Raw genomic sequence first — 71,490 nt, 5'->3', positions numbered from 1 at the left:
TGTCTTTGTATTGATTTAGCTGAGAGAAGGGGGAGGGGGAAGGAGAGATTTTTCACATGTTTATATCAAGGACACTGTGGGATAAACAGCCTTCACTCAGCTAGTCTCTTCTCCTGCTCAAGGCCCAGCCTGCACAGGTTATAAAAATCTTTCCGTCTCAAGGAGAGATTACATTATGTCTTGTTGCAAAAGCACAGAGCTGAAGAGACAGCACTCTGTCACCCTTTGTCTCTCTTTGTCTCTCCCTTTGTTCCGCTCTTGGCTCCTTCTTTTATTTTGCTGTTTATTTATCGGATGTGTGCAAGAGGTTTTTTTTTTTTTTTATCTTCGTTCTGCTTCACCATCTTTACTTCAGACAGCGTGGACGGAGTCTGTGTGCAGCCGAAGCCCATTTGATTCTGCAGGAAACATTTTCAACAATGCAACTGAGATGTTCAAATGTTTGGTTGTAAATTTGTGCCTTAAATAAGAGCAAAAAAAAATTAAAATTAAAGGAGACTTTTACCTGTGATTACAGCAGTATGCGCAGGTAAAGAAGTGGGATGGATATTGAAGAAAAAAAGTTAATTTGTTTGCTGAGCCAAAATTTCAATGCTTCTCAGAGGGAGTCATGAACACACATTTGGTTTTTGTGATTTCTGAAGTGTTCATGTAGCGGTTTCCATATATTATCTTTCTGAAAACTTAATCTGAAATTGGCTTAGGTTTATTTTAAACGCACTGGACGCAGAACAGAAATTGAAAAAGAGAACAAAGAGAGGAGGAGAAGTGGGAAAAAAAGTTAAAAGGGAAAGACGAAGGAGAGGATAGAGGAGAGGATAAAGACAATAGAAGAAAACACCCTTGAAGTTCTAAACCTGCAGACAGAGAGACCAAGAAACCACAGGAACAAACGACATATTAGTTTTAGTTGCTCCTCAGGACGAAAGCAAAGGCCAAAGGTTTTGGTCAAAACAATATAAAAGTGTTTTAGCACGAGATCATACATTTTTTCTTTGAAAATATAAGAATTCATCAAACCGTTTTTATGCTTACCAGTCATTTAAACGAGACAGAAATCCTCTAACCACGCTGTGAGTGTGTTCTCAAATATAACATCATCAGGTCATTCTGGCCACCGGTTTATTTATGAAAGCGGCCCAGAGGTTGTAAAGTTGTTCTCTTTACTCTTCAGGGCGTCCAAAATGTTTAAAGTTTTAAATCTGTGTTTTCATCACTCTGAACATAATGCACTTTGCCCAACTGAGTTAGTTTGAAATCCCCTTCGAAAGGCCTGCACTTCAATAAAAGGTGATGTCATAATGCATTTTATTTGATGCAAATCTATGGGATGAGGACTCTAATGAAAAATAAAATATCTAATATGCCTCTTCTGTTTTTTCCCCCTCTTTCCTTTTTTTTTTTTTGAGCATTAACAGGTCAAATTTCTTTGATACACGGCAGACTCTCTATCTGGCCTGGTGCCTGCTGGTCCGAAGCCCAGTTTACCAAAGCTCTCACAGCCCCATCACATACAATAAATCCCAAAAGCGCACAGATAAATCCCAAAAGCGCACAGAGTCCTGTTAAAATGCCAGGTTTTTGAGACATAAAAGAAGCTAGGCCATTATAAACTGTTTTATAGCTTTTCTCACCATTAATATTACAGAATTCTACAAAGATATGTAATTGTGGTTGTGAAAAATGCAGAAGTCAAAAAGGTGTAGCAAGTCTCTCCGCATCAGAGTATTCAATCTTTATTACATTGCTCATGTTTTAACACTTTGCACCTTTTGATTCAATTAGATCAATCAGTCATCATCACTTATTGGGAATCTAATCAATCAGAAATTAGGGTCATCTAATTTCTGAGCTTTCCGAGATCCGAGATTTTTTTACGTTTTGCTTATGTGCGTCTTTTATGTAAAGCCGTAGTTTTTTGAGAGATTACAAAGGATAAAAACGATCTGATTGTACAAATATATAAGTCAGGAAAATATTACAGTGAAGACATTCATCAAAATCTGAATAAAATCAGCAATGGTGTCACTATTCCAAAAAAAAAAAAAAAAATATTTAAAGAACACCATGCTCACAGGAGAACATGGCGGTGGCAGCTTCATGCTGTGGGCACTTGAAATTAAAAACGATCTGATTGTACAAATATATAAGTCAGGAAAATATTACAGTGAAGACATTCATCAAAATCTGAATAAAATCAGCAATGGTGTCACTANGTGGCAGCTTCATGCTGTGGGGTTTTCTTTTTAAGGGTGGAAGTGGGATTTTTGTCAAGATGGATGAAACTTTTAACACTTACATGAGTCAGATTTAAGTGAAATCCTGCAAGGTGCCGTTTCTCACGGCTTCAATGGAGGAAAATTTGACTTTTAGAAAGAACCAGAGTCCAGAACTAAATCTGACCTGTCTGTAGGGTCACTTTAAAGGGATGTAGACAAGAGATGTCCTCACGAACTTATAAATTTGGAAAACCTTCGTTAGACAGAGCAAGAGAAGTTTACCACACTGAAATGTGACATGTTGAAAGACACCAAAAAAAAAAGTTAGAATCTCAAAAATAATTCAAAAAGGTGCCTAAACAGAGTATTAGCTTCTGTCAATAAGCGAATATACTTAGCTAATACTTTTCCTGTTATTTGTTTATTTTTTTTAATAAATATAAATAAAGTTCTTCCTTCTCAGGCACTCTACCGGTTGCTGGAGTGTTATTTAAAGTCTCCAGTGCAAAAATATACATGATGAGAGCCGAAGATATAAAGCAGCTGGTCTCTGAATGCACGCCCACAAGCACCCACTTGTCTGCTGTCATCAGCGCTTCTTAAACAACCACAATTACAGCGGCACCCAGACAGTCCGCATCAGACGACATTAGCCGCGCTGCAGTTTTGTGTCTAGCAGTGAAATTTCGAGCGAGGTCAGAACCGAGGAGGATATTTACTCAGACGGGGGGCATGGGAAAGTGAGAGTGACATACAGGGATTACGTTGCAAGGGAATGCTAAATGATATGTAGATGAAAGTGCTTTTCCGCCCCCCGTTCTTGGGTGTTTTTTGTGTGTGTGTGTGTGTGCGTTTGTTTGTAATACCTTGTGGGGACGATTTTCCTGACATATACTACGTTGTGGGGAAACCCTGTTTTTGGGTCAGGGGTCAGAGTTAGGGCTAAGGTATGAATTGAGTTTTGGTTAGGGTTAGGGTTAGGTATGTGATGGGTAGGGTTAGGAAAAGGGTAAAGGTAAGGTTTAGGCTGTAGAAATGAATGGAAGTCAATGGAAAGTCCCCACAAAGATAGCAAAACAAACGTGTGTGTGTGTGTGTGTGTGTGTGTGTGTGCGTTCAAATGTTCTAAACGAGAAAGTAAACTGCTAGGCAAAAATGAAAATATATTCAAAAAGAAAAATAAAATGTCAGTCTCCTGAACCCTTATCCTTCGTCCTCCTCAACCAGGCTGATTAAAGACAAAGGCAGCTATTCAGCAACTCCCTTTTTTATCACTTTACAACTGATACAAAATATACAAAAAAAAAGAAATGTGCCAGTTGCTGGTGTAAACATGCAGAAGGTTTTAGTGGCTGACTGGTGCTGTGTGCTTTTGCATCAGTGAGCACTTTCTGTTTTTTTTTTGTTTTTTTTCTCTCTTTTTTGCACTTTCTGAAGGCTGATCAGGCAAATGAAACCCCGAGGTTGCCGTGACCCAACACTGCAGCTCTTTGGCACATTCAGTCTCCTCGGCCTTGAAACCCATTCGGGGAGAAAAACACAAGTTTTTTTCTGTCTTTTTTTTTTTTTTTTTTTACAAAACACTTGGAGCTCAGACACCCACAGACAGGTCTCAGAAACTTAGGAGGACAACTTTGTATGATTCAAGGCTTCACATTAAATGGCTTCCCTGGAAAAGTCTCGTACTGCATTGTTTGTTGATTTGTTGGGCACTCTTCTGGCGGTTGCCATGGTGACTGCCTCCATTTTCTCTCCATGGCTGCTCACATAAAGGACTGTGTCCTTGTCTCCATAATAGTTACAAATTGAATACTGCACTTTCCAAGGACTCATGTCACCAACTTACACCAAAGTGAAAGTTTATGCGTATGCGCGCCCGTTGTTTGTGTGTCTTGAAGGGCAGCAGAAAACAAGCTCACTTCGCCGCAAAATCTGTAGGATGCATGAGAGGGAAAGTGCTTTTGAACGTTCTCCTTTCATAAATCAGAGGAAGTAAGAGAACAAATACAAATATCACCTGCAACACAGTGGAAGGATGTAGCAAAGTGCATGAAAGACGGAAACAAAGGAGGCGTTCAAGAGTGATGTGGGGCAGAACCGACGTGACCCCACACTAACACAAATAACGGGTAAATGTGATTTATTTTCATAAAAAGCACAATGTTTTATGCAGATTATGTTCACGTGTTCATCAAAGCTGATTTGCCAGTGCTCTGCAGCATCTTTTAAACGAAAATCAAAGTTCTCGCAGCACAAACAAAAATAAAATGTGCTGCCATCACCCGTAACGTCGGTGTAAAATGAATCAGTGCGCAGCAGAAAAAGACTTAGTTAGCTCTGTCAGAGTTTGACTCACCGGATGTGGGATGAACACGCAAAATCATGTTCAGCAGATGCCAACAAAATAATATTGTGCAGATTTTTGTTTCTCTGCGTTAAGTATTCAGTCTGATTGGGTTTGTCTCTTCCAGATTTGTACAGAAACTTTTGTCCATCTTTCTTTGCAAAGTAGTTCTGGCTCAGTGATGGAGACCGTCTGTGAAGGTCAGTCTGAAGATGCTTACACCGTATCTGAACTGGACTTTAACTGGGCCGTTTTAACATGTGAATATGTTTTGATGTAAGCCACTCCTCTGTAGCTCCAGTTCTGTAAGAATCACAGTAAAACAGTCATTGGACTAAAAGATGACTTTTGTTAAACTCCTGATCTAAGACAGGCTTTTGTGCTTGGCTGATCTAAAGACATAAATATGTGACATTTTATTTGGTTTCCTGTTTTGATCATTTCTTTGTTGTTTATTTATGTTCCTTAGATCGTGGCCTGTCAGTTTGATTATTTATTTACACTTTGGTTCTGTTCTTGTTCTTCTCCGGTGTTTATCGTTCAGTTTTTCCAACTCCAATTAGCTGCCACCTAATTTTGCACTGCAGTCTCCCTCAGCTGTTTCCATTCACCTCTGACTAATCCTTCTGGTTATTGTCAGTCCCACATCTCCCTCAGAACATAAGTTCATTGGTTCTCATTTGTCCTCTACTGATTTCTCCTTTTATCATTCCTGTTACCCATTCCCATTTTTTTTTTTCTCGTAGGTTTCCAGCCGGTTCTCCTGTCTGTTTCATGAGCCATCTTGTAAGTTTCCTCTGTTTTATTCTGGTTTTCCTACCTTAACAGCGCCATGCCAGCCAACATGACTGCCTTTGGTCATGTTTTGGTTGACTAGTTCTACCCTCACATTTTTCACTTTTAGGCAGCACATTTAGAAAAAAACAACAACAACAAAAAAAAAAAAAACCCATCAGTTTTCCAAACCCAAATCCATTTTAATCATTTGTGACAGTATTTATCCAATAGTTGAATCCTGGCTGCACAGTTTCATCATTGGGTGTCAGGTGTGAGCCAATCACAGCTCAATGACACGCAGCTCCGCTCTGTGAACAAACACAGTGGAGCTCATTGTTTACCTCAGCTGTGATCCTCTCACTGAGTGTGGGTAAACAGCACATGCGATACACGCCTGTGATAGGACGGTTCAGCATCTGTTTGTCTCTGCTCTCGCTACGCCGCTCAAGGTTGGTTTATATACGCACAAGGTCGCCCTGATTGCAAAAAACAAAATAGCAGATATGCAACTTTTTAGGTCAGACGCAATAGAGGCTGCTGTTCCTGAGTGACAGGAATGAGAAAGGCTCCACTGACAGATTGCTTCTGCTTTTTTTTTTTTAATCACACTTTAAATGTTTTAGATCATCAACCAAACTTTGATTTTAGACACAGACACCCAGATTATTAAATACAAAATTCAGTTTTTTTTCTTCTTTTTCCCCAAGAGGACAGGGACATAGGAACCAGCCTGGTCCCATGTGAAAATTAATTGCCACCTAAATTGATTCTGCCACCCTTCTGGCATCAAGTGTTTATGTTAAAAGGCTATAGAGGAATTTTGGCTCTTCTTTGTGGTATTAATTTAATTTGCACGTCATTTTGTTTTATGTCTTTTTTTTTTTAAAGTAGTGGACTTCGTTCTGTCTATTCCACCTAGTTTTCTTCCAGTTCTGTGTTTCACCCTCAGAATGACGGAGCTGAAATTCTCGGTTAGCTTTACAACAAACGTAACGGGGAGACGCGCTTTTCAAAATGTTTGATTTTTGTTCATTTTTCTTTGATAAGTTCCTGGACTCTTGGATTAAACCAGCCAGATTTGCCATTGTTCCATGTTTTCTCCATTGTGCATAAAGGCTTTCACTGGAGTCGAAGAGATGGCTGAGATAGACTGAGGTCAATGACTTTGTTTCTCGTCTGCGCTTTGATTTCTTTAGAGCGAGGTATGTGTTGCGTTTGAAATCGTCAATGCTGCTTTGTGTTGTCAGAGAAAGTCGATTTAAGTGATGTCTTGATTCTAGACGCCTGGTTGTAAACTAAGTCTGGCTGTGAGTGACTGAAACTGAATAAAAGAAAAGAGGTTCTTCACTTTTCTTTGATAACTTTTTTCACAAAGAGCCAGGTTGGTTTGGATTTCTATTCCCCCCGCCCCCAAAATGAAATAATCTTTTGAAAATGGATTTTTGTATTTACTCAGGTTTTCTTTGTCTGATATTAAATTCTGTTTGATGATCTCAAAAAAAGGCACAAAGTAAATCTGCAAGTGGTCTGTCACAAGCTAGATTCTTGTTTGTTTGATTATTCTGGTTCGAAATAAAGAAAGTCCTTAACAATTTAAGTTTACATATTTTTTACGTTCACATTTAAGTGCTTATTTCTAAAAAATATTCATTAAACCAGTCAAGTTCGATACTGCTGCCCATACATGTCTGCCTTTAAAGAAATGAAGACATTTTTAAATTTGACACTCCACAGTTTTTTTGTTTTTTTTTGGGCGGGGGGGGGAGATTTCAGCTTGAGACTTACATTTGTGTTATACAACAAAACTCTCACCATTATCACCTCCACTTCCCTTTAATCATCCAAAACAAAACTGAGCAAGGACAATAAGCTAAAATAAGCCAAGGACACAGCATTTTGTAAACTTCATAAATGAGATATTCTTTCCTTGGAATCTGGAGGGCGTTTCACATCTGATTTCTTGGCAACTGCGATAATCATTATCATCGTCCTCATTATTATTATTCTGTCTGTAAAACCAAGAAACTTTCAAACTAAACACTCGCAATAAGTCCTTTTAGCTCACACCTTCAGGAGCTTCTGGTTATCAAGGACTCTCTTCCTGTGCTGTTGGTGCAAAGAAAAAGAGCTTTTATTTTAGATTAAAGCTAGTGCTTCAATTTGAAATAAGAAAATAAGTAAATTGTATTCTTTTAAGCGCTCCTCACAGACAAAACCACTGCAAAGTTCTGTGCAGAATAACAACTAACTCAGGACCCAGAGTAGTTAATGAAAATAAACAGGTAATCACAAATGCAAGTTAATTAGATTCTTAACGAGAGTTTTACCAACAAGATGAGTAAAACTTGTTTTAGCATGTAGGAAAAAATAAGGAGTCTGGCACCTGAACAGTGGATACTTTTCGTCTTGCAGCAAGTGATTGTCTCCTTCTTAGGACAGATGATGAAGTAAATTCCAGTTTAGGTGGATACAAGGAGAGCTGAGTCACAGTGACATGTCTCTGGGGCACGGTGCCCTGGAAACCCCTCCGTCAGGCTGAGCTCAGGCATGGGAGTGTTGAGATGCTGCAGGCCTCCTGGCAACCAGCTGCCACTGGAAAAACCCTCAGCAAAACGCCTCTCTTTCTTATTCCTGCAAATATATAAAGTAGAAATTCACTTTTTTGTGTGTTTCCATTTGACTTCAGTATTTCATGAAAATTAGCCAAGGTATGTTTTGTTTTAAGCATGTTTCATACCTACAGCTGTCCTATTTGTTACACAACATTTGAGTTTATTCCATGTCCATTAAATAAAAACTCCTCTGAATCTTCGCCTGACAGCTTTTGCTGTGATCCAAGTAATTTAATTTGTTAAATCTATAATTCAAGCAGAATATCAGAGAGCATAACCTAAATTATTGAAGTTACTTGTAATGCAGGAAGTGTGATATTTTTAACAAATCATGCAGGAACTCAAGTGGCTTTTAATCCACTTTTCACTTCTTGCAGAAACCCATGTTGTTTTCTTACTCGTGTCAAAATCAAAAGTGATGTTTTAAATACAGACCTTAAAGAAATCCTGAGACTCGTAATACGCCGAAACATGACAACAGAAATTTATGGAAGTGGATTCAGCCTGCAGAGCTCTTACTGAAAAACGATTTCACCCAAAAATAGCTGAAGCTGAACGAATCCAGACAGCTGACTTTACTTACTCCATCTGCACAAAGTCTGAAGATACTTGCTGCATTGGTCACAGTTATTGTTTGCATGTTTTGGGAGGGGTTTTTTTTCACTTGAAAGGAAAAACTGAGCTGAGAGTCTCCAGGCCCAACATTTCCTATGTTTACAAGGTGAGAAGCATGATCAGCAAGGATACAATCCCAATCAAACTCATATATTATCGCTAATGATTATAATATATTAACATGGACCTTGAAAAAATATTATTTCTCTTTTTTTTTCTCTACATTTTGTCACAAACTTCAATGTATCTTATTATGAAACACCAACACATAGTAGTGATGTATTGTGAAGTTGGGAAAAAAAAAAAAAAGGCCCAGTCCATCTGCATGCAATCTCTTCCCCTCTTCCTGTCATCCTGGTGTTGCCAGGTCTCTTCACACATATGGATGGAATTAGAAATTTGCAGACCAGCTCTCTCTCCTTTAAAGGTGCTTCCATTTACAAAGACGTCTACACGCAAGTCGACCCTTGACCCCGCCACTCTTGTCGTACTCCATAAATTAAGACAGTGTTTATTCCTACCAGGGTTTGCAGTTGCAATGCATTTAGCCTACTGGAGGTAATAAAACACATTTTGTAAAAAAAAAAAAAAAAAATCTGTAAAAGTTCATACTTTATTTAAAAAAATATTTTCAGACAACCATGTCACACAGAAAAAACACACATTCCAGTGCTCTAGGATCAAAGGCGTGTTTCATTAAAAAACTTGGAACCGCAATTTTATTTTATATTTTTCCACTCCGACCCCAATCTAAACCTTCCAAGGTCACGACCGGAGCAGGCCTTTGGTGCTGATCTGAATGTGCGTGCCTGTGAAATCAGAAAGAGACTTCACAACTTCAATTTACACGAGAAGTATTCCAGGAGAAAATCTTTGATTTCTAGGACTAAAAATTGTCACAAAAAGACATTGACAAAACCAGGAATGTTTTTTTGGACAAAAATGTCAAAGACTTCGGCGACCGGGACTGAGAACGGGGGATTGCAAAGCGATCCAGATGCTGTTATTATGGAGAAAACCGAGTAGGTGAAAGAATGCACGGGTTCGAAAGGGTGAAGCAAAGACACGGAGAAAGGTAGGGATGAGAATGACTGAGGAAGTGGGGATGAGGAATGAAAGAAAAAGGTGTGAGGGATAACACAATGAAAAATGAACGGTAGAGAAAGAGCCCAACAAACAGAACTCAACAGGAGATCAGAGTATAAATAGACAGCAATGAGGTGTGGCCCTGCCCCCAAAACCTAAATTAACACGATTATTAAGTTCTATTCACATCACTCCGAAAGTGTATTTGTTTTTTCTCGCTAAATTTAAACTTGAACTTGAAAACTCTCTGTTTGTCAGAGGGACCAACTCCTCCTCATCGTTGTGCATGACCCGCTTCTCACTGCGCTGCTCGATTTACAGCGAACGCAACGGCGCCGACACAAAGCGGTTCAGATACGAGCACATAGTGCAGCAACGCAGCAGTGAAACTCAGAGAAAATTACTAGATTTATTCCAGAACAATGCAGAGCAGGAGGTAAAACGCCATTAACAGTAAAAAATACATAAATAAATAAAAAGGAGAGGAGCAGCACGGATGTGGGACGCTGGAGTTGTGTTGTCCTTGTTGTGGATATGTTGTGGTGAACATGAGCCACTGGGATGTGAGCTAATTAGCCAAGGTTGAGTGGGACCGAAGGGGTAGGAGAGGGGGGTCGACATGTAGGAGGGCGGAAAGCACGGAGAGGCTCACCAAGGTCAAATCCCTGAGACTACAAGTGCTACCAAATACACCCAGTGCATCACTCCCCTCAGCAAAACCCCGAGGATTTCCTCTGCGTTCAGTCTGTGAGCCTCGGCTCACCAACGCACTCCTTCACTCCGGTTATCTCGCGGTAACTTGGCCTGTCCTCGCTGATCCGTTCGTCTTAAGCAGACCTGTTTTGTATGTGTGACCTGCACCGGAAACACAGCAAAGACACGTATGCATTAACGCACGCCGGGTAGACCGTGATGCACGGAGCGCAGAAATATAAAGAAGTCGTGGCGCGATAATTTATGTTGCCCCAATCTCATTGTTTGTTGGTCGCTCAATAAATACAGTATGAATATTTTTTTTGCCTCACAGCATATCGAGGACAGGGTCATGTTTGCATAAGGAGGTAAATTATGACACCAATAACAATGTCGGCATGCTGGGGAGGAGGGGAAGGGAGGAGGAACTGGAGAGAGCAAACATGAAGGGGAAACGGATAATGTAGAGGAGGAGATGTCGGCTGCCGAGATAAACGTTTTGAGAAATGTTTATCTGCAATGACGTAGTCAAATTCAGAGGGCAATGCAAGACTTTGACCCCCAAAAAATCTGTAAAAAGAAACTTTAAAACTGTAATTTGCAAAAGTTTATTATCACAATATTCTTTGCTGTAAAGTCAATATATCCAGGCACATTACCTGTTAAATAATTATTACATGTATTTTTGGAAACTTAAAAACATATTTTGAGGAAATTATTCATATGTTGCTGGCTATATTAAAACAGAATATGTTTATAAGTGCAATGCAAATATAAAAAACACATTTAGCTCAATTTCAATCAAAAATATGGACAGACAGTTAGTAAAATACAGAAGCAGTGGCCCTCTTCACTTATCAGCGTATTTGCAGTGGCGTCAGTATTTTGCATAAGTCCATGAGACAATACAAAGGAGGCTGAAGCCAAAACAGACACGTGGAAACAACTCCAGTCTCTGAAACATCACAGAAGTTTATCTAATGATGGGTTAAATCATTGCTCTGTTTGGATTGGGCTGTTTTGTTCACAGAAGCCTGTAATTGTTAATTATTGACACACATAATGGAGGTTGGAGGTGGTGCGCCACCGATGATCTTCCTGTGTGAAACAAACAGAGATTTGAACATGGAAGCATTTTTGGACAGAGGACTCCACAAATACAAAAGTAAGGCAGTTCAAGGACAATTAGTACTCAGTTAAACTGCAATTATATTTTTGCTTTACTTTTACTTTTATTTTAGAGACTTCAAATGCTTTATCTTTTCTATCCTCTGTTCATGTTTCATACAGGAAAATCATTGGTGGCTCACTCTAACTAATCTGGATTTGGACAAACCGACACCCTAGTTGAGTTATGCGCTGCATGTAAAATGTTATCTTTTAAGTAAACGTCACTTTAAGACTCCTGCGGTTTTCCTGTAAGCTCCCTGGGCTTCTCAAATCTGACCTGGCTTCACATGTCTGGAGCTCGGTGATTGAAATCTCTGCCTGGCATTTTCTGGTTAAATCACCAAAGTAACTACAACTGCAACCTGCCTCACGAGGCTCCTTGTGCAGGCTTAAAAAAGATCCTACCGTAATCACAGCACACATCAAACCTTGAATAATTTCTTTTCATTTGTGAGTAGCACGACAGCGTTGGGAAAATTTGGAGGAGTGGATCACATCTACACATGCGATTTGACGATTGACAGTGAGGACCAGTTCGGGTGACATTTTTACCAGTATTGTTCGACTAAATGGGAGAGATGAGGATTGTCTACGATATCAACAAACTGTATTTGAAAGTACGTCAGACTTCACTTTTATTAAAGGCATCCTTGATTCTTTTGTAATAAGAACTGCTTTCCAATTATGCCGTCTGCTTTTTTTTTACCGTTTCAAGTTTATACATTGACCTTGCTTAACTAAAAGAAAAATCTTCTGCACATCATTCTGCCTCTTCCACACAATTCATTTTTACCAGTAAATCTTTTTTCCCTCTTTTCAGGGTGCTTTTCCTATACATGTTTGCTGTTGCCAAGGCCAAGACCTTCATTAAAAGCCTGCAAAAGTTGTTGCACTTCCTATTTACTGGCAGAAATCTTTCAGAGGCTTAAAAAAAAACAAACAAACAAAAAAAAAAACATCATAGTGTGCACAGATCAGCCTGGAAATTAAAACCCACAGACAGACAGAATCCTTAAGTTATAGAGCCAAAATATAAATACAGTTTGTCTTGTGCTACTAATAATATAACCGAACAATAAATGAAGTTAATTTTCAATTATTTTGTATCAAACATAAAAAGAACCACAACATCAAAAACATTCAGTATAATTTTCTGCTAGTGACTTTCCTTTAGCAATTATTTATTTTACATGATCATTTAAAATGTGTGAAATAAATGAAAAGAAGAGACTCCCACACACAGATTTAGTCTTTGCAAATGTATATATGTGTGTGTGTGTGCGTGCGTGCGTGCGTGTGTGTGTGTGATACTTTGTTTTTTTTACATTGTTGTTTGATTTTCAATTAGAAGCAAAAAGGAATGTGAGTTTTTTTTATTATTTTCGTTGTTCTTATACATTTCTACATCGCCTCTTCAGTAAACCAGCCATGATCTCTGCATGGTCTAAAAAGACTGGACCTCATTACCCCTTCCTCTGTTTTCTTCAAGGCTTAGACGAAATGCAGCATCTGGTTACTTCTGTGAGCATTTTTAAGCATTAATAGGCAAGTTAAAGAATGATGAGGGAAAAAAAATAAAATAAAATATATATATATATATATATATATATATATATATATACACACACACACATATATATATACACATGAAATGTATTAAATTTACCTTTGGGATTTCTAAAGTATTTCTTAATTTAATTGGACTGAATTGAACTGAAATGAACTGAATTGAGATGAATTAACAAAATATTTCTCCTTTTATATAAGGCTTGCTTCTTTGAAAGTGAATAAGTTCTCTGTAAAAAATAAAAAATCAGGTAAATAAAAACTGTTTACGGACTGCACACATAATACACTCAATTAGGAGACAAGGCTTTTCTTCCTCATGAGTCATGGCAACTATGGTGCTCAAAAAAAGGTAAGTACCAGACCTTGTGTTGCTTCATTGATTTAAACTAGATTTAATTAACCAAACAAAGTGGGGGGTGGTGGGGGGAATTACTCTGATACTTTTGAATCTCGAATCCCAGCTTCTCTTTGCTGTCTTTCTCTTTGAATAACTTTTTTTTGTGCAGTGTTGTATTGTTAACCAGAGTGCAGAACTTCACACAGTGGAGGATAAGTTTTTATTCCAGTCGCCGTGGCTCATTGTCTGCTGCTTTCTGTGGAATTTCAAAGGAGCTGGAGAGAATAGTGGAAGAATCGAGTAAATTGACGTGGCTGAGCAACGCAATAAACGACACGTTTATTGCGTGCAAAACAAACGCAAAAGCCAACTTTCCACTTTCACGGAAATATGTTGGCTGCTGACGTAGCGATGGGAAACTTAAGTGTCTTGTTCTTAATTTTCAGATTTTATTTACCTGGTTATGCGGTTTGTGCTGAGGTCTTTTGCTACTGACGTCTTCTACGACTTATGAAAAATTGAGCTTTTTGTGATCATCTTGAATGTAAAGAACAACCCATAATTTCTGAAAAACAAAACTATTTTGTTCTTTCGTAGCTAAATACATTCAAACTGTAAAATGCGGTGGACATATCCTTCAACTTCAATCTAACACTGACTCTGACCTTCTTTAAATGAGATGCACCAGACATTGTTCAAAACAACAGAATAATTTGACTGTAAATGTGTAAAGTGCACAGAATGAAAGGTGGCCGAAGGTCTCCCAGATGCTTTGTGTTGGAAATCAAACCAAAATGTTTTAGTGCCTGAGGTTGTTTGAGCTTTGGGCTTCGTTTATGTTTCTATCATCAGTTCTAACCATTCAGTTCATGATTGTAACTTTTAAGATCTTCCCACATAGGTTTATTCTTTTGTATTCTGTTCCCTCGTTTATTTTTATGTTCAGTTCTTTTGCTTTTAGATTTTGTTCTATTTGAGATTCTAGTTTGAGCCTTTATTTTTCAATTTCCTGCCTGTTTTTATCTTCAGCCTGCCTGTTTCTTCAATTACTCAGATTTTCCCAATCACCTGTCCTCACCTGCGTCCAGGGTCATTCATCAGTATTCCTCGGTGTATATATAGCTCTCTGGTTTCTTTCTTTGTTGTTGTTTTTTTTGTACTGTCTCCTTCTGTGACATGATTCATTTCCCCTGCCATTGTGTTGACTGTTGAATATTTTCTCAGTTATGATCCCACACTCTCTTTGCATTTTGGCCTGATTTATTTTATTTCTCTTAGAATTAAAGTGAATTTAATTCTAAGAGTAAATCTACATGAGATGTTATTCAAGCTAAGCTACAATATTTTGTTTCAATATAATTTGCAGTTTCTTTTGCAGAAAAAAAAGAGATAAAATAATAAAAACCAACTCAAACTTTGCAATGAAGACTATATGCTTGTTTTTAATAAAATATGTCATTTTTAAATAATTATTACAACTATTTGGGTTTTCTTTTTTTGTTGTTGTTTTTTTCAGTAAGGTCCATGTGAATAAAATTGATATTTTTTCCCATCCTGCTGCCATCCACATTCACATGGCTGCAGTGTGCTGTGATATATAGTCAAACACTAACACATTATGTTTCCCAGCTCCTTGAGAGCACAGATCCTGCCGCTCCGCTGTCTCTCAAGGTCTCTCTCCGTCTGCTCCGGCTGCACCAAGGTCAGCCGCTCCGCTGCAGGCTCCCTGCAACCTTGGGAGGCTAACTGACCGGGAAATGTGCGTTCTCCTGTTCTGCCACCTATGTGTCTTAGTGTCAATCAGTAAGATACAGAGCGGGGCTGTCGTTAAATGTTCCGGCGCGCTGCCACTGGGACATTAGGTCACTCTAGTAGATTTAATCTGAAAACAAAGGACGTTCACTCCCAAGGCCGGGCATGGAAAACAGGAGAAAAGCGACAGCTTCTGAGCAAATGTAAATCCCATCAAGTGGCTCAGAGCCTGCGAAATGTTGGCCTAGAGAGGGAAGTGGTTTTTGAATGAGTAAGGCTTGCACATTTTCATCTTTTTTAAAAACATTAAACACTGATACACACATTTGTATGTATTAATGCCTGATAATGTAAGAAGTGTAAAAGATCAGGTCTGAAATCTGTCGGGTTTTTTTTTTTGTTTTTGTTTTTGTTTCCACAGTCAGAATGCATGATCAATGTAATTTGCAAGGCTACAGAGTAAAAGCTTTTCTAAATTAAATCAAATCACAGATTTGTACCTGAATTAAAGTCACAATAGTGAGAGTGTACGCAGGCCTTGGTTTTGATGTAAAATCTTGCGGCCTTGCCTCCGCTTGCCCTCCGTGTTAAAAAGTCTTTGTGACAAGGAAATTGCTTTATGAACCGATGAAAGACACTCCAGTGTTTTGGCCTCCCTTCTAGTTTCACTGCTAAGATGATTAGAGAGATTTTTTTTTTGTCTGTGGATCATTCCACCTTGCCTTTTATATTATCAGTCTCTGTCCCTGCTCTTCTGTCACAGCCTCTCCTTTGCCACTTGGCGAAGGGTTTTTTGTTGTTTGAAGGAACAGCTACTAAAACGCTAATAATTTTCAGACCTTTGCCCCTGACCCTTCTTTAGTTTACATAAACAACTTGTTGAGAATGAAACTCCTCCTGAATAGAAATTTGCTTCATTTTGCCAACACTGGGTGAAATTGGGGTTTTGCAAATAAATACAGGAGAAACTCTGCTGCGTGCAGCGTTACCTTCAGCCCTTTTAAACAATTCTGGTAAACAGCCTGCGCTGGAACAACAGGTCTGCTTTTCATTTGCCCAAGGTCTGCGGAAATCAGTTCATTTGAATGTGCTCGGTTTGGCATTGGGTGAATCATATTTATATCTGAACATTTGTGTTTAGATCTGTAAGGGCTCGGCTCTTTTTAACATTTACCTGGAATGCTCAATCCGGATGGAAGCAGAAATACCAAACATGTGTCTTTGCAGCCTTGAGACTTCACACGGCTCTCAGGCTGCGCAGCGCTCGGCTCGGTAAACACAGTTTCCTCCTGCGGGCTTTTTGTTTGGACAGGAAACGAGGAAGCTGATCAAACACCGACTCCAGAAGGCCGCGGCCAAACCGAGTTGGAATAGGGTTGCAAGTCCCTCAAAAGCACTTTAAACAGAATTGGGAGGAGTAAATGTCACTTTTAGTGCGCAGACGTACCCCGCTGAGAGCCTCATTTGTGCAATATGTGCGACGTCTTCCCCAGACACGTTCCCACGCCTTAGATATTGCCAATCTGAAATGTATGCCAGAATCACAAACACAGATCCCGACCGCCTGCATGCTCCAGATTTACTGCCGGGCCCGGATGACATCATAGTCTCCGAGTAGACGCCGACAGAAGATAAGGAGCATTAACCGGATGAATGGATGGCGGCTGATAGAGGAGGAGGAATAAAAGTGGCAGAAGAAGCAGAGGGTGTTTGTCATAGTCATGAGGCTTAATAAGTAAGGTGGTAATGCTCCCCCCTTGTGACTGTTTGTCAAACTGCAAAGTTTACCAGAAAGTCATGAGCGTCTCAAAGTTTATGGAAAATGAGAAAGCGCTGGAAAGAAAAATGTTTGGTAAACTTTCTTAATCTAGGTAGACAGTCATATAGACACAAACAAAAATGGGTGAAGTGATACGTTTCAACAACATTTTTGACTCCATGAAAAAGCAAAGTAATGTCAGAAATGAATCATGCACTGTGGATCAGAGAGTATTTTTAGCACAACTCAAGCAAACGTTTTGCTTAACTCACAGCTGAAGTTACAGATTTTTTTTAAGCTGTTCATAATAATAAATAATCTGTTCAAACAAAACATTTCGGACTGGTTGTGCATTGACCGACTTTTTGTTTTGATCTTTATGAAAGGTCAATAGTAATCCACGAAGCTGTTATTATTTTCCTTTTAAGTTTATCATGACTTTTATTTAGGCAGTTCTCCAAACAAACCAGCCACAAATCAAGCAAAGATAAATAGAAAAAAAAAAAAGTAAAATATTTTCCCCAGTTTGGATTTCATTAATTTTGTCTTTAATCATCAGTTCAGATCAGTGCTCTTGGTTTGGAAACCTAACCTTGACTTGTGGTTAATCTTTGTCTCATCTGACCATAAACATGTTTTCTGGGAGGCGTTTGGCTTGTCTATATGGAAAGCAGCACGTTTAGTCAACATTGAAGGTATTTATAGATAAACAGGGGTTTTCTTTTTCTTTTTGTCTTAACTTTTAGTCTTTATTTATTTATCTTTGCTGCACCAGAAAACCAAAATATTTAAATGTGCTTTACCATCTCTGATATGAGGAATATCTATTAGAACAAAAAATAAACAGTACCAGGACCTTGTTGATTGCAGAAAATGTGTTGTTTCTGAACAACTTGCCATTGCACATTTATCTCAATATTTGTGGGGTAGTAAGTTTATTATTATTATTATTATAATATAATAATAATAGCCTGTATACATATTTTTGTATCTATGTGAATTTGGAAAACCTGCAATACATGTAAACTTGAGCAGCCAGTTCATGTTTTTTTTTATTAAGTTACTTGCTATATCCTCAGTCACAAGAGAAATAAAGTTTAATTTTATAATAAAAACCCCAAAATTAATATTGATTTCAATAATTAGTATTTATAAATTTCTTATCAGACCTGTGTCATACACTTTATCATCATCAAACCATCAGATTTATCTTATAAGAAAACGCAGTGCAGTTAAGATGCTTTCTGGACGCCTCCATGGCGTTCCTGGCACGTCCCACCATTAGGAGACCCAGAGACGGAACCAGGGCAGGATTATGTTTCCCACCTGGCCAGGGAACGCTTTGGGGTTCCCCCAGAGGAACTGCCCCAAGTGAGAGAGAAAGGGAGGGAAGTTTGGGCCTCTCTGCTTAATCTGCCTCAGCAACCTGAGTCTTTATTAAGCAAAAGATAACGGATGCAATCAAACTCATAAAAACAATCATTAGTCAAAAAAAAAGAGAAAAAAAGAGAATATCCAGTGGACCACCAGTGTTTGCAAGGCATAGGGACCGCAACTGCCACTGGATCTAAAAGTCCTTATAACTCCCTATTTTGGAAGTTCAAACACCAAATATACCTTCACCTACATTAACGTGCACCACCCTCAGAGGTGCAGCCAATCAGCCCCAAGGAAAATATTGGCGCTTCTGGATTGGCAACTTTGCAAACTCCAGGTGAAAGCGTGTCAAGTAGCTTTGGAGCCAGGCACTTCTGCTTTATAATTTGCATTTCCTTTTGAATATTTTCTATGTTCTCTGGAAAAAAAATCCTTGAATAGGCGTATTTCTAAACAATTTAGATTAAAATTTCACTGAATATCACTTAAATAGGCACATAATCCACAAATACTAAATCACAAAGAGGCAGGGGGATCAACTGTATATCTTTATGAAAACATTTATTTTATCATGACTACCTTTTCAACACTTTTGTTGCGGTCTTATAATAATGTTATTATGTTTGATGCATGGCAATTCATGCTGACGCACATGATGTCTTTGAGGTCCAGTAACTTGTTTCATTTTTCTGTTAGTTTTATGATTCATTGTAAGTTTTTTTTTTTAGAAAATGTAAATAATGCACTGTTTTTTTTTTTGTTTTTTTTTTCAATGCCGCTCATTGTTTCAAAGAGTGAAGGCCAGTTGAAGCGAGGCTGTGCAACACTTACTATTTAGTGATCATAAAACTGAATACATGGCTTTAAATAATTAGTTGGGCACGAGGGTAGAGGCTCAATAGCTTCACTTCATCTCACAATCCTGTGTTTGACAGTTTGAACAGTTGCAGCTTTAATTGAAGGTGGGGTGCTATAAGCTGTGTTGATCAGTCTGATTGTTTTCTAAAGGAAAAAAAAAAAGGGGAAACTCCAGTTTCAGTTTTCATTTCCTGTTTATTGACAGTTAGAAAGACAAACGCAACACGTGGAAAGTTGCTTATCAACGTCAATTCTAGGTTTTCACTCTCCAGAACAGCAATAAGCGAGCTTAGTTGTAAAGGAGAACAGAAAGTGAGCTTTTCAGCTTTGTGGTTATTCTTGCGTACTCTCTGTGAGCTGCTCCCCGGAGGCCTCGGTTGAAATCTGCAGGAAGGGCGTGCTGATCTCACCCGACTGCAGGTCGCTGGCCACCCGCAGCAAGCAGCTCAGAACCATGTCCTTGGCCAGGCCGGCCTCCAGGTTGCCCTCCCGGCTGAGCTGTTGGGTGATCTGGTCAAGGCTGGTCAGAACAAGCTCCGAACCCAGCAGCGGGCAAATGGCACTGCCATCTGGACCCGGAACTCCCTCCCTCGCCATGTTCTCCATCATGTACTGCTGGTACAGATCCAAGAGCTTCTGCTCCAGGTAATGATTCAGCAGGGAATTGGAGAAGGGGCCCTCGCGACCCTGGAACAAGAAGCTGCGATCGCGGCCGCTCACCTGCCTCCAGTGGTTGGATCCCCTCTGGAGCAGGTTCTGCAGACCTCGCTGTCCTGGAGGGGAGTCGTCCACCGCCAGCGGGACATCGCAGGACTGCAGGAACGGCCTCACGGCCTGCGCGTCGGCACACGCCCTCAAATCGCCGTCGTTGGCTGACAGAGGCAGCACCTGCTCCCCTCCAATATGGAGGTCGCTGTAGTTTTCATAGATGGTCTGGCAGAAGGAGGGAACCAAGAGGGCGGCGTCACCCCCGTCACAATGAGGCTGTGCGGGAATTTCCATGTCTGCAGATATTTGCCTCCCCGTATAGACTCCCTGGAGATGTGACGAGGTCGAAAGCGGAGAGATGTACAGGTCGACTGTCTCTCCCGTTTCCCTCCAGGAGCTGTAGGAGACGAGCGGAGCGGGGTCGGAGGTGCTGGGTGTTAGGGAGGCTCTGGGTCGCCCACCAGCGCAACGGAAAGTCTGAGGAGGAGGCAGCGAGTCAATCTCCTCCGTCTCACCGTAGGTCATGCTCAGCAGTCTCCCTTCACACAGCATCGCTGGAAGAAAATTATAAATACTCTGAGATGGAAGCGAAAAAACCTCAGCAGTTTGTTTTAAATACAGTCTGAAATATAGCACAACTAAAGGACTAAAAGGAAAACGTTCAGCATCTGCTGTGTCTCCGTGAATCTTTTTGCGTTACATCAACGCTTTAACCAGAAGCTTTTGTGTAACGGCCTGGATAGAGGGGTCACAGTGACCACCACATAGGTCAGGGACAAAGCCGTAGAGGAGCTTAACTTGAGTAGTTTTGTGAAACTTCAGACAGGTCTTGATATAAAGACCCCTGGAGGCCGAGGTAGAGAAGATGAAAGACGTGAGAAAACCGGAGGGAAAACACTTTCCGATGCGAATGAATAGATGTTTTTTTCTGTCTATGCAACAATCAGAAGAAGGAAAGAGCGCAAAGAGAGTTATTTGCTCCACTTCCACCTGCCGCCTCCTCTCACTCTGTCTGCAGCAGATGCTGCGTCAGTAACATTTAACACACTGTTGTCCGGTTTGTCTGTTCGTTTTTTTGTTCACCTCAATGTTGAGGATGTAGAAGAAACTGAAATCTAAGCTAGTAAGCTAGTGCAACCGGTGAGAGAGGAGCCCTGTTGTAGGGTTAGGCTGCTAATAGAGTAAAGGACACTGCATACGTGCCACACTACAGATTTTCATATGCAAAAAGTTTAGAAAACAATCCACCTAATAATTACGCACTACTTTGTGTTGACCAGTCACGTAAAATCCCAATAAAATGGAAGAAAAAGTTGATTTGTACCATGATAAGATCTGAAAAAGTTCAGTGGGTGTTGAGTACTTTTGCACTGGAACATATTTCTGATTTAAATATATCAAATATATTTTCGTGAAAAGCACATTCACAGAAATATAAATAAACCATCATCGCTCCAGCAGAGACAATCTTTAGCCTCTAAAATGTTAAAGTTAAAATGAGTAAAATGTCAACAATAGCAACAAATATATCAGAATCAGACATCTTCCTACCTTGAACCAGAATCAAACTTCCAATCTGGAAATCTGCTTTAGCTTTTTAATCCTAGATGATGATGTACTTTTTTTTTTCTTCTGTTGAAGCATGCAGCAGGTTTTTAAAATTTCAGATGTTTTCAAAATAAGTATTGGACATTTATATAAACCTATTGTTCTTCCCAGTCGGTGTAATTAGGTCTGCATGTATGTGAATGCTGTTTTATACAACCTGTTAGAGGAAGTGGGATGGCTAGCGTCTTTCTCTCGCATCTCACTTCTGGAAATCTGGCTTCAGTGCAACTCTCAACTCAGCATCTCTCTAACTTATGCAGGCTTGACATTGATGTTGACCCACGATGCTCTTTGATAGCTTCGGTGTCTTGTTTCCTTGTTGTTTTCTATTTATGATTTGTGTTCCTATCTATGCATTTGGTTTTGCGTCATCAAAAGTTAAAGCTTCTGTCAAAGAAATCAACAAACATATGAGCTGTAAAAAGAAACCACAGATGTTCTGTTCCTATGCAAAGGAAGCAGGTGTTTAAAAGCAGAAGGAAGTCTAATTTAACACGGATATTATCACGAAGTGAGAGCCGGCGGACGCTGATTCCTCTTTTCGTTTTTCTAAAAAGGCGGCTAACGGTTCCAAGGTAAATCTGGATGGTTGGTTTTTACAGCTTGTAGCTTAAAATTCTTTAAAATTCAGAGGTTTAAAGTTTCCTTCTACCTTAACGCTGTTTAGTGACGTGTTTATGTTATCGTCAGATCCAGCAACATGATCAAATATTGAATGGTTTTCCAATATTCTGGCAGTGATGCTGCTGTTCCAGCAGATTTGAGTTTTAAGGGTTCCTGGTTTTTGTTCTGAACAGTTCGTTTCATCCGGTGGAGAAAGTTTTTGTCACATGGTTTAAGTTTGGATAGAAATACATATTAATCACAAACACACTTCACAGCTGGTTTCAGTGGACAAATCAAGTGTCCAAGAATTAAAAAACAAACAAACAAACAAAAAAACATAAACCTTACTGACATATCAAGCCAATCAATTTAAATTCATCTTACCAAAGCAAAGAATAAACCTTCTGCTAGCTACAAGTAAGTGATTGTAGTTCAAGTTGCTAAGGGAGATGAACATTTCTCTATTTGAGCCGATGACCCTAACTTTCAAGTATAATGGATAAAATAAAATAAAAAATAAAAAACGCACAACAAATTCAACCTTGTGCCTCAAATTCTCTGTTTAAAATATTTCAAGTTATTTGTGACATGACCATCTCGCCTTTGGAAAAAAAAAAAAAGAAAAAAAAGAAAAATGCTTCAACTGAAACCTCCAAACCTCAAAATCCAAATATTGAGTGTCTCACCAGAACAACATCATTAGGTGGATATTAGTTACCCAGTGAAAGTGACTGATGCTGTCAGCCTGTGGGGTTTTTCCCAACATAAAAGCCCCTCTGTCTTTACATGTGTATCGGTGTCAGCTCAGCGTCTTACATACTTCCTCTGCTGGGGACGGAGGAGCCCAACAACAGCAGCCAATCAAATCAAGAGGAAAACGCTTTATTATTAATTAACAGAGGTAACACTATACATAAATAGCATCACCTAACTTTTAAAGTTTGTGAAAACAATTAGGACAAGCTGCCTTATACATATTGATCTCCAAATTAAAAAAAGGAAAAAAGAAATTTATCAAAACTTCCAAGGAGTTTATTCTTCTATATTGAGTGAAGTTTAATTATCCTCCCATCTATAATGCATGTTTATAAACAGATGGATTCATGTGGTCGAAGTCAAGATCTGAAGTCTTGCCTAGTTTATGTCTCAGTCTGCTGCTGGTAATGATACCTGCCAGGCGTGCAACAGCTCACTGTAACGATAACACCAAGTGTAGAGTTACCAACCCGACTCCGCAGCAGTGTTGCTGAGCAACATCCGATAGCATTAAAGACACGCCGAGATCAAGTTAGACACCTGTTTTCAGATCTGCTTTTCGTTTGGCTGCTTCAGCACCCCGGACAGAGACTGGCCCCAGGAAACGGCTCAGTCAGAGTTAGCCAAGAAGCTTTATTGGCTTGTTTTCTTGGAAGGTTCACAATGTCTTGAAGCCAGGAGAGAAGACGCAGACAAAGTGAGGAACACAAGAGCAGGTCTGTAAGCATGTAAGAGTCCTTTCAGAGGGATGTTCAAGAAGCTCAACAATGTGTTCCGACCCAACCATCACGGAAACAGAGGCCGAGGTGACGGTGGGCTTCACGGCGACTACCACAGCGCCTGCACGGTCCGACTGGTCCGCAGCACCTCCATGCTGGTGGTGGGGGAGAGAAGCCGCTCCTCCGAGGGGTCGACCCTGACGCGGAGCAAGAGCAGCGTGAGCATCGAGTCGACTCTGTACTATTACCAGAGGCAAGAGGACAGGATTTGGCTGTACTCCCAGAACCAGAACTGTCTGGAGTACCTGGAGGCCCTGGTGGCTCTCAGGAGGCAGTACACGAAGAGTGTCAGCGACCTGAAGAGCAACGATGCCAAGGCCGCAGCGTGTCCGAAGAGGAAACCCGCACCTCCACCTCCAAAGATGGAGGAACCGGTAAGATGCGCAGGAGTATTGGTACTCTATGTTGGCCCTTATCGTCTTCCAACCACAAACTGCGATGGCTTTGATTGAGGTTTGGTGAGAAAGATCAGCACATGAACATTTTTGTTGTGAAATAGAAGGAAAATTAAAAATAAAAAATGTTTTAACTTAGAAAAAAAATTCAAAGAGTATTACACACATAGTGACTTTATTTATTAGTTAGAGGCTTTTGAAAGCAAGTAGTTTCACTAGATTTTATTTGCGTAAAGATACTTTTCTCTTTTTTTGTTGTAAACCACGAACTTCAAAACTATTTTGTTTTGCTCTATCGCATAAAATCCCAATGAAATACATTCAAATTTGTCATTGTAACATGTCAAAATTCAAAACACCTGCGTACTGAAAGAAAGAGCCAATTATTCCTCTTCTGTCAACCACAGATATTAAGACCCAAACCATCCACGCCTCCGGTCCCCACAGAGGAGGACACGCTGCAGTTCTTTGATGAGGTCATCGCCAGCTGTGACAGCGAACCTCTGCGTAAACCCTACAAGGACGACGGCCACGCAGACGTAGACTTCATAGGTGAGCGAGCGAGAGAGAGAGAGAGAGACCGACCGATCCTGGGAACCAGTGGGATGGTTCTGTGAATTCTGAATGTGAGCGGTGACATAGGCACAAAGAAACAAGTCTGAGGAATAAAATCTAATTTGTACGTGCTCGATGTTTCTGATTTTACAGTTAAGACTACAGACAGTTTTTTTTTATTACGTAGGTTGACCCAGCGTGTTTCTAATAACGAGTTTTAATAAATGTTTTGAACTGATAGCATCGTTCCTTACTCTGATTCTTAGAAATAACATTTCTAAGAATGTTAGAAATGGAACCCGATCCACCTGCCCAAAGTGGTGGAGAGCGCCTTCCAGACCCTGCGCTTTAAGCCCAAATTAAAGAAGCAGTGAGGCTAACGTGGACACGTGAAACCAGCAGCACTGCCGTGACGCTGACTGAGCTCAGACTAAATGGTTTTTGCATCTTTTTAAGACTCTTACACACACTGACGCTGCAGCAAACGCAGTGGCTGGCAAAAGTATTCGTACCCCTCATACGTTTTTGAAAATGAAGGCAGTCGACTGTGTCCGAGCAGACAAATCGTCACGTTAATGTAAAAATGTGTGCGTTCACATAATGGAGGTCAACTTGAGGGACGAACCGTTCACTGCATTGTGTGCCTGCAGTTTTTACAACAGGCTTGTCCCTGTGAATTCAATGTGCAATTACATAAAGGCATTCCTGCAATGTGAGTTTACTTGAAACGTTCCTTTAAGTGCAGTGAGCAGTCTGATATATGTGCATGCAAAGTGCAAAAACATAGATTTTAGTAAATGTTTTGACATATATGACAATAAGGCAAAACAAGCCAATTTATTCGGGTCACAATATGGATTTCAAAAGCAAATCAGGCATAATTTTAAACCCCTTTTCTTCTGTGTGTGTTTTTTTGTTTGTTTGTTTGTTTGTTTGTTTTACCTTCAAAGTGTACGTTTCATATTTTATCCTAAGAAAACAAATTACTTTCAATAAAATATTTCCCCCCCAAGGTTTACATATCTGTAATTTCTAACACCGGATCAGACAGTATGGCTGTGTATCCGAGAACTGAGCAGTTTCAAATGCCTGGTGGGGGAATGTTCGAACACAATTGTTTTTGCAAGAAAACTGAAGGTATTATTCATAATCCTGATAAATAAAGAGGATACATCAAGGTCGGACATTCTTTGAGTCGTAATGAGACCTGTGTGCATAATTTGGGAGAAACAAACATGGCTCCAGATCTGTGAGGCAGGCTTATTTTCCAGATGTGCTACCTTGCCTCACTGAAGCTTTTGTTGAAAGTAAATCTGAAGGAATTTATTATGGATACCTGAAGAATCTTGTTATGCACAGCAATAGTACAGACTCAACAATTTCCTGTTTTTATCATTGCTTTTATACTATTTACAAGTTAGGTCAAAGTCAGTGTTGCTAGCTTTTTTCTGTAGTTTCTTTGTTTTGTCTGAGTTTTGGATTGAATCTGGAACAGGTAATGGTTTGGGATATTTGCTCCACAGCTTTGGGAACAGATGTATATGTATAATATATTGCTTTTTGACTTTTAGCACATCAAATTTAACTGCAACAAACCTCTTCAGTGAAAAGTTCAATATTTTCTATTTTTTTCCTAATGCGCTGGCAGGAACCCAACAAATTTTACACCAGCATCTGTTGGAAGCAATGCACGACTGGTTCTGCCTTATTTTTTATCTTTATTTTACCAGGATTAAAACTCATTCAGATTAAAAACCTCCTTTTTAAGGGAGTCCTGGCCAAGAGGCAGCAGTAAATACAAAGTTCATCTCAGTTCTCAGATCTAAATCCTTTAGGAATCCTTCAGTCTGATCTGAACCAAGCGGTCATAAAAAGTACCCTGATTATGGAAAATGTACATAGATTATGCAAAAGGTATTGGTTCAAATATCCCTCTCTCCTTAACCTTCAACTTAAATAAAAAACAACATTTTAGTGAAGGATTAGCCTGCTGCAGCAGGTTAATCCTGCTGAACTTGTTTGCTACTGAACTTGTCTCAGTAACAAACTCCTCAACATCGTCAGGGATTTCTCAGAACCCAAACCTGCCATTGAGGATTGAAAGTTTTCTCTGCTGTATAACCTTTGCCACAATAACTGATTGAGCCGATAAATGTGGCACCTTCACATGTTTGCATTGAATTAAAACTGAACTGTTTTAGTGGTCTGTAACTAAACCATGTCCTGTGTTCTTTAAAGCTGTTGGCCACTTTCAGCCTCACCTCGTGCTTTCTCTCTCTGCTGCCCCGCCTCAGTGGCCTCCAGCTCGGCCGAGCACGACCTTCACTCCAACTGGGTGTTGAGGGTCCCGCGGGTCACAGACGACTCCGAACCGAGTGAAGCTCCCGACAGTGCCAAGGAAAGCGCTTCAAAGAAGGAGAAGAAGAAGAAGAAGCAGCAGCAGCAGCAGCAGCAGACCGGTTCCACAAGCAGCAGACTACGACTGCAGAGGAACCCGATCCACCTGCCCAAAGTGGTGGAGAGCGCCTTCCAGACCCTGCGCTTTAAGCCCAAATTAAAAAAGCAGTGAGGCTAACGTGGACACGTGAAACCAGCAGCACTGCCGTGACGCTGACTGAGCTCAGACTAAATGGTTTTTGCATCTTTTTAAGACTGCTACACACACTGACGCTGCAGCAAACGCAGTGGCTGGCAAAAGTATTCGTACCCCTTCGACCTTTTCACATTTTGTCTCATGCGGTTTGTATGCGGCAGATAAACACAAAGTAGTGCATAATAATGAAGTGGAGAGAAAATCAATGCTGATCTTTTTGCAAATAAACAAAAAATGACCCTGATTCTTCCCTCTTCACTCTGATGCCGATAAATAAAACCAAAAGCAACCAATTAGTTTGAGAGGAAACCTGACTTACTAAAATTGACACACCCTTGTGTAAATGAATCTCAGTATGAATCCAGCTGTTCTGATGTTTGGTAGAGAACATTGGTGAACAAAAGAAGATCAAGAAACAGAAACAGCAGGATGTGGAACAGTTTAAAGGGTACAGTATTAAGTAAAATTGACGTTTCTGACATTTACATCACGTTCTGATGTTATTCCCTCATCAAAAACATGAGGGATGTTATTCCCTCATAACATGAGAAAAATGTTTTCTCAAACATTTTTTTGAAGCATGTTTGAGAAATACTTTAATCTCCCATGGCAACCATTTAGCTCTAGGTCTAACTCCTGGTTGGATCTAGTGTCTCCATCAAGGTGCATCTCCTCCTCGGAGCTGCAGTTTTGAATCTTCAGAGCTTCCAACTTACAGAGCAGCCCTTCCCCGCAACTACCCCACTCAGCTCCTTCAGACTAGCCAGCAGCAATTAGCAAACAACTGGTCAAACTGTGCATCTGCTGAGCTCGTTATACAAGCTACTTTTCAGAGTGATGCTGGTAAAAAATGCTGTTGAAGGGCTAACAGAGAAGATGATGTGATGACTCCCTGAAGGCTGACATGATTGGTAAATATTGCAAGCATGCCCAAAATTTTCGGACGACTGAATCAAAACATCACAACTTCCTGGAGTGACTGGTTAATAGTTAGATTAACTGGGCAAACAGAAGGCAAGAATTCAGGACTAGTCAACCAATTTCTAAAGGGACAAAATTTGGTCCAGAAATATTTTTGTGCTAGTAATTACTTATTTATACCAAAAGCACCACTGAATATTTGAGTCATGGACCCGTGGATGACAGGAACCTGTAATTAAAGCTGCAAATTTGGTTGTTTTACATGAACATTCTACAATCATTTAACCTTCTAGCTGTGCTGCACAGCAAGAGAATAACTTGGAAGACTCTCCATTGGCCTAACGTACATCCTTTCTAAAAGTTCTCCGTTTCTTCCGTCATCTTGAGATCAATTTGACCGCCTGGTTCATCGCATTTCTTTCTAAATGCCTTTCGAGCTGAACTGAGCAAGAGAAACCTTCAATAGGGTCGGCAAATGTCGAATTTTGGCTGATTGCAGTTTGCAGTCCAGACTCGCGAGGGTGTGCTTCTGCGGGGTATCAAAGAGGATTTTTGAAAAGCAACAATGCTTCCTTTCAAGCTCAAAGTCAGAGACGGCTACATGAATTAAAGTTTCGTTTAACAGGTGGACGCGGCCAGGGCGAGGTCAAGGCCTCCCGGCTGCGTGAAAAGCTTCATACCAGCTCAAATACAGCACAATAATCCATGCTAAAGGTAAATAGGCCTTGTACAAGAAGGGTGAATAAATAAAGATGGAAAGCTTAAACGCTGTACAGATTTATTGACTTTTCAGATATTTTGGGGTTTGTGTTTTATGCCCGGCAGAGATTTATTACATAATTCTAACACGGTAAATACTTAGGGCTCAGTTTTCATTTTATAAACCAATTTTTTAAGAGTCGTCAATTTATTTAGGTGTACAAAGCTGTGAAAAGCCTCGCCCCCTTTCTGTTTTTAAATGTTTTATATGCTTCATATGAGCCTATTTGCACTTATCAGACACATTTTTTAAATGAGGATTTCTCCAAAATCATCTGAACCTCTTCAAAAAAAAAAAAAAAAAAAGGATTTACCCATGACTGACTACACTTTTCTGGAGAGCCGAGTTTGCTTTCATTACCCAGGGCTGAATAATATGGAGACCTGTAGAATCAAGAAATCAACAAAATATAACCTGATGCTATGAAGTAGGATAAAAGATCTACAAAGCAACAACTCATGTCCCAAACTAAAGAAATTCAAGTACAGACAAGAAACAAACTCACTGACACCAGCCGAGGTTAAATAACTTCAACTGGGTAAAAATTTCATCCATGGGAAACTTTCAAGGTCAAAACCTCGCTGTTCACGGAAAAGAACAAAGAGGTCTGTCTCGGTTTTCCCAAAACAACTTCAAGAGCTCTGAAATAGCATTTTGTAAAGTTAAAGAGATAAAAACAAAAAAGTGAAACTTTTTGAAAGCCATGCATCCTTTTCTGTTGCAAGTGGAGTAAAACAAATACGACCGCTGCAGAAAAGAACGTCAGAGCGGCAAAGATGGCAGTGGCAGGGTGACGTTCTGGGCCTGCTCTGTTGATACGACTTTCACTAATTCACGTAACCATTTATTTAGTTATCAGAAATGCCTTTCAAGTCACTTATTAGGTTACTTTTTAACATACGGTCAATACATCGAGTCAATTGAAAACCTCAATTTTGTTTTTACTCACGTTATCTTAAATCAGTTTGACGGTCAGAAACAATTAGGTGCGACATAAAAGCAAAACTAGAATCAATCTGTAAGTGGGTAAATACATCTTATAAGCACATCATGATTTATACAGAGATCTTCTGTACAAGCCATCTTGTAGCTATTTGAAAGCTAAACTATCAGTCTACAAGCACTAAGAAGTTTATTATGGTGTATTATTTATTACTTGGGAAAACAAATCCCCTTCGCTTTAATCCCTTTTCCTTCCCACAATTAAAAAGACAAACAGCCTTTCGGATAGGTTTTTCTTTCCTTTATTACAAAACATGAGTCGGGCGAATCCAAAAAGCACAACACATTCACTTCTTTTCAGCTTTGGTCTTTGGGCTGAAGAAAGAAGACATTGGCTTCATGCCACTCTTGTCCACTTTAGCCAATGTTTTCTGAGCAGCTGTCATCTTCTTGGGTGGCTGGAAATACAAAAAAAGAGACAAAACAAAAATAAAGTAACAGCATAACGCAATTATTTAGCATGGGACCATGATAGTAGCCCATCTGCGCTACACACAAAGCTTAAAGACAGCAGTAAATAAGCGAATTTACACAACGACTGGAGGTTCTGGAAAGGAATTAAACAGCTGACTGATTTAAAATGAAATAAATGAGGTCTGAATCTGCTGAGGATGTTTCCTAATACGCGTGCACTCACTTTCCGGGCAAAGTCTGCACTGTTGAATTTGGTGTAGTCTTCTCCAGCCTCCACCGGCTTGTCGGAAAGTTTCCGCTTCTGCCAAACGAGGAAGTGAGAGGCGCTTTTCATGACAAGAAGCACAAAAAGACAGACTCCACCGCTGCCAGCTCCACCGACCACAAGCTGAAGCCCGCAAAACCGCAGGATTAAACCACACAAACAGTGACCGAGGGCGATCGGTTCATTAAAGAACGCAAAAGCAGAGAAGGGTTGAAGACTCAAAGAAAGCGCACGGTGGTTTTAGTATCATGCAAGACAGAAGAGCCGAGAAAATACTTCAAGCTTCTTCAATGAAACCAACATACCTTAGACGGAGGCTCTGTTTCCTTTGGACTTTTTAGCTCTGGTAACCTGTGGCATTTAGAAAGAGATGAGTTTGTCTACAAAGTCACAAAAACACATGCAAATAAGATTTTTTTTCCATTCAATTTAACTTGCCCCAAGTGTTTAAGGAGAGCTTTGCTCAGTTCTTCACTGATGTACTCAGATATCAGACCGTGAGCGTAGCGAAGGTAGTCTTCTGTATCGAAAAGAAAAGAGATGACCGATCAAATTCTGATCATTTATTTAAAGTTTGTGATGTAAAGATAAAAAAAAAAAAAGTTGAAGGCTTGTTTCTGTAATGAAGTCGCCATAAAATAATACAGCACTACTGCCATCTACTGGTTGATATCAGCACCTGCAGCTAAAGTACATTTAGGTTTATGAATGTTTTCTTTTTTATCAGTGTATCAAAATTAGCATTTCACGAAGGGTGCCTTGCAAAAATATTCATATCCCTTGTATTTTTTTCACACAGCAATCACAAACTTTAACCTGTTATAGGAATTGTATGTAATAAATCAACATAAAGATCGATTACTTCAATAGAACTATCTAACTAGTTAAATTTAACTTGTTTAACTAGTTCTATTAAACTAGTACCATTTAAAATAGTCAAATTGAGTTCGATTTAATTGAAAAACAATAAAGTAAACCCCAATCCATTGAGAACCAGCAGAAACACTTGAAATTTGACAAAATGTTAGACGTGCAAAGCCAGCAGACATATCCCATAAGGCCTGCAGCTGGATCTGCGGCAAAAGGTGGGAGATTTTGTAAAATATTTTGAAAACCACGTCTTCATTTTACATCCACTTCACATTTACACACCGCTTCCTCTCGCTTTATCCCATAAAATCCCAGCAAAATACTTGGAGTTTTGTGGCCGCAACGTGACAACACGCACGAAATGTCGAAGGGCCTGAATACGTTTGCAAAGCGCGGCTAAAAAGGGAAATACAGCGATGCAGGTTTACCCTCCCGGTCGTCTGACTCAGACTTGACTCTGACATAAGTTGTGGATTTCACTCCTTCTCCCACACAGATATTTTTCTTCTTCAGGGCAACGATGGTTCTCTCCACCTACGGCACAAGTATTAAAACATCTTCACACTTTTCCACTTGCTTTTGTTTTCTCTTGCTGCTTCAACATCCTGCGCTGTGTTTACCTTTTTTTGTAACCAGTTCATGGTTCGTTCTTGACTGTAGCGATGAAACTTCAGGCCTCCGACCTCTGTAAACGGCACACAAGTCAAGTCCATTTGCGAGGGATTTTTAAAACGACACAAAAACAATCAAGTAACAAAAAGGTTGACTAAAAAGCCAGGGGAGAGAAGTGTCTCAGGAAAAACGAAAAAAATACAACAACAAACAAAACAAGCAGTGTTAGTGGCTGCAGGAGCAGTTTGTTTCATAGTTTAGAGCAGGGGTGTCAAACGTACGGCCCGCGGGCCGGAATCGGCCCGCCGAACGATTTAGTCCGGCCCGGTGCCAAAATGCATTATTATTATTCATGAAAAAACATATACTTCGTTTAATTGAAAATCTGCAGTTCCTATACTGTCCACGAGGGGCGCTGTGTCTTATTCAGAGCACACAACATGATGCAACAGCAGATGGCAGCACTGAGCTTCAGGTTCTGTAAACAAGTTCGATTCTATGCTTTACCAGCTTTTTATTTTGGCCCTGGCAACCTCATATTTCTCGTGCATGCTAACATACATACATGTTATGTATGGAAGTTTTTCTATATGTATGCATTTTATGCATCAACAAATGTACTTAATCAAATGTCTGTTTAAAACAGCTGACACTTAAGATTTCAAATGTGTGAAGCCAGATAATTTGTTCAAATTGCTTCCCAGATGTTGAAAATTGATTTTAAATCTTTTCTTAATTTTTGTCTGTTGTATTTTGTGATGCAGGACAGTGTTTTTAAGTTCCAAAAACTGTGAATAAATGTTTTGCAACATTGTACAATCACTGAGATCAGTTCTTATGCATAATGCACTTAAATAAATGCTTAACTGAGTAAAAGTATTGTTGAAATTGCAGATACCTTTCTTAAAAACTGAGATTATTCATAATATATTTTGTAAAAGTGAAATTCGTTTAATATAAAAATCAACAAGTCCACTTTTATTGGTTCTATTTAATCTTGCAATGAGTTTACTTGTGTGGCCCCCTGCAGATCAGATTAAGCTGTATGCAGCCCCTAAACCAAAATGAGTTTGACACCCCTGGTTTAGAGGCTCTTACTACAACGGCCACTTTGTATCAGCTAAATGAGCAGCTGAAATAAAGGCTGTAACTTAAGATTGTCGCTCACTGCCTTCAAGGAAACGTCACCTTTTTCCTCTGCAATGTGGTGCAGGCTGGTCAGGGAGCGTGTGCATCTGAGCAGCCTGGAGCTCGCTGGAAACTCATCATCCTTAACAACTTGATCCACAGGCTGGAATTTCCCCTGAGCGGCAGAAAACAGAAATATCCCTTACCGTAGCTCAGTGGGGGAAATTCACATACTCCCAACGGGTCAGACAAATCTCTGCTTCTGTTGTTTCTACATGCAAAATAATTCAACACCTTATGAGGTAACAAACATTTCATATGCGTGAAATTGTAGCAAAGTAGTGGACAAAATATAGAACATCAGACTGAGGGGGGAACGTTTGCGCAAAGGTTTCAGGATTTTCCCAGATTAATATTTAAAATTAAAAAACATCCCGAAAAAATGCCTGAACACGGCTCAACAGCTGAGTATGTCGCACAGGTATGTCAACAATTTAGAACACTGTGTAAACACTGTGCTATATTTTTCTCCCACACTTTTTCCTTCCACTTAACTTTCTTTGAATATGCTTGGATTCGGCACTGCGTGAACCACAAGATTCCTAAACTATGATCATTTGTGCGACTTACGGCACAGCCTTCTGACCCAGACTGAGAGCCCATTTAGGGGCTCAGAAACATTTGCAGATGTTTTGAGCTGAGCAACTAATTGATTTTTAATTTTTTTTACTTTTTCACAATGTTCAAATTTTCTGAGAAACTGTTTTTAAAGTTTTCATTATCTGCAAGGCACAATCATCAAGATTACAAACAACAAGGGCTGGAAATATTTCACTCCTCACGCGACGGATCTACAGAACGAAAGAGTTTCACTCTGAAATTAGTGACAGAAAAAAAATTGAGCTTTTCACAATATTCAAATCTTTCACGCTCAACCTGTATTTTATAAGTTTGTACAGTTGTACAAATTGTGGTTCTTTACCTCTTGGCCAGATTTAATCATATAGGGCAATATCAGATAAAGAGGGTCCATCTGTGTTACGAAGAGAAGTTTTCCATCTGATTATAAACAGAGACAAAACATGAACAATTATTGGATTAGACATGGATTTACACCAGAACAGAAAAAAAAAACAGGTTAAACGACAGCAAGACATCTTATTTAACTTTTTAGATGAACAGAGGAAACACATTGAAACTTTAAGATGTTAAATTCAACAATGGGAAACACTGATAGGAAATTGTGTCTTGCTTTTTGAGATCTTTTTGCCCGTGTAATGTTGTCAAACAAGTTAAGTTTAGGTGAGTTCTTCATGCTACAATCACAACCCTGGATGTGGTTAATAAAAATAATTATTTAAAAGGGAAGGCAATAATATTTTCATATGGGGTGACATAGTTCAGAAAAGTTTTGGCTTCTTAATAAATAAAATCAAAATTTGAAACTACGTTCAGAAATTTTCTTGGTCTGATATGAAGATTTGCTTGCTGGTATGAAATGTGTGACAAAAGACGTAAAACAAAAGAAATGTGTAGACGGAGGAATAAGTTTCTTAGCGGTTTTGAACTTATAAAACACTTCGAGGTTTTTATAAGTGCTTGTGAGAACGGGCTCTTTCTAAATGGATGCTTTAAGTGTTTTAAGTCCAGTTAAACTTTTCTGTCGTTTCGCTGTTTTACTCTTTTTCAGTCGAACTCTGATGAAAGACAAGACGGTCAAACTCTGACGCTGACATGAAATGCGACACACCTCTCTGTACGGTCTGTCCAACGAACCAGGAGTGGAAGTCTTCCTCAAACGCCTTGACCTCGTACAGCTGCGCATCACCGGCACCGAGCAAATACAGAGACGCCTCTTCTGCAAGAACAGGGGACAATGAAGAACAGCGTTACTTTCACTTCTGCACCAGCAGTAAACAAACATAGAAAGAGTCGCCCTCAAACATTCTGGGAAATATGCAGGAACTCGGGAAGGTTTTTTTTTTTTTTTTTTTTTTGTCGTAATAGAGTTTATGTTGTATCCATTTTTTTAAATCTGCATGTTCATCAACACTTGTAGTCACTGATCAAACAAATATTTTTGTGCTGCCTTAAAAAAAACAGATAATAAATATTATTCTGGGAACAGATTTGGGGGACATGGCAGAAAAAGTGTTCTCTGTCCTACCATCACAATCATAAACATGGGGTGTTTCCAAAACATCACTAGGACTTTAGCTGGAACTACGAACTGTGGTCAAATGAGACAAACATTTAGCTTTCAGGCAACACAAATTCCAGGTGGGTGTCGTGCAAAACAAAGGATGTCAGAAAACACCCAATGCCCTCTGTTAAGCATCATGGGGGATCTGTGATGCTCTGGGCCTGTTTCATGCTACAGCCCACAGCATAGTCTAGTTTAACAAGGACGAGGAACTTTTAAATAAAAATCTGGACATCTCTTCCAGTGAACTAAAAACAAGTCTTCATTGGGTCTTTCTACTGCATAATAATCCAAACATAGAAATAGCTCACCATAAACCCAAGATACGAGAAAACCAGGTTAAAATTCACCAATCGTTTTTTTTACTGGCCAATTTTCCTTACCAGTTTTCTTACAGGTTCAACCTGATGATCCCAATTTTAACCCAGTTTGGTTTATTTTTACGACTATACAACACGACAGAGAAAAAATGTGCTGAGGGTTCTTTGACAAAGGAAGTAGTTTTAATCCAACAGAAATTGAGGAACTCAAGGATTATCACCATTACTGCACTAATCAGATTTTTATTCAACTCAAAACAAAGTGCACCAAAGTGCATAATGTTGGTTGATGCATTTACAGATTACAAGCAGTTCTTTGTTTTGATGTATGAACTGAACAGGGAGGAAGAAACAGATTCAATAATTATGAATTTACTTTAAGGTTGTATGCACACCTTAAAAGAGCTATATTAATTGAAAAAAATAATAATGATCTCATTAAATTTAGATGGCATGCATATATTTGTTTTTCATGCTAATAGGGACTGAACCATCATTTTGAAGTTTACAAACCAGAAATAAATTAACCATTAGTGCAGACCAAGAGATCCGATTAACAGTGAAGACTTTAAAACCTGTAGAGGGATTCCTGAGCTTCACAAAATCTGGATCACAGTCTGGCTTCTGTGTTTCAGTTACTGAGTCTGTGGACAGAAAATAAAAACATTGTCACAACAGGCAAAGAACCAACAAGAGGATAAAATCGATAGATCGATAGAATTGACAACAGTACGTTCATAACGTAGCATTAGCCAGGAATTAGAGGATATTTTCCTCTTTAAATAAGCTTACAAGTATTTCATCTAGCTTAAAGACTAAGAATAGCACCACTACTTAGAGTCAGCTAAGCTATGCAGTAGACACAGCTATTAAGCTTTAATAACTACTGGTAGGTTTTGTTTAATGGCAAGTTAACACTATTAGTTGTGTTATTTTCCTTTGCTAGTAGCCTACCTGCGGCGATAACAACCCAGCTGTCATTCTGTGTGTTTGGAGTGCGCTTCTTTTTAGCAGCCATGTTGTTTCTTTACACTTAGCCTAACTTTGCCTTTTCCCATCCTGGGGTAGCTAGTTCTTTTTTTTTTTTTTTTTTTTTTTTTTTTTTGCCTGACAACATGAGCTCAGAAAAGGCGCCTTTCGGTGTGACCACTTCCTGCGTCGGTCACATACAAGTCAACACGGCGTTGATAGCGGCTCTGTTAAGTCGACTCTTTTCTTCTTTTATTTGAAAAAAATACTATTGAATTTATAAAATACTTTGGCTTTGGTGTGTCCTCAAAACCGAGAGCAAAAGTCGCAATTTCACACTTTTAATTTGACCTATTTACCTCTGCTTTTAAGCAGTGGTATGCGCCAGTTTAACGTCACACCACCGGGTGTTCCTTGTAACGGCCACTAGAGGTCACCCAAGAGCCTTTATTAACATTCAATTGTGCCAAACTGTTGGAGCGTTCTCTCTATACAGCTATGTATATATTTTTAAAATATATATGTATTCTTTGAACTAATCAGTTTTTGTCGATTAGAGCTCAAGGTTTCTTCTCGGAGGTCTTTCAGATTTGGTGGCCATTTGTCCTTTGGCACACCGGCATTTAACAGATTGAGGGATCCATCTGTGCTTTAATGAGAGGAGGGCATCGTTCTTTCTCTCTCTCTTTCTCAGGATGTGACACTGTGCGTCCCAGTTGGTTTTCAGTGACTCATTTGTTTTTTTTGTTATTTTTTTTCCTCCTGTACTGCTTATGTGCATGCCTGGAATGGGGTTATGTATGAAGCTTGGACTCAAACCTTTTGCATGACTGTGCTATCAATTTGTTGAACCTTTCTTTCATGACCACCTTTTATATATTTCAATGTATTTTCTCTTTAAAAATAGGTGCAGCACAGATGGATGAGTGTTTTATGTGAAATATAGCGCCTTTGAACGTTTTCACATTGTGTCAACATTTTGACATTAGGATTATTAGGATTTTATGAAAATGAAAATAAAATTACGGTTTGACTTTCAAATTAATTTGCAAAAAAAAAAAGAATCTGAAAAGTTTCAGGCTCACTTTCGATTTGAGTTAAAAGTCTGTGTTGCTCTAGCAGTTTACATTTATTTATTATTACCCATTTTTCTTGGAAGAAATAGTTGACTGATTGTCACATATTTTCATGCCTGGACTTTGACTGTACCAGATCCTATCCATCTAATCATCCAGTGTTAATTTTGAGCACACATTTTTATTAGCTTTAGTCATTTCAGTATTTAGATTAAAATATAATTCAGTTTTGGTATGCAGTAAAATATGAAGTAATAGAAAAATGTTCTATTTTTCAGAAAATACTTTTTTTTGTGCACCTAGGTAAAATCTTTTTTCAAGATTGGTGTTAAAGTTTTCTTTTGCAATACGCAGAGGCGCAGATTTATTTTCCCTTGTAATAGCTTTAATTAGATTTGACTTTATGGTAACATTTTTAAAAGTCTAACTCATCCCATCTGACTTTATTTCAATATATCTCTTTCTTTTCATTCACGACCAGTCATGTCGCTGTAGTTCTAATCACACTTGATTAGTTTCTTACTTCTTTTTCATCTAATGAAAACTCATAAAACTTCATCTTTTCTTCAGCTATGACTACCTTCATTGTCCCTTTGAAAGGAAAAGCCTCACATCAACATGATGCCACCACCACATTGCTTCTTAATGTGTTTAGGGTGATGGGGAATTTTTTTTTTCTGCTACACATAACATTTTGCATATGCTAAAAAGGTTGGTCTTATCCAACCAGAGCACATTCTTCCACATTTGCCATGTTTCCCAGCTATGACTGAGTCGACTTCTTACAGCCGTGGTTCACTGTCCGCAGCAGCTAGATTTTGGGAGATATGTTGACAATTTATGTATGAAAGGATAATGTGAAAAAGTTCAAGGGATATTGATTCTTTTGTGAAGCACTGTTGCTCACCACGCCACATCTGTATCTGCGCGTGACTTCTTATAGTTTTGTTTCTCTGGCCGTCTTATTTTCTCGTCATTTCTCCTTTTCATGTCTTCACCACTTTGTCTCTTTTTTTTTCTCTGTCCGTGTTAGAACAGCCTTTCCTTCCAAGCCTACTTGCCTGAATTTGAGCAACACATGTTCTGCAGCCTTTGAACGCTGCCTCAGCTCCACCTACAAATCACTTAGATTTATGTCGCTGTAGTCTGTGGCAAAAAGAACGTGGGGTGAGATATTGTCTGTGAATTATTCGTTTTATGGGACCCCGGAGCCCCGTACACAAGAGTATGACCAGCTTAAACAGAACATTGCATGAAAGCTCTCTTTTATATCTTTTTTTGGACTGGGGTGGGATGCTGGGGGGCCTTATGTGTTTTTGATGGTCAGACAGAACAACAGCAGCCTTTTTTGGAGCAGTGGACCACAGACAGCCCCCAAGAGCCAAGCGCTCTGTCATCAGCACGCGAGAACAAAGTGGGTCTAAATTTAGGCCTGTGGCTTTGGACCCCCCATGCTGTGGACCTCTTGATCCTCCTCCAAACCTTGTTCCGCGATCCGTATCATTCTTGCTTCCAATAAAGAGAATTTCAACACAGTCCGAGACCACTCCATCCTCCTTCCCTTTCTCTTGTTTTTCTACTCTTTTTTTTTAAAGTTTGCTGGGGTTTTTCTATTTTTTTAAAAACATGGTGATTTCTCTAAACCTCTCTGGAGAGTTTCCTGTGACTATTCACACTCGGCTGAGCAGACTGAACATCCAAGGGTCCTGTCATTCACCGTGGCCTCATTTGTGGTGGTCCGATGCAGGGTGACTGGTTGCAGCTTGCACATCAACCCAGCCTGGAGCGCTCGTGCCCTCTGCGAGGGCTTTACGGCGGGTGTATTTTATGCTCCTTTTCATTTGGGTCGAGCGTTTTTGGACAAAAACTGGCATTTCTTATCTGACGTTGCTGCCGAGACATTGTGGGATAAAAATAGAAGTGCTACGTCACTTAGACGTCACTTACTCCACACAGATGCATTCGGCAGCTATTCTTCTTAATGCTGATTTTTAAAGCCACATTTGTAATTTAGGACACACTAAGATCTCCTTTTTTATATATATGTCCAGACAGATGCTCTGACACAGTCACGCAGAGGGGATAAGAAAAGCAGATGTGGAGTGTTTCCCACTGCAGCAGAAGCGTTTTGAGTCATCATCTGGGATTCCCTTCCTCTCACTTCCAAATATGGGTGGGATTGTGAGAAAGCAAGTGGAAGAATGTGAAAGAGCAGTGGAACCCCCCCCCAAGTGATGTCAGACGGAGCAGTGAGCCTCACACTGCCTGGAAATTCGCAGGAAGGAATGTCAGGAATTCCAGCAGCAATGCTTTTCACTCAGGCATGTTTGTAAAATCTCTGAAGCAGCAGCAGCACCTCCACCACCACACACACCTCCTGCTCTGTCCTCCACACACACACACGTACACACACGTAGTCATGTAGCGTGTTTCACCAATCCTCTCACTGGGGAGATATTTCTTCCCGTAAAGTCTTATTCCCCTCACTCACACTCCCACTTTGAAATGGTGAGTCCTTCTTCCCAGCATCGGGTGCTCTGTGCGAGGCCCCCCGGGTAAATGTGGTGTTTTCCCTCTCCCTGTGTGAGAACTGTGTGATTACATTAACCGTTTCCTGCTAGACAGATGCGTTTCGAAACAACACTTGTGAGAAAGCGGTAGATCAAGAATAAATTAAACTGATTCGTTCCAAAAACGATAGGAAAAACAAAGGAGGTCGTAGTAACTGCTAAATTGAAAATTTGTTCCGGTCTTTGTATTTCTGCTTAGAATCAAAATTAGATTTATTCACCAGATTTGAGACATTTAAAATATAAACATATATGAAAAAGGGAAAATAGAAACTAAAAATCAGTTTCTTTCAGGTAACTATGTGTATGTACAGTGGAATACGAACGATAGCAATCTGTGCTTCCTGGCTGCTAAGAGACAGCCTCGGGTAAGAAACTGTCTCTGTGACGGATGGTTTGTACAAATAGCGACAACCTGAAGGTAAAAGGCTAAACGGCTTGTGTCCAGCATGTGTGGGGTCTGCAGAGATGTTAGCTGCAAGTCCTGAATGGAAGGAAAGTCAGTCCTGGTGATCTTCTCCGGGGACCTAATCATTCATTGCAGTTTTCACCTGTCCTGTTTTGCGGATTAGCCAAACCACACAGTGATGAAGTAATACAGGGCAGATTGAATGCAGCCAGTGTAGAAGCAGCATCTGTGGCAGGTTGCACTTCCTGAGGTCTCTGATCCAAATAGTGAGAACACAAGAAAGGTCCCAAAGGACACAAGAAAAGTTCGCATCTCTACAAACCTGAGTGGGTTTTGCTCCATTTGGTTCTGATCCACCTCCTTTCTGGTAACAGAAAGATCACCGTCCTGGTTCAGACCAAGGAGAAGAAGATTCTCACCCGCTGCTGCCGGGTTAGTCAGGAAGCTGGTAATCACTCGGGAGGCTAACCTCTGGGTTGATGGTCTTAAAGTCCTGAAACAGAAAGCCGGTGCAAGTCCCTGGGTGGTCGAGGTGGTGCAGGATGAGGTGTAGTTCTGAGCTGATTGCATCATTTGTGGCCAAACTGCAGGGGGTTTAGTGAGGGATCTGTAATGTCCTTCAAATGATTCAACCCCAGTCACTCATGACCACAGACATCAGGGCGACAGGCCTGCAGCTTCTTAACCTTGTGACGGTGTGTTTCTTGAATGCTGGTGGAGGGAACTGGTTAGATACAGTTGAAACTGTTATGTATGAAAATATTTATACTTTTTTTTTGTCACGCAGTCAGATATTAAATAAGACCAAACTTTTCTTGTTTTTGGTGAGTGAAGGTTGCCAAAATTATTTTCTAAATCCCTTAAAAACAAAAGTTAGATGGTGAAACCAGGGATGTTCTGATATTGTCTAAAAGTTCACTCAGCAAGGAAGAAGCCATTACTCCAAAACCACAGGAACTGATTAGTTTGTAAATGCACTCAGGGACAAAACCATGTTTTAAACATGTCTTATGGTGTCCCATAGCCAGTAATGCATGTAAAACAGAGTGGCTTTATGTTTTATGTTGATGACATACAACTCATAATTCCCCTGGTTTTATCTGTAAAAAACTGGATATGTTTAGTGAAAAATGCAATTTTAATTGGAAGAGCCTGGGAAGTATTGACTTTTCAACATGTCTGACTAAAGTCTAACCACCTCAACAAGTCGTTAGTAGAAAAAAAAAAAAGGCGAAGTTAATATTTACAGAAATTTTGACTCTGGAAATTATGATAAAAAAGTAGTACAGAAAAGAAAAACATGGATTGCAACATGAATTTTCTTAAAATGTTAGTTTACAAATCTTGATCTCAAGTCTAAGATCTTTTCACCTAAACCAGAAGCTGGGCATGGTGCCAGAACCATGACAGTACGGATCCAAAGTAATGAGAAAGTTTGTCGATGACGTGGGCTGATCGGTCAGGAGGCTGCAGAGTCACATGGGGAACATTTTTAAATTATGACTAAATGCTTACTGACAAATCTGCAAAGGCGTAGTGTGTAAAACGTGGCTAAAACAACATTAGAGTCACTTAAAGATGACGTGTGAAACAAAGGAAATATTTCAAAAACAATGTCAATCACTGGCTTGTAACACCAAAAAAAAAACAAAAAAAAAGACTAAGAACACTAACATGTTATTTTATTCTACTACATATTTTTAAAATGGGAAGTATTTTTTTCTCCCATGGGGCATTGTGAAATGTCACAGCTGGAAATGAACAAGTGTATTAATGATATCTACATTGTTCCATGGGGAGGTCATGCTGTTGTGCACTGCAGTTCATTGTCAGGGAAGCTAAAGTGAACTCAACCATCATTAAGTTAATTGTAAAAGTGTTGTCCTGCTGTGAGAAGTCAAATACATTTGCTGTGGAAAAGGACTTTACAACCATCCCAAAATCACATCTCTGCACACAAGCACAGCTCCAAAAGTTAGAATAAAGTTCAATATTTGTTGTCACTGATTTTAGAAAGTGACACTTTTATATTACATTGATTAAATATAGAGTAAAATATTTTAAGCCTTCATTTCTGCCATGATCCGTGTTTCTGTGTATTTATTTTTAGGGTTTTCTGTGTTCAGTTTCCTTCCTGTGAGTCTCTGTTTCTGCGTCTTCTCCGTTGATTGCTTCCCAGGTGTGTCTCATTCCTTGATTACCCTCCCTGTGTATTTAAGTCCACCTGTTGTCTTTGTCTCTTGTCGCATCGTTGTCGTACGTCGAATGTCAGTTGTTTTCACGTGTCTGCTCGCCAGTGGAACTGCTAAGTCCTGGTTTGCGTCAGCTCTCGTTTTCAGTCCTGTCTATTAGTAGCTACCGGTATTAGCTGTGTGCTAACTCTCTGCCGCGCCGCCTGTGTTGGACTGTGCTTGAGCTCTCTTTATTAAATCATCATCATCATCATCATCTGGGTCTCAGCGTTCGTTCTCACCACCACCAACCACACCTCATGACAATTTCTTTAAATTCTGGTTATTGCACAGGTACTGAAAACCCTAAATGCTGTCTTCGTAGAATGTTACAAACCATTATTAAACAATATATGTTAAACAGAAATACTAGGCTCTAAAATGTGTATTTAATTCTATGCGCCTATTGATTGGTTTATGGGTTTTGCATTAATTACCGCATCAATGCGGCGTGCCATGGAGGCAACATGACGAGGCAGCTCGTCTCATCGGTCCACAGTTTGCTCAGTCTCTTTCTTATTGTTGAAACGTGAACTTTGACCTTAGCCGAGGCAACTGAAGTCTGCAATGCTTTCAGTCTTGCTCTGGGTTTATTTATGACCTACTGGAAGAGTCATTGATGCGCTCTTTGAGTAGTTTTGTCAGTGATTTGCTTCGTATGGATCCTTATCTTGACATTCCTTAAATGTGAACGTGTTGCTTCTTTTAATCTACTTCCTGTTGCTAGACAGGTTCTAGTAAAGTGATCTCCTGATTCAACAAGCGTGGTAGTAATTGAACTTTGCTCTCTCAAAAATACTCTTAATCACAGTAAATTTCTGATTCAACAAGGGGAGCTATGCTTCGTTGCACTTTAAAGCTGGTCTCACTTTTAATAAACTATTTAGTGCAGCTGCTGGTCAGAAACGACACGATTAATTAAAATGTGTTCAAATTTCACTCAAGAAACAAAAATGAAGCAAAATGTGTTTCCTCAGGAGTGAGTTAATGGTGCATTATTCTGATGTTTGAATGACAGAAGTCTGTCGGGAATGTTTTGAAAGGGAAGGAGTCACATGTTAACCATTCCTACTACTGGTTTCACACCAGAGGACTAATTGCAGGTTATGAAAACACGCCAAGAAAATGAAATCTGGAGGGGCAAACGAGAGGAAGCAGAACGGGTGCAGCGTAGCAAACGTCATCACATACAAATTGATTTCTTTTTCTTTTTAAAACGTATCTACGCATGGGTTTTAATAAGCTATAAAATATTAGCCGTTTAGCCCTGAATAAGCCATAAAACAGTTTTTTTGTTAGCGCTTCAACAATTCATATATTATCCCTAGGCTTAAAACTGGTTGCTATAAATTTCACTATTAATCTAGAAGAAATTACAGACCAGGGATCATTTATGAAATTAAACCATATTTTCTGCCAGCCCCCAAATGAAACACAGTTGGATATAATGGCTCTTTTTAAGTTTCAACCTCAGGCAGACTTTCTCCTGTCCAACATCTCTGCCCGCCTCGATTCTCCCTTTGCTTTACCTCTTTTCACTTTATCCCGCCTCGTTGACGTCCCACAATACTTCATCCCCAACCCTAATTATTGTTTACCAGGATCCATCTTCCTCTCTCCCAGTCCTTCTCTGTTTCTTCATCCCTCCCAGTGCACAAGGGACCAGAGATGATGTGGTAATTACATCTGCCGACTGACTGGGCCGCCGCAGACGGCTCCGAGAGTTTCTGTGCTCGGTAGAAAAATTAGAGGCTGCGCTGCGCAAGTTCAAGGCTGTAATTAGAAAACTAGAGTACTCAACAAATAAAAAGTGTTTATTTGTTCATTTATGAGACCCCAGAATTGCAGCACTCTGTCATTCTGCTTTCTAAAGTTGGGTCCTTGTCAGGGGGTACGGGTCTGAAACGCTCCCATCGGGGATCTGGAGGAAAAACATATCTGCAGGATTTTTCTGCAGCAACAAATTGCTGAGCATTTAAGAATCTGATGCTTTCACTGAAATATATATATTTTTTTATGTTTTCACTGTATTTATAGGATTCTCAGGAAAACAAATCCATTCAGTATCTTCAGAAAGAAGCTTTTTTCCCCCCCCACTTTACGCATTTCTTCAATTAGCCTTTAGCTTTTAATTTCTCATAAAGAGTGTACACATAAGACGAGGGCAATTGTTTCAATTTAAAAAAGTAAGTGTCTCTGGAACCCAATTTGACTTAAAAGGATAAGCTGAAGTTTTAGCAGGGAGCTTCTCTAAAAATATTATCAGCAGTTTGTTATTTTATTTGTTGCAAACAGCAGATTGTAACAATCTGCTGTTTGCAGATTGTTACAATCTGAGTCTGTTTTAGGGGATTTTATCAGTGTAAAATAATTCAGAATGATAATGTTTTTATTCATGAACCGCAGCATTTTATTAGCTATAAAAATACAGGTTAAGCCACACATTTACATATGCTATGTATAAAATGAACTCACTGTTACTAGGATTACCAAAATTATTACTTCAATTATTTCAGTAATTTCTAAGGCTTTGTCTCTGACAACATTTGAGATAAACAGATAAACATTTATAAATACCTCCCATGAGGTCGATGTGTCATCTGTGACAGAGATTAATGTGTTTTGGTGTGAAATGTCGGAATCAACTCAGAGAAGAAGCAAAAGGCTGAAAGGCCACTCATATAGGAAGAAACAATTCCTGCAAAAGCACATAAACAGGCAGATTTTAGTCTCTGACATCAAACCGGAGTGCAGTTTTGAACAGAATGAAAGCAGTAAGTTCAGTTCATCACATTTTAGAACTACGACGAAGAGGGAGAATTGTTGCAGTGACATCACTTTTTTCGCTGTTCAAGTATTTTCTCCGATTAATAGTTTCTTCTGCAAATGTTTCTCTTGCAGGGCAATTAGAGAGCTGCTGAAAGTAAAAGGTTTCTACAAAGAATGTGTCTCCTAAAAAATTTGTAAATATGATCTGGTATGACCAAAAAACAATCCATATCCATTCATTGTCTTTAATCGTTTATCCTTGCAGGGATGTGCGGGAAACGGTGTGGCAGGGCACGGTGTGTCTCTGTGATGGACAGATTGCCAGTCCATCACAGAGACACACAGGGGAAACAACCATGAACACACACACACACGCACACGCACACACACACACACACACACACTTCACTCTATAGTCATGTTTGTGTACTGTGGGAGGAAGCCTACGCATGAACAGGGAGAACATTCAAACGTCACGCAGTACAAAAACCCCAGGAGGTGATTCAAACCCAACATCTTCTTCCTGCAAGGCAACAGCGCTACCAATGCTAAAGAAATCCCAAACCCTTGAATCAGTCGCCTTTTCGGCTCTGAACTGACCATCAGTTCACAGTTACAAATACCACTTATGAGATTAGATTGGCGGACCATAGTTTACTCTTTCCCGGAGTGTTTCCTGGATCATTTTTTCTGAAGTTTGCTTACAGATTTAGAGACGATCATAGATTTGGGGAATTGATCTAGTCAGACATGAAAACCATCTGGAACTAAGTTACAGTACTCTACAAACATGATACAAATCCATGTTTCTTCATTTTTAGCTTTTTTTTATCTGTTAAAAAAAAGGTTTAACCAACAGTTAAGTCTTTCTGAAAGTCAATTGCTAAGTTTCTAATCTGAATGTCTTTTAACGTCTTTCTTTTGAGTTTTGATGCTTTTTTCACCCATTGCCTTTTCATTCTTTGTATCTTTGCTGTGTGGGATGAAAACTGAACAAGTGCAGAATAAAGGAAAAAGTTTCACCCCTAAAAGACTCTTGACATCGTTCCAACAATTTCGATCACTTACATTTTTGATCTTCTGCGTTTTCTTCTTCCCAGAAACACATGAGCTTTAAGTATAAGTGCTGCCTGGGACCATGGTACCAGAGTGCAAAGTGATCTGCTTTCTGTAGACACAACAACGGCCTGGTCCCTTTTTTTAAGAAACCTTCTACTTTTAAGTGATTCACGTGTGAGAGTTATGCACTGACACTGACGAGCTGCTCATAATGACTGAAACGACCCAAAGAAAAACTTCCTGAAGAGGTATTACTCAAGAAGATGATTAAAAAGTCTGCTCTCTTGGAGGGAAGAGTTCAGAGAGAACAAAATAAGAATTGAGGGATGACTCAAAACTTTTGCCCACACATTCAGTCTTTGTGTTTGATGCTTTTTCTGTTTTTCCTCAGTATGCTTTCTTATAAGGGTGTGCGTCCCCATTCTGTCCCCATTAACTTCCTTTGTGATGACGGTGATTAAAAATAGCTACAATGTCTATGTTCAAAGGAGAACATGGTGATATTGCAGCACAGGAAAATTATTTACCCGGCAGACTGGGGTTTTTGTTTTGTTTTATGTCTAATGCTAGGAAGCCTATCAAATGTATTCATTTTTCATGCTTATATTACTTATATTACATGCTTATATTACTCATGCTTATATTACTTATGTAATATAAGCATGAGTAATATAATGCTTATATTTTTGCCTGCTTACAGATTTTGAGTGTTTTTATTAGTTGTCACGTTTAAATGTTTCAGATCGGCAAAATTTCAAAGATACCCAGAGGGAACACAAAATACAGTTTTTAAATGATGATTTCATTTAATAAAGGTGCAAAAAGCTATCCAAAAACAACAAGAACAGAATATTATATCAGACCAAAACAAGTTTCCAATTTGGAAATGTGGGCTTGAAGAAAAGTATGATCAATTCTTCTTAAAGATTTTTTTTTTTTAAGTATGTTTAAGCCAGCAAACAAGCGAGATTTTCTTAAGTTTGAAAGAAAAATATTTTGCAAGTGGAGCAAACCACAGCAGAATTGTGCAAAAGAAAATATTGCAACCATCTGTACCGTCCATGCTTGTTTTGCAGCTTCTTCGTCACATCCATATGTTTCTCTCTTGACAACATTTGCGTGATTTTACTTTGAGGGGATCCAGTTTCAGACATGAAACCGTCAAGAGGACCGAGGGTTCTGCTACCTCCACTCCGAGAGTTTGAGACAGTTGACAACTCATGCCATTAAAAGATTATCTGGATTTTTCTCAGGCACACTGTAAGAGCAAAGTCATCACGTTGAATCCACATGCATCTTTAGTGGTTAACATGCTTAGAGGAAGAAGAAAAAAAACACTTTCTGCTAAACCTCTTCATTTAGAAACGTACTTAGAGGGAGACAATCATTGCTTGTGCTCATCAGTTTTGTGGGAGACAATTTTGATTTTCAAACTTGAGATTCAAGGACATGGCAAGATTTTTTTCCGAGAAATTCCAAGACTCACATCTGTCGTTGTTTGGTTTGGTTTGATGCCTGTTTTTTTGTTTTGTTTTTTTTTTTGTTTTTTTTGGCACCAACTGTCCTCCCTATGGTCAAAAATGCAGGAGCACACAGGACACATCAAGATGTTTCACGCAGTCAGAGGGACATCGCAGCGCTGACAGGTGCCGGATGGCTGTGACGTGGGCATGTAGCCTTTAACTTACCTCAGAAGATGGATTTACCCCTGCTGCTTCATAAAATTACCAGTCTTTTAGTGAAATTGTTCCCCTGATGGATCTACACTTTTATGTCAAAACTGTCATTTTCCATGAAACTGGCGAGGCTCACACAGAACGACGTCATTTCTGAGGCACAGGAGTCAATAAACATGATGATATTTTACCCGCGATTGATCAGCCTTTTCATGAAACGTCAAACGTCAGCAAACGCTGCCATAAAAGAGAATAAATGCTCTTCGTGAATCATGGTCAAAAATGTCCAAATAATTACATGACGTCAGAAATCTTCCTATACGGTAAGTGCTTTCTTGCCCAGACCGTTATCATCTAGTGTGAACAGGACAATGATAGTGAAACCGGATGCCTTTGTTTCTTAGCTGTTACTCTTGCGGACCGGACTCGGCCTCTCAGTCTTCAATTTGTCCTTGGCTTTTTAGAGATGACGGCCTTGGCGTGTAGAAAAAGCCAGACAGTGAATTTGGGGGGGGGTGTGATGTCATCACTATGAGACACGGGCGTGATATCATAATCATGAGGTAATGGCAGGGAAGGGTGTGTAGGTTTATGACTTTGGCACACTCTCAGTTTACCGCCAGCCCACTGCAACGAGGTCCTAATGAGAATGGATGGCCCGCCTCAAGCCATCCATGTGTGCCTGTGTACGCACTTGCGCGCGCGTGTGTGTGTGTTCACGCTTTGATAAATTGACGGATGTAGGCTAAATAATGTGCTTGGAAAAATCCTCGCCAAAAATGACCCATAGGTGCTCTTTATTTCTAAAACATGTGAGTCAAGAAACTGTGCGTGAATCTGAATCATTTTCCATTGACACATTCTGCCTCAGACAATACAAAAAGCACTCACCAGATGAGTAACCTTGGTCTGTTAGAATGAGCGCAGGTCGAGGCTATTTCCAAATATACTCTCTTGTGGTCTGAGCAAACATCACAATGTCTTACACATGGCTGCAGGGTGCTGAGTGTTTTGCCTTTTTCTTTTCGGCTACTGCCGTGAGGAACTTCCCTGGACAATCGTGGCAAGTTACCAGCACGGATGACACGCTTCATGTGTGGAGGATTAAACGCTTTGTCTTGCGTCGATGTGCACAGAAAACTCACGTTAAACTGCTGGGAAGACTCTTTCAGCCAAATAATTCAATCGTTGCTTCATCTCATCTTGCAGATGTTTGTTCAACTTATTGAACATTTAAAGACAGAATCAAGGCTCAGTGCAGAACCACTTGAAGAGATTGTTAATCCTTGATAAAACCACGGATTGATTCCTAGCATCACGTTACTGGGTGTCTACATATTGGAGCCCTTGTTAAGTCGCCTTGTGTGAATTTCACAAAATCCAAGACAAATTCAAACAGATTTTTGTTGAAATTGAAGATGTGTGCTGTAGTGTGAGCTTGCTCTGAAAAGAGGGAGTTCAATTTATCTCACACTATATTTGATATTCTGTGTAATATTGTTTGTATATAAACTTCTGACTGACTGAAATCTTCAATTATAAAAAGAAGAGGAAGAAGACAATGTCTTGTTTTGGGAACTGACACATTGAGAAAACAGTAGATACTCCATCAAGGCATCTTCCACATCTTCCAAACATATTAGTACTCAACTGCATGTAGTAACTTTACGTCTCACAGCTTCCTGTTGCTCAAAACTCTCATTTATGTGGGTTTTTTTCCTTTAATTCCAACAGAACAGACAGAACAATAAAATCTGTAAATGACTCACTGCTGACTATTACTAATCTAATGTCCATAGTTGAGAATGCTGGGCTCTTTTTTCAGGAAAAAATGTCATTTTATGCTAATTAAATGGAGTTAATTACATTTTGTTCTTTTTAGCTGTAATTCAACTGTAATAACATATTTATTACATTATTTTATAAGTTGAGGAATTGATGTAAAAATCATGAAATAACTAAAAATAATTTTTAAACCAAAAACAGGAGTACCAAACTGAAAACCTTATCCTTTAACATGCTATGCTATGTTATGTTAAAAGGTTGAAATTATGACTGAAACAACATTTAGCGCATATTTAATGCTAACAGCGAAACCTTTTTTTTGTTTGTATTTTGTTTTTTTGCATCACTTGATTTGGAGATTAGCTTTTTTTTTTTTTTTTTTTTTTTTTTAAAAACAATCCAGTGCATTTTTTGGTTCAGTCTGCAGCTTATAAATGTGAAAATGTGGGTGAAAATCTCACTTGTTCATGACAAGAGCAGTGTAACAATCAGCACAAGCTGCTGCCAAGAAGCACATATTAAATTCTCACATTACATTACAGTACAGTCTGTACAAATATCAAATTCAGATCTCTGTCCAGAATCATAAGGCATTTCATTTCAATTTGCTTGGAAGCTCAGCATTGCCTTTGTGGCAGCACTTTAAAAAAAATAAAAAAAGAGAGATTAGTAACACATTTCTACTCTGTTATTTTTGACTTCCTAATTTGTGGCTAAATTTGACGCGGCTCAATCTTCAGCGGTGACCCGCTGTTTCATTGTCAATTACTGGGAGTAAAAAGTGAACGTGTGACCTCACCCAAGAGATCTCATGTGCCAAAGTCACCCTGCAGAAATGACATCATGGACAATGATGTCATCCCAGGATTCCAGACCCTCTCCCATTCCTGCTTAAATGCTTTTAGGCTTGGCTGCACACACACACACACACACAGACACACACACACACACACACACACACACGCAGACTGGCAAGTTAACATGCTTGCGCTCACACATTCATGCAGACCAGCAGGCATACACACACATTTGAGAGGCCTCACCCAAGACTGAGTCGTGATATAAACAAGACAAACACACAGCAGATGCGATAAGGATGTAATTTGGCCTCAGAACAAATAAAACAAATCTGCAGAACCACAAGTGGCTAATATTAGTCCTTGATGTTAGAAGACAGGCAGCAGATTCGTGCATTCAGTCCGAAGAAAACAAATGTTTTGTTTCTTTGAGCATAATCAAATTTTAGACCATTTGAAAACATCTAAATCTCCATTATTAATTTAATCTATATTTAATCTCCGGTATCTGATCACTCATACTGTTTGAACAAAGAACAAGTCTTAAAATATATTGTTGCATACCTTATTTTGCAGCAACGATAGCAGCAAATCTTTTGGGGTATTTCTCCAGCGGCGATAAACATCTGCATCGTGAAATCTGAATTCATTCTTATTTGCAAAGCTAGTGGTAGACACTGATTGGATGTGAACAGCTATTTTCAAGTCTTGCTACAGATTTTGTTTTAGATTTAGAGTCATTCTAACATTTGAATATAGTTTTCTCTCATTCAATTGTAGCTCTTTCTGCAGCTTTTGGGTGGATTTAATTAGCAAGCAGCCTGTACTTGTAATGCACCTAAACAGCTCTCCCTCTTCTGCTATTAACTTTTTCTTTTTTTTTTACCTTTCTTTATCATAAGTACTCCTACTTCAATTCTCCTTTCTTTTTTTGCCTATCTGCTATGTCTTCTCAAACCCAGAGTTGGTAGGCTGCAGGTTTTATTCCTGCTAAAGGGGAGATTTTCCTCTCCACTGTTGCCACGTGCTTGCCCAATATGAGGGATCATAAAGTCAATGAACAATGCAAGCGACTGTCTCCTCTTCCAGGAGGAGTGAATGCTGCAATCTGCTGGGTTTCCTCAAATTCAAGCTGAGCTTAACGAACTGTTTGATAGCTAGGATTAATTGGGATGAATGTGAGATTGAACTGAAATCACATTTTTTTGAGACGACATTTGTTGTGAATTGGTGAATATGAATAAACTAAGCTAAATTGAATTGATTGCCCTGCATTTAGCTCCATTCCTTTTTTTTAGTTAACTCTGACTAGCTCCCTTGTGCCTGCTGAAGGAAAATGATCCCCACAGCATGATGCTGCCACCACCACGTTTCACCAGGTTCATCGTGTGCTCCAGTTTTGCCTGCTGCCTTCATGCTTCCATTTGTAGTCCAAGTGTGTTGGAGTAAGTGGGGCTAAAGCGTTGAAACGCACACGGCACTTCTGAGAATTTTCATTTATGAATAAAACATTATTGAAAACCATGTGTCATTTTCCACCCACTTCACAATTATGCATTGTTTTCTGTGATTATGTCACATTCAGTCCAATTAGCGCACGCTGAAGTCTGCGGTTGCAGCATGCCATTTCAGAAAACATACCAGGTATATCAGTACTTCTGCAAGACACTGCACTATTTCCAGGAAACCAATGCGCATTGCAGGCAAAACAATGCTTTGCTCAAACAGTTCTGCTCTCCGTGCATTCGTTTGCAGAGGCTGAACAAAAATGATTAAAAAATTATGATCACAGCTGTGGACTACAATTAAGCTAACTTTCTTCTTGCGCTTTTTCTCTCGCTCCTTCACAGGGACTCCCCCGCTACCCCCCTCGGGCGCTGTGCCCAGTCCCTGACCTTTTTAAATACGTGGCTAATGTGAAGCATGTGGTGGCAAATTGGAAACACTGAGCTTTTAAAAGTTGTGGACTTTTCTTTTGCACATGCTAATTTCTCCCAGGAGATCCCATCAGATGAAATGACCCAAAACATGTCAATGTTAGGGGTGACATTTAAGCCCACGGGGTGGGTGGGTGAGTGGGTGGGGAGAGGAGGACGACAAGAGTTCGGAGAGTGGACAAAGATCGGTTGAAGGGCAAAGGATTGAGTTAAATAGGGTGTGTTAAATGGTCTCCTCCCTCATCTAAACGATCGTCAACCCACACGCGCGCGCTAAGGAGCAGACTCCCGTTCCCACGCAGAGGTGGAGACCTGTCGTTCTGTTGCAAGCTGTTTTAAGGGGGGGAAAACTCTGTGATCGTTTGGGGGAACAGGTGCACGCAATGCAGGAGAACACACATGTGCTTGTGAGAGTGTGTCTGAAAGAGATGTGCGTGGGGAAGTGCAGAGAAGCAGAGGGAGAGCTTGGCTGCAGAACACATCTCAGATTGGGTGGATTACTGCTTCTCAGCCCCCTCAACACAACAAATGAAATAAAAAAAAAATAAAAATGATCACCATTGTTTTTCTTCAAGAAAGGCTTGCAGTGCTTTCGTGCTCCTTGAACTTTTTTCACAGTTTGTCACATCTGAATCTCAAACCTCAGTGTGTTTCATTGGAATTTTATGTGATAAAAACACAACGCAATAAAAAAGAACACATAGTTGTGAAGAGAAAGAAAAATAATACATAGTTTTCCAAATTTGTACTAAGAAATTTGTTGAAGTGTCTTTTGTTGGAATCCTTATTTACTCTGTAACCCTATTAATAATGCAACACAACTAACTGCCGTCAGAAGTCACATAGTTAACAAATACAATCCAACTCTGTATACTTCTGAGTATAAATCCAGCTGCTATGTGAAGGCCTCAGAGGTTTGTTGGCAAACATCTGAACAAAAAGAACGCCAAGAACCAACTAGAGCATACCAGGAGGGTCAGGGGTGTCATTGCAGAGAATTGTAAAGCATATTTATCTTTAACAAAAACAACATCCTAAACACGTCAAACCTCACAGTTCAGTCTATCATCTCAATACTGAAAAGACTCCGGCTAACAGCAAACCTACCAAGACATGACTGTTCGCCTAAACTGAGAGACTTGGCAGAGAGAACATTAATCACAGAAGCAGCCGAGGTGCCCAAAGTGCCTCTGGAGGAGCAGCTAAGACCAACAACAAACTGGGGATAATCTGTTAACAGGACGATTATCGGTGCAATCTTTCTTGCATTGCAAACATATGTATGAAAATAATCTTTAAACAAAATTCAGATGTTATAAATATCCATATTCAGTTACTTTTTGCCACAGTGCATTCATACGTTGTAACACGAGCGAGAGCAAACAAAGGTTGAAGTCAAGTTTTGTCTGAAAACAGATTTTTTTTATTTTAATATTTAATCCAATACATCGTGCTCTGTCTATGTCAAATGCTGTAAGACAAAAGCAATTTTCCTTTAGGTTATGAAAGTCAGCGACAAATTGTGACTCACCTTGTAACATCATGAATGTTAAGTTTGCGTCCAATGAAATGTGTTCTTGAATTTGAAATTTCATTAAAGCTAATGCAGAACGGTGGGCAGAGCCTGACCAGAAGCAGATTGCTTCTTATGAGGGTGGCTTCCCTCTGAAACACACAAACCTGTGTAAGTAAATGTCACTTTCCAAACTGAAATCATGAGATTAAGGACAGAAAATGAAAATAAAAACATTATAGCCTTTAGTCTGGAACTGGTTACCATTTCACTTACAAGGACCGAGACACATCATCAGCTTAAAGGTGTCAGCAAAAAGAACTGAGAATGTCGAAAAACAAAAGGTATTGATGAATTTTTTTGAGTGATGGACTCTCAAAGTTGTTATTCCAAGGAAGGCATGGGGAATGAAGGACGAGGGATGGCAAAGGTCAAGATGAAGGATGCAGGTTGAAGGAAGTAGGAGTGGTGGATGAAAGAGGACAGGATGAGGGTGGTTTAGATTAAGGATGAAAGGAATTAAGGATGAACTGAGGAGGTAGGAATAAAGGATGTAGGATTGGAAGGAGAAGAAAGGGATGAGGAATGAGGGACAAAGTATGAAGATGGTAAGAACGAAGAGTGAGTGTTCACAAATGAAGGAGGTATGATTTGGGGAAGTATGAGAGATAGATATGTTGGGAAGAGGGATGAAGGAAGAAGAAGGTTGATGGATTATGGCGAGGAATGAAGGAGGTAGGAATGAAGGATGCAAAGAGGAACTGAAGAGAAACAGAGGAGGTTAAGAACGTCAGAATGAGGGATGGTGACTGAGGATGATGAAAGAGGGAACGGAGGTAGAGAGGAGGGATGACTACAAGGAAGACAGAGATGATTGAGGTTGGGTTGAGACGTGAAAGACAGAAAAGGTTGGGAAGAAAGATGGAGGACGGATGATGGATATTGGAGATCAGGACGGGGGATGAAGGGGGAAGTTAGGAATAAAGAATGAGGGAGGAAGAATAAAGAATGACGGGGGGATTAGGCATGAGGGGATGAATGGATGAGATTGAGTGAGGTTCTACAAATTCACACCAGTATAAAAATATAAGTGCATTTGAAGCCATGACTAAGTTCTGACATTGACTCACTTTGTTGCTCTTTTTAAGGCACATCGGAGGAATCCAAGAGTTAACCAGCACAGGAAAAACTCATCACGGCATTCGGTAGAGTTGTTCCCACTCTTTCCTGCTGTGTTTGAAAACACACTGACTGCTACAACACTACGCCTCTGCTCAGTCAGTGTCAAACAAGCAGAACGGAGCAGCAGCAGCTTAATGCCTTTTTCTCCATTAATGTAGCACAACCAGTCTGTGAAAAGGTCTTCCACTTCTACAGCAGCTGCGTCGGATTGAACCGATCACATCCTTGATTTTCTTTCTGAAAACCAACCTTTAAAGGAGGGGGAAAAGATACTTTAAATTCACAACAATTGATGTGCGATGGATTCAAGTACTACATAAAACACTCAAAAAATAAATCGTTAAATTAATGCAAAGACTTTTGAGCAAGAGACGACAGACACTTATTTGATTCACTAGTCCAGACAAAGACTGGATATTATTAACACACACACACACACACACACACACACACACACATATATATATTTATATATATAAAGCCATCAAATGCCAATTTAATCAAAGCAAAATTTACATAATTACAGATAAGATCTACAAGCAAAAGAAAATATGCATGACAATACAAATCTGGTCATCAAGTTCAAATAAAATTTAAGGATGGATACTACCAGAACCAGCAGATTGTCCTGATCTGCGACCAGAGAGTCTGAAACAAAAGAAATCATGGTACTGAGTGAGAAATACTCATTTAGTTTCAGAATCAGTGAGTTTCTAAAAAAATGAAGTCATCTGAAAAACAGGGACATAAGATATTATTTTAAAGGTTGAGGTTGAGTCCACTTGATTTGATTTGAGAAAGCTTGATTTGAAAATATTGGCAAGTTTTTAAAAAAATCTCTGACTTAAGGGTCAATGCTCTCTATTTTCACACATTGAGACAGTGATTTTGATTATGTTAACTCCCCTAACCACAAGCGTCAGAGGTTATAGACAAAATGTTAACTTTGCTATCATTTTGTCTCTGTTAAAAGTAGCAAAATCAGACTTTCTTACACAATGCAACTAGGCCAAAACATGATGAACGCTGTTAGTATTTTGTCTTCTATTATCGTTGTTAATGTGTAACTGGAAGCAGCTGAAACTCGCAAATAAGAGTTTTACAGAAACCTGAGATCAAAAATATAATCGCTAATACAAAAAAACTAATTATTGTGACATCAGATAACCTCTAAAGAACAAAACTACTGATGTATTTTTCAAATAACAACTTTGTATTTGGAGAAAATTACAATTGATCACCTAAAAAAAAAAAAAAAAAATTTTTTTACAAAATTTTTTTTCTTCCATTTTTGTGCCTTAAGAAAATAAAAAATAAAAAAATTGGGAAAAATCCTGACACAAAGGATCATAATTCATGTATTAAAGGGTTAATAAGAGTAAACTTTTTTTCGTTTGTTTACAAAAACCATAAGATATAGATTTGTATTTTTTGTTGTTTTTGTCTTCAACTAAATAATCATTTTCTTTCTTGATAGGCAAAAAAAATGATTCCTAGTGTTCCAACAATCCGTAAGAACAGCTATCCCCACATCGTGTTCACAAAGAGCTGCTTCCTTGTTGATGTAAAATTAGCCCTGCTCCCCTCTGGAGGCTGAAGCAGGTGGAGGTGACGGGGGTCTTGGCCTGTTCTCAGGCAACAGATGGGCAAACGCCATGACTAAAGCCCCGAACCTTACAGAGCAGCTCTAGGACTCTAATGAAATCCCCTCCTCAACACAAACACACATATGCCATTAAAAAGAAAGAAAAAAAAGATCACTGTCACTAAATAATACAGCTGATTTCACTGTAAATGAAGATGGTCATCAAAAAACTCTAACCATATCATAACATTTCGAGCCTTACAAAATGTATTTTGTGGGAACCTTTTTAGCACACTTCCACTCCAAAATAAAACTAAAACCTGCCACACATCACTTCTCTACCTTCATTTTAATGACACAAGGACTACCAGCTTATCTATGCCATTCCTCATTTCAGAAACTTGCTGATCGCTAAATTGCTGGCCAATACACCAGGATGACATCACTGGTTTTGAACGGTGCCAACTGTGCTCAGTAAAACCCAGGCTCGTTTCAGAGTGGGAGTGCCTCTGCACATGGACATGTGTGAAGGATGTGAGTGAGAAGAAGATCTTTTAGGCAAATTAGTCACGGCAAAATGTTTCAGAGAGCACTCAGCAGAGATAAGCTTGAATCTCTAAAAGTCAGATATTATAGAAATGTAGACAATAAAAAGAATGAAAACCTCAAATTTAGATGTTATCTGTTGACAGAGCTAAAACCATCCCTGCCTTTCTAGAAAACTAGTGTAGGATTTTTCAGTGTTTTATATGGTGGGTATTACGTTAAATGACCTTTTTTGAGCTTTTTACTAATGTTATTCCCTCATGTGCTGCTTTGATTTTTTCAGGCACGTTTGAGAAATCCTTTCATTTCCTGTGGCAGCCATTCAGGATGCCTGAGCGCTCACTCTCACCAGGAATTGCCTTTCCAAAGTACAGAGCGCATACTCCCCATGTCTTCCCCACTCGGCACCTCTAGACTAGTGGCAGCAGCAATTATCAAACACCACCTGGTGGGTCTGTTGAGCCTCATCATAGGAACTGCTTCTCAGTCCGATGCCAGTCAGAACGACTTAATGAAGAATGGTTGTTGTGATGATGTGCTGAAGGCAGGGGCTTCTTAAAGAGACAGAGGCCCAATTTCAAGACATTAAATAGAAAAGTCAAAGTCATGTCTGATATGTAATGTAGTTTTATAACAACTGAAGAAAGCATAGTTACTTGAATGTGCTATCAAGTGGCACTATGTGTCTGGGAAATACGTAGTACTGCACATTTAAAGCAACACATGATTTTCTACCAAAGCTACAGTTTTTTTTCTCTCTTGCAACACGTGTTCATTTTCTAAAGTTACACTTCTTTCAACAAAAAAACTAATAAAAAAAATTCCATGTAATAAAGTTACTTGTTTACTTCTAAATATGACTTTCTGTTGACTTTTCTGCTAAAACTGCATATGACTTTCTGCAAAAGTTGCATCAAAATCAGAATAGCTTTATAGGCCAATTTGTGGGTACAAACGACGAATCTGACTTCAGTTTTTGAACTTTACAGAGTGCAGGCGTAAGTATAAACATATAAACTTTATGGCCGATAAAATAGAGATAAGGGAACAAACGACATTCTGTAGCAACAACCTCGAGATAAAAATCTGAACAGTTTAGATTTGGCGTCTTTGCATTAGCCCTTGCAGTCCAGTTCCGCCCTCTGAATTGAGCTGTTCCAATCGGGCCGGCCGGGCAAGTCCTGAGGTGTAAAAATGCCTTTGTGTCCACGTGTGTCTGTGGAGATGTCAGTTTCCCTTTTTCTGACCCTCGGCCTCCACAAACCCCTGGATGGAGGGAAGGTCAGCCCTGCTGCTCCTCTCTGCAGACCGAATTGTTCATTGCAATATAGTCCTGTTCTGTTTTGTGGATGAGTCAAACCACAAAAGTGCATAAGTGGGCTCCTGTGGGGGAAAAATCTTGAAATGTCGGCCTTAATTTTCCACATAGAAAAGCCATCTGCAATTGTTTTAAAACAGTATTGTTTTAGTCTGTGCAAACTTTTTAAAATGTATGAAAAACCATTTTCTGAGCAAAGCAGTGAGCCTTCACACAGCAACTTAAGCGCCGTTCACACAGAATTTGTTTATGTGTAGCAGCTTAGTTTTTCTAGTCTAACCCATTTGGAAACAGGAAATGGGTTGCAGGGCGAACAAGGTCGTGTTAAGCCATTCTTACTTTTTCACGTCAAGAACCCATGAGAAACTTTTAAAATCGATCATCTCCCACCACAACTCCAACAGCGACATGTACTTGCACCACATGGCGTTTGCACGGAAACACGAGAGTAAAACTAAATTTCCTAGTTTAAAATTCACCTCTGGAACATTGATACCATACCATACCATACCAACTTTATTTATAAAGCACTTTAAAACAACCACAGCTGACACATAGAGCTGTGCATTAAAACACAACATGACAATTAAAAAATAAATAAATAAATAAAAAAATAAAAATAATAATAAAAACTCTTACAGTTTACAACTGGAACTGTGAAACTCTTGATGTTTCAAACTCTTAATGTTTCACAGTTCCAGCTAAAAAAAAAAAGCTACGCATCATTAGATCACAGATAAAAACCCAAACAAGCCTTTTCCGCAAAAATGTTGTTTTAGTCCTTTAAACTCGTTTGTTTACCAGAAATCTGAACCAGGCCATTAAGTCTTATATATAACTGTGTTAACAACAGACAATAGAGCCAAGAAGAATTCAGACAGTCTGTGGCACTCCTCCGTGAGCTACTTTTTTATCTTAATGACAGTTTATGCCTTGGCTTTGTGGTGTTATAGTAGCAGCAATGTTGTGTAATTAAGCTGACTCGCCCCTGTAGTGCCCATCCCCTCTCTGAGTTCTTGCCACACCTCCACACTTCGTTCTCTGCCCTCACAGCGCTACCACCACTCCAAGCACCACTTCGCCTCCTTCTTCTTTGTACGAATGTGCGTCCACGTGCTGCTTTCGCCTTGCTGGCTATCCGCGTCCGTTTCTCTCTCATTCTCCTTGACCCCGAGCTCTCGTAGTTTGGCTGGCGGTGGGCGTAGCGGCCGTGTGTCAAACAGCACCTTTCCTCTAAAGAAAGGAGCAGAGCTGCAGGATGAGGGACGCAACGTGTGTGTGTAAATGGGGGTGTGAGGTGAGGTGGGGTGGGAGGGGTGCTACACGTACTTATACGCACAGAACAAACACACACACACACACACACACACACACACAAGCACACTGCATGGTGATGTCATCTAAAATGACATCATCCCATGGAGGGGAGCCAAGGGACCTGATGGTTTAGCATCCTCCAGTGAGTTAAAGGGAGAGAATAAGAGTGAGACGGAGTGAGCGACTTGTAAATAGAGAGCTGGACAAACGAAGACAGACACAATCAGAAAGACAAAGACTCTGCTCCGAATCGCCCCTCTTTTTGTCTCCCCCACAAGACGGCTTCATCTGTGTGCTCGAGCCTCGCGCAGGAAGATGTATGCATTTTTGTTCTAGGAATACTTCCTTTGTTGCCGTACGCAGGTGTTATCGCCTTGAGGGAGGCGTGCATGAGTGGCTGCTAAAGTGCAGCTAGAGTGCAAGAGAATCAATACCAGAAAGCAACACAAACAAATAATCTACACGAGCACATGCACGCTCCCGAAGAGCCTGCATGCATGCTAGGTGCATGGCGACATGTAAACATTGTGTACACATGGCGCCAGATTCACAAATAAACATATTCTGTCACACGCTGGGTTCGTGGCAGGGACACCTGCGCCTACGTGCTTCCATTGTTGTCCACTTGGCTGTGCTGTGCTCCACACTGTGCTCTCAGCACGCCCCGCCATCTGAAACCAGACATGTATCACCCCAGCTGGGGTGATGCACGTCTTCTTCTCTGTGGCTGCTGCTGATGCTGCTGGGGTCCTCTGTGAGTGTGTGCATTTATGTTTATGAAGATGGCCAGGCTGCAGCACATTCCCAGGGACTCCACAAAGAGGCTGAAACAGAGCACAGAACTCTCATACAGTCATGGTCAATGATTATTGAAAAGCTTTTTTTTTTGCGTAACCCAATTCACAAAGTGAAACATATGATATACATGAATTACTCACAGCCTCTTGTTTTCAAGTGCTTACGTTATGTTGTCCACTTACACCAAATGAAATATTACATCACACTCATAAAACAAAACACATTCCAAATGTGAGCTTAATGAAAAGTGTGTTTAACATCTGCATTAAGGAAGTTATTTTTAAAAAAGTACTTTTACTCTGACAAACGAGCCTCATCAGAACGCACATTCAAATTGAACTGAAAATGCCTGTGCGTAAACTTCAGCGTGCATTATTGGAATTAAATATAGCATGCCTTTAATTTTTCACCAATAAAAACTGGGAAAGTGTGAAATGCATTTGTATTATGTCAGTACATTTCAGTGCACTTAAAACTTCATGTCTCTTGGCTTATGTCTACCAGCTTTGGGTTTCTAGAAACTGAATTGTAAGTCTTTGCAAGTTAGCTTAAGTTCAGTTAGATTAGACGGAGAATGTTTGTGAATGGAAGTTCCCTAGTTTTTAATCCGTGACTGTTCTGTATTTTGCTCCATCCGTCTTCCATTTAACTGTGTAGGAAAGAAAAGGCTTCTCCGTGGCTTGATGCTGCAACCGCTGAGTTTCACTGTGGGCATGGTGCGAGTAAGAGGTTTTTGTTGTTGTTGTTGTTGTTGTTGTTGTTTTTACCACCACATAGAACTTTAAACTGCTTTATTTTAGAAATGAGCTTCTTCTCTCAGGCTTCTTCAAAAGCTAGATTTGCAAGTTGCGCAACTATCTTATCTCACCTGAGCTACTAGTTTCCGTTTGCCTCCTGGATGCTGGATTGAACTGTGCTTTGTGAGATGTTTACATCTTGGGAAATTCAGATGCTATTTTTATGGCCTCACCCTGATTTAAGTTTCCCCACGGCTGCATCATAATTTGTTAATTGGTCTTCATGAGGCTGTGTGTTCACTAACTTATGTAATTTTTTTTTTTACAAATCTGAATAAAACACCATGATGCTGCCACCACCAGGTTTCACTGTAGGACGGTGTGTTCAGAGTGAGGTGCAGCGTTATTTTTCTACAGCACACTGCATTGCTATGCTCAGCACTGCTCTTGAACACTTAGACCACCACAAACACTTTCCCTTTTAGAGCATATTGATAGTGGACGACTCATGTTGCTAATACGTGATGATTCAATTTCCCTTATCACTCACTGCTGTCAGTGGCAAACTGACTCAACAGCACAAATAGTGAAGCGTGTACAGCAGCGTGGGACAGAAATCGACGGGAGGGGAACGGGAAAGTGTTCGTCGTGATGTGAGGGTGTAAAGCCACACAACGAAGAAAACAGCTGGCAAGGTGAAAACTGACAAAGAACCAGATAAGAAGCGAATAAGAACAAAAATCCGTCGTTCTCCCAGCAATGTTGGATACTGGTGGACCAGAAAAGGGGGAACCAGAAGACTTCAGACACTACTTCCCATTTAAGCGTCTTCCGATGCGGTCTTTAAGTCCCTTCACTTCCTTGTACGTTTTACTGGAATGACTGCTGCCTCTCTCTAAAGAGTCCATGTCATGCAGCCCGTCTCATGAGCGCAATAAGTTAATAATTCACAACCGCAGAAATGCATTTACGCACATATTGCACATGGCATTGGAATAACACTCTCAGCACTTGCACGCAGCCTCTACTTAAATGTAAATGTTTACTGAAATGCATCCCACTCCACACACGTAGCACTATTTTGGGTCTCACTTTTTTGGTGTGTCCGTTTTCTCGGGCCAATCAAAATCAGCCCGTTCCTACCCCTCTGCCTTTTTCTCTCCGCTGCATTGGTATGGCAACATTGGCACAGGCACACTCCTACTCTTTTCCGATCTTAATCATAGGCCTCACTCATGAGGCAACCAGCCCTCCAACAGTTGATGCGTTTGGTCACTTCCGCGTGTTCTCCCTCTCTGGCTGCGCCTTTTATCACCCTTGCACACGCATACAGTACAAATGCAAATGGAGCCTCTCCTATTCCCCCCTCGCTCTCAAGCGAGAGGACGACGAAACCGGGAGTCGGTTGATGGCTCTGGATGCCTTTTTTCCCCCTTTTTTTTCCCAGAAGGTATTTGCATACATGTTAGTAATATTTACCTTGTAGGTGATTGAATGGAAAACGTATACCTCTGTGGTAAGTCGCCAAGTGTGGGTTTTTTTCTACTGTGACAATTTTGTTTAGCTAAGGGAGGTTACTTGTTGATTCACATTGTGTTGACAGACCAAACAGAGCAGGACGAGGAACTTATGAGAGCTGCCGTCCCTATGGAAGGCAGCGTTTTCGAGTGTCAGGTTAATTTTCTGACAGATATGTTATGTAAAACATGAATTAAATCAGGAGCAGGCGAAAGATAAACAGTTTTTCATTAAAGTTGATATAGTGAAAAAACTATGACGTTTGATACGATAGCTGTGTGGAAACATGCAGAGTATTTAAGATAAACCGTGTTGTGCCACAGCTGTTGTATTGTTAATGGATTTAAAGTGGCTTTGCTGTGTTTTAAATGTAGCTCACATTAATGATGTGATTGCAAAGGGAAAGTGCAGGTAGGCAATGGCCACCCTTTTAATTTTGCTTGACCACTCTGACCTGTCTTATGTACATTAGATTTTTTTTAAAAGTTTTTATAAAGTTTATTTTTAATGCCTGTGTCTTTTCTGTGCATTTCTGTGTCAGGCTGAGCTGCTTCTGAATGTTGATCACAAATCCCAAATATTTGACAACAGCCGTCATAAAACTTTGACATTTCTAACGGCTTTCAATTTTCATGAAGATTACTGGTGTCTTCCATCTAGAGGCCTATTAAAAAAATATAAATAAATAAAATTCTAACGACACCCCCATCTTAACGCTCATGTACCCATGTTCTGTTTTCATTTTCTTCTGCACCAAAACTAAAAAACTACAAACCCAGCTGACTCTTTCAAGCAAAACTGACGTTGAGAAACTTAAACATCTCAAATAGAAAATTCTCCCCTGACAGTTATAAATGGAGGGGTCCCTCGCTGGTGTTTACTCAAGGGGACAAGTGGGTTCTAATTATCCCCCTCAATCAAAGGCAGGGATTTTCCTCCTTGTGCCTTTTTCCTCCTGAACTTTCCTACGCATGCATATGTGTGTATGTGTGTGTGTGTGTGTGAGAGAGAGAGAGAGAGAGAGACAGAGAGAGAGAGAGAGAGAGAGAGAGAGAGAGAAAGCAGGATCGTTCCAACTCACCAACCGGCGGTCTCCGTTGACCTACTTCTGCTCTGGACACAGGGTGCTTTGGAAGAGGCAGGGCCTCACCCACTGTCTCCGGACCCACAGACAACACAAGTTATGGACATGAATACAGTCCCTGACTAAGAAAAAAAACAAAAAAAAAACAACTCCACACATTGCCTTCCATAACCTCACTGATGTTTGGTCCATCAGGTTAACTGGGTGCACATCATTGATTGATTTTTTTTTTTTTTTTTTGCACATCAGCAGAGTGACAGTTGCAGTTTGCATGCAAGCAATGCGTTTTTGGCATAGATGACCTGAGCGAGGAGCATGCTATGACCAGTCCTAGGAGAGCTTTAGATCTGGACTTGATTTTGCATTGCATTTTGTTAAAGCACAATAGTCAGCTGATGCAGAACAGAAGGTTTGGTGTATTGAGCATAAAGCACAAAACCGTTGTAGGTATTTTATACTGTCATCAAGTTCTTGCTTTGGGGAGCTGGTAACATTATTTACAGCAACTAACACACGTGCATAAATAGGTAACTATTGCTTCAACTCTTCATTTGTCTTCCCTTATGTTACATTTGTGATAATAATAATAATACGCATGTAAGACTGTCTGGTCAGAGGGACTGGACATTTACAGGAGTTTGCTATCACCCTTACCTTGCACTCCCATCGTGGCGCCACGGGATAAATCAAATCACGACGCACTTCTTCAAAGCTGCTACTATACATTCTGACTTATTAATTTCAGGGGAAGGGTTTTGGCGAAATTTGCGCCGTGTCATCAATAACGTGAAAGGGGGAAAAAAGTCTTCGGTGCACGAAAAGCAGCTAAGATGCTGATCTGTGAGAAGTGCGCTATTATTCACACGACATACACAAAAAACAAACACGCAAACAGCCGAGGGTTTTTCGGTTTGAGTCACATAGATTCCTCCCACACAATATGACCTTTCAGTCTCTCCTCGTATTATAAATATCAAAATTAGGTGATAGAAATGTGGAGAGAAGTCTGGGCGTTTTCCTGTCTTAAATTTTGCGCAACTCGCTGCGCTCCTGCAAGTGCGCACGGACACGTTTTTTCTCATGCAGGGAAAAAAAAGAGAAAACAAAACACAACAAAGACAAAAACTTTCACTAAAAGTTGAAACTTTTTCGAACACAAGCGCGGAGACAGAATGCTGCGATGATTGTTCTTTGGTCGCTTCTTCCCACATGGCGCCGTTGACGCACCACGCACCATGTCGCGTTAGAGAATTGAAGCGCCTTCTAGTAGTTATAAAACTTTTAAGTGCGCACTCTGGAATCCCGTCCCAGAGAAAAAATAAACAGAAAGGGGGAGACTCGTGAGATTTTAAAAAAAATATCTAAATAAATAAAAAATAAAAATAAAAAAAACACGATGTCCTCTATAATGTGGAATTAATTTTAGAAATGAGAATATCTCTTCACGACTATTTTTAACGTTCCCCTTTTCTGCTTTTCTTGTTTTTCATCGATGACCTTTAAGTGGAACCGCAGCACCATCAGATAATTGAGCCTGATTACGGTTTCTTCTTTTGCATTCTGACTCTGCATCAGCCCACACATCGGGGCAAATATTCAAATTCTGCTGCGACTATAACTGCGAGTGTGACACTCCCAAGCATAAGGACGGCAAGCCTGTTGGCTCCGTGCAAACTTTCAGTCAGCTCTGTGAGAACCAGTTTACAGGTCGGTGCTTATACTGTTACAGAACTTAAGTTTGAGGGACATTTGTCCACTGAATGCAGGTGGAAAAACTGTGTCGTGCGCTCGATCTGAGACAGATAACTCGAATCTGCACAGTGGACCAAAATTTGGATTACTAGACGGTTCATTATTTGATTTAAGCTAGATAAACAAAAGCGTTCTTTCAAACAAAACTACATATTTCTGTCTGCGATCATTTCCCTTCACAATAAACTCATTTTACATCAGTTTGCCTAAAGAAATTTTTTGCTGAATGCAGTTTGATACAATTAAACCTCTATATCAGGTCATCAAGCCTTGCACATTAAAGACTGCGGGTTTCTACGTGCAATCTAGCAAGGAAAATATATATAAATCCAGCTGTGATTTGCAATTTCTCATCAAGCCAATGCATGGGCCGGACAGTTTGGCGCATGCAGCTAATTTGCTGAGAGAGGAAACAGAGCTTACCACCTCTTTTATGTGTTTTAGCAGGAAAAATAAACTAAAAATAAAAAATTGGTTTGCATCAGAAGCAATTTGAAGTTGCCTCTCACACCAAACCTGTGGCACACACAGACCCTTTTTGTCTGTCACACTGCGCCACAAAAGGTCCTACAAAGTGTTGTATCCCCCTCTTTTGTACGCACGCATGCAGGTAAAAGTTGCTGATAAGAGAACGTTCCGCGATACCACTTTTATTTTTCATTTAAATGGAGGTATCTTGTTTGTCATCAGATACTTTTGCAACGTGATAAACTAAACTTTCCCAGCTTGTTGTGACTCTGTTTGCGCATTCAGACATGGGCTTACAGTCTGCACACCCTGGTGCGGATTTCAGTATACCGTATTAGCTGTTTATACTCAGCAAGTTTAACATATCTTAAAAAGGTCCTTGTTGAACTTTAAGAGGCCTATTCTAGGCTTTGGACGCTGAAGTGTGACGCGTATGATTTACTTCCTCTTCCTTTTTATTTATTTCGTCGCACCCCTGCAAGCGCTCTAATGTCAACTTGTTTCCAAGGACGCGTTTGAGGTAAAAAGTAAAATAAAATAAAAAAGTTAGGAGTGATTTAAAACGGTCTCTTTTGCCGCCATGTAGTGGTGAAGGTGGAGGGCAGGAAAATTAGATGGGCGTACCTACTATAGTGATGGTGACTTCACTGACACCAGCAGCTTCCTGACGCAACGCTACTGTAAGAGCGAGGAAACGGCGCTCACCTTTTTATCCGATGAACCAACATGATCGTATTTCTGCATAGCAAGCCGTCTCGGCCGTCCCCTCCCCGCCCGCTCTTCACTTTCAAGAAGAGCGGCGGGTATACGCGGCATCAAAGAGTACCTGTCCGCTTGTGCGCATTTGACGAATTGTTGCGTTTGCTTCTGCTGCCCAAACTGTTCTTGCATCTTGTTTTTGTTTGTTTTTTTTATTGTTGTTTTTTTTAAATAAGTTCTTATTATTATTATTATTATTATTATTATTATTATTATTATTATTATTATTATTATTGCTTCCTCACAAAAGAAGAAAGGCAAACTTTCCTGCCAGCATTTGGAATCACTGAATGAACCTTTCTTGACAGGACGAGAGCACCGGACTGGATTCAAACTCCGGTTCCTGTTGTGCGGCTCAAGCAACGACGGCAAACTGTTGTGCACCTCGCTGCCGCCCGCCGCTCTCCCTGAGAACCAGCAGTTTCAAGTGGAAGAGAGGCGTACGTGGTGCACCACACATTCTCGTTTTGACGACGCAAGATGTGTGAGAAATGAATGGCAGTAGATGGGATCTGTAACTCAACCGCGCTATGCAAATGCCCCTCCACCTCCTCCTCCTCCTCCCCCCTCATGCTCCTTCCTCCACCTCCACTAGGCGCTCAGGCGCACCGACCTGTATATATAGGCTGATCTTGGAGAGCCTATCGGACCCGGGCGGGTTGCGCGTACTCTGGTCGGGATGCTGGTCCAACAACCCAAAAACACGTGAGCTGAGCTGATGAGACGACTTGATCGCGGATTCGGATGATGGGGTTTCTCTCTATAGCTGTAGTGCGCTCAAATGTGTTGGGTTTTTTTTTTCCCTCCCTCTCACGGTGGCTCGTGGACTCCTCCTCCTCCTCCCCCTAGCCTCCCTCCCTCCCTCACTCCTCCTCCCTCCTCCTCCCCCCTTTCTCTTTTCGCAACATTGACGCAACCAAAAAATACTGGAACAAAAGAAACAACTTCCTTGAAGCTTTGCTGAAACTGCACTTAGTCGGAGAATGGCAGCTTGCTGTCAACTTGCCTCGCTCGGGTGGGAAACATCGAGGTGAGGGGTGGCCCGGCTGGCAGCGACTGAGTGAAGAGAGAGCGAGACAGAGAGAGAGAGAGAGAGAGAGAGAGAGAGAGAGAGAGAGATGCGGGCGAAGACTCCGGAATAGACAACCGAGTAAGTACGGATGAGACAGACACTTGAGTAATTTCAACTTTTCCTGCGTGACCTCTCGAGTGAGCAGAGGTGCGAGTAGATCTGATCGGCTGTCTAAAGTCTCTTCGTGATGTGGAACTGACGGGGGTAGAATATTATAGTAACAGGCCGAGATATTCATTGTGTGCATGTGTTTTTCAGAATGAGAAGTTTGTCATTTTGCAGTCATTGACAACGGCGGCGTAACTAAACTGTCAACTCCAAATATGGGCCGGGGATATACTACGCTCTTTAAATGGGGTTTCTATGAAAAGCGTACAAACGGAGAGGCTTTTTTTTTTTCCCCGAGTAAACGCGAATGTGTTGGTGACATATACGCGCTGTAGCCGGGTGCAAGAGGATCCCAAACATGCCCGTAACGTAGCGGCGCGTTCTACGCTGTTTTCTTTTCTTCTTCTTTTTTAATCTTTTCAATTATAAACTCGGGAGGTTTGTCGTGATTTTAATTGGACTGTGCAACTTTGCTTTGAGGTTTGACGCGGAAGATCGCTGCGCTTCCTCGCTTCAGTGTTTGTGTGTGTGTGTGTGCGTGTGTGTGTGTTTTTTTTTTTTTTTTTTTTTTACTGCACGAACAAAGGGCTGGATGGAGTAGTCGGCTCCCGCACAGAGCGTCGGTGGGAGAGAGCAAGCGGGCTGTTTACAATAATAACACGGCGGCTGTGACGTCACCGCGAATGACGGCCGGCGCGGCCAATGAGGGCGCCGCTTGGCCATCAGCAACACGCTATATTTGGAAAGCGGTTACATCATCGAGGCGCAACATTTTGACCAAGGAAGGCGGGACTTCCGCGGGAACTCTCCAGTTTGTAGTCCAGAAACAGGACAATAGACACACTTTTAAGTGTTTTTGTTGTTTTGTTTTGCTTTTTCTTCGTCTTCTTTTTAAAGCTTACATTAGGATTTAATACACAACGTAGAGATTGTAATAACGCAGGCTTGAAAGTGCCGCATTTAAATAAATTAACTAAATTAGTAAATAGTTATTTACAAATCAAAAAAGGTCTAGAATAAAAGTGTCATATGACTAAGATAAGAAGGTAAATAAATAAATACATGATATTTAAATAAAGTGGCTCTAGGTTTTTTATGTATCTCTTTCTCAAATACATTAAAGTCGACTTACTTTGCGTTACACTCGGCCGTATAAAAGTGCTCTACAAATGAAATTGAATTGATTGACCGTGATGAATTAATCAAATTTATAAATTTACAGCTGAGATCATTTTTTGGTGGGTATAAAAAGTCCACACATCCTTGTTAAAATGCCAGGTGTATTTAGTAGGCGCAAGGTTGAACTGGTTCTCTTTCTGCCAGAGAAAACAACCAGGCCTCACTAAAATCAAAAACTTCCCAGTGGTAAGTTTGGCACAAAAACGATGCATCTTCAATAATACACTGCATGTGTCGTGAATTGTTGTTGTAGTTGTAGCATCATTCCTTGGAACAAGCACTTTTGTCAAGTTGGATTGAATCATAAACACACCTTCAGGTGTTTCACAGAAAGCTGAACATGAGGAGCTTTCAGTTTTCAGCATCACTATTTTCTAGCTGGTATTTTTCTGCAGGTAGACTCCTACCAAATAAGACTGAATGCTGAAATTAAAGTAATAGTTTGAAGGTGTGTACACTATCAAACAGTTTATTGCAGCTTCTTTATTTTTTGTAATTATTTTTATTTAAAAGACTAGTTTGTTTTTCAGTTGAATTGTACAAGATGTTTGTCACCAAAAAGGTTAAAATGACTCCGATGATTCAGTCTCATGTTTTAACACTTGGATATTTAGCAGGTGTGTGAAGATTTTATATATCCACATTATTGTAGATATTAATTTACACAGTATTAGGGAGTTTTGCTTTGAGTAGCATAGCAATGCCTCGACCCATTTTTTGCCGCTCCCTGCCTGTAAGCTGTCTGAATTAAGGCTATAGACACCTTACCCTCACCTACAAATGGAAAGATAAATGGAAAACTTTCCAATCATGAGCAACAAAGTCATAGAGAGGAAAGTCAAGTACCCCCAACCATCACAGTACCAACGACCATCTGCCATGACCGAATGTGGGGCGAGCGGACGGAGCAGACACAAACATAAAAATCAGGTTTCTGGCACTTGGTCATAACAGGTTTATATGATTTCATAACATACCGTAACACAGGAACTATGAATTAATTACTTAATGACTTAAATACTAAACCTTAAATTATATAGGATATGCATACTTTGATTTATACTGAAATTTGAAGCATTTCCAGGCAAATTAAATGACTGGCAATCTAAGGCAGAGTTAAGATCTGTAAAGTCGGATTCACTTAAAGTGTTGTTTTTGCTTTGCGCTGTGCTGCTTTAATTTTGTATCACATTTCATGTTTCAAGCGAGAAAATTATCCACTTCAATTTAAATAGCCATTCAATGCAAACCTGATGAGTGATTCACCATTGATGAAATAGCCATTTGCATAAACTACTGCAACATTTTTGAGACTGGAGTTGTTTTAAGATGAAACAAATCCATGATTGCTTTTAGTTTCAACCTCTGGGACCAAATAAACTTTATATTGTACAATGTGAAGCTACAGAAAAGAAATGCCTATTCACTGGTGAACTAATAACTAGATGAAACTTCAGAAATGCTGAAACATCTCTTTAAAATTGTGCTGTTTATTTTAAATACCTTAGCAAAAACCCATTTGATATATCTGCTTTGCACTATAAGAGTGTTCCCTTTTCAAGCAGCTGTATCCAACCTGTAACTGTTGATTTCAACTCTCTGCAGTCTCTTCT

The 71,490-nt window shown here is 39.9% G+C and overlaps 3 protein-coding genes and 1 long non-coding RNA gene across 7 annotated transcripts in view; 2 read left to right on the top strand and 2 right to left on the bottom strand.

Moving 5' to 3' along the window:
- Positions 1–19,038: 19,038 nt before the first annotated feature.
- Positions 19,039–26,963, bottom strand: LOC103140379 (uncharacterized protein CXorf21). 3 transcript variants are annotated; one of them, XM_007555517.2, is made up of 2 exons: positions 26,837–26,963; positions 19,039–20,430 (listed from the first exon to the last, which is right to left on the bottom strand). In XM_007555517.2, the coding sequence occupies exon 2, from the start codon at positions 20,426–20,428 to the stop codon at positions 19,502–19,504; it is 927 nt and encodes a 308-aa protein (XP_007555579.1). In that variant the 5' UTR covers positions 20,429–20,430; positions 26,837–26,963; the 3' UTR covers positions 19,039–19,501. The 3 variants fall into 3 exon arrangements, with proteins under 3 accessions (XP_007555579.1, XP_016528617.1, XP_007555578.1); XM_016673131.1 differs by lacking the exon at positions 26,837–26,963 and adding an exon at positions 24,380–24,521; XM_007555516.2 differs by lacking the exon at positions 26,837–26,963 and adding an exon at positions 21,428–21,518.
- On the top strand, positions 23,576–27,703 carry c9h13orf42 (chromosome 9 C13orf42 homolog). Its single transcript, XM_007555519.2, has 3 exons — positions 23,576–23,999; positions 24,428–24,572; positions 26,870–27,703. The coding sequence occupies exons 1-3, from the start codon at positions 23,595–23,597 to the stop codon at positions 27,142–27,144; spliced, it is 825 nt and encodes a 274-aa protein (XP_007555581.1). The 5' UTR covers positions 23,576–23,594; the 3' UTR covers positions 27,145–27,703.
- Positions 27,704–30,076: 2,373 nt separating this feature from the next.
- Positions 30,077–36,831, bottom strand: rnaseh2b (ribonuclease H2, subunit B). 2 transcript variants are annotated; one of them, XM_016673132.1, is made up of 11 exons: positions 36,618–36,831; positions 36,239–36,307; positions 34,891–34,998; positions 34,123–34,199; positions 33,201–33,315; positions 32,021–32,085; positions 31,829–31,934; positions 30,969–31,050; positions 30,836–30,881; positions 30,489–30,563; positions 30,077–30,249 (listed from the first exon to the last, which is right to left on the bottom strand). In XM_016673132.1, the coding sequence occupies exons 1-11, from the start codon at positions 36,679–36,681 to the stop codon at positions 30,139–30,141; spliced, it is 918 nt and encodes a 305-aa protein (XP_016528618.1). In that variant the 5' UTR covers positions 36,682–36,831; the 3' UTR covers positions 30,077–30,138. The 2 variants fall into 2 exon arrangements, with proteins under 2 accessions (XP_016528618.1, XP_007555577.1); XM_007555515.2 differs by having other exon boundaries at positions 30,489–30,566; positions 36,618–36,830.
- A 31,752-nt stretch (positions 36,832–68,583) lies between these two features.
- The window catches only part of LOC107836617 (uncharacterized), a 26,883-nt gene continuing 23,976 nt past the window's right edge, over positions 68,584–71,490 (top strand). The window contains exon 1 of the long non-coding RNA XR_001662562.1: positions 68,584–68,668. This is a non-coding gene — a long non-coding RNA (uncharacterized LOC107836617). The remainder of the gene's footprint in view (positions 68,669–71,490) is intronic.

This window comes from Poecilia formosa, unplaced genomic scaffold (genome assembly GCF_000485575.1).
Source record: "Poecilia formosa unplaced genomic scaffold, Poecilia_formosa-5.1.2 Scaffold70, whole genome shotgun sequence".
Lineage (NCBI taxonomy): Eukaryota > Metazoa > Chordata > Actinopteri > Cyprinodontiformes > Poeciliidae > Poecilia > Poecilia formosa.
This window is presented reverse-complemented; position numbering and strand designations above follow the sequence as displayed.

Coding starts and splice junctions, on each gene's coding strand:
- c9h13orf42 (XM_007555519.2), top strand. CDS start 23,595: ATGTTCAAGAAGCTCAACAATGTGTTCCGACCCAACCATCACGGAAAC. Junction 24,000..24,427: donor CTCCAAAGATGGAGGAACCG/GTAAGATGCGCA, acceptor TGTCAACCACAG/ATATTAAGACCCAAACCATC. Junction 24,573..26,869: donor CGCAGACGTAGACTTCATAG/GTGAGCGAGCGA, acceptor GCCCCGCCTCAG/TGGCCTCCAGCTCGGCCGAG.
- LOC103140379 (XM_016673131.1), bottom strand. CDS start 24,446: ATGGTTTGGGTCTTAATATCTGTGGTTGACAGAAGAGGAATAATTGGC. Junction 20,431..24,379: donor CTCTTTCTTTCAGTACGCAG/GTGTTTTGAATT, acceptor ATTTTCTTCCAG/CGATGCTGTGTGAAGGGAGA.
- rnaseh2b (XM_007555515.2), bottom strand. CDS start 36,681: ATGGCTGCTAAAAAGAAGCGCACTCCAAACACACAGAATGACAGCTGG. Junction 31,051..31,828: donor TGAGTCAGACGACCGGGAGG/GTAAACCTGCAT, acceptor TTTTCGATACAG/AAGACTACCTTCGCTACGCT. Junction 30,250..30,488: donor GTGCAGACTTTGCCCGGAAA/GTGAGTGCACGC, acceptor TTGTATTTCCAG/CCACCCAAGAAGATGACAGC.